This window comes from Rhinoderma darwinii, chromosome 2 (assembly GCF_050947455.1).
Source record: "Rhinoderma darwinii isolate aRhiDar2 chromosome 2, aRhiDar2.hap1, whole genome shotgun sequence".
Taxonomy (NCBI): domain Eukaryota; kingdom Metazoa; phylum Chordata; class Amphibia; order Anura; family Rhinodermatidae; genus Rhinoderma; species Rhinoderma darwinii.
The window spans coordinates 177,995,860-178,062,865 of record NC_134688.1 but is presented as its reverse complement, the minus strand read 5'-3'; the positions used below and the strand labels follow the sequence as shown (position 1 = coordinate 178,062,865).

Below are 67,006 nucleotides of genomic sequence, written 5' to 3'. Positions count from 1 at the left end.
CGTTGGCTGTTCCTCCTTTAGTATTTTTGCAATACAATCCTGACACAATTGTTTCCTATGTGACTCTGGCAATTTTTTTGCACAAGTCGCACATTTTTTAACCTTCTTTTTATCAGTTTGTCTCTGAGAGGAATCTTTATCCTAGAGAAAACAGAAGGTAGGTAAAGTATGGTGGGCATACATAAAAGAGTCATAACCCTTACCCCAAGGGTGAGACTCACGTGACCCTGGGACATATCTGGAGTTCCATCAGGACGAGGAAGTTCCATACCGCGACAGGTAACAGGCAATGCAATATGCAATCCACAAAAATAATCCAAGTTAGAGTTATCAGCTCTAACTACATACCTGTGCATGTCCCTTTAAATGCGGGCGTTTTGAATTTCCCGCCTTCCAAGATGGCCGCGGACCGGAAGTAGCCCGACGTCATTTCCGGTCGGCTATTCGTTTCTTTCCTTGGAGTGCAGCCGCCATAGCCGGCGCCGAGGCTTGCTATGCGGCGCAGCGAGGATCCCTGCCGGTGCGTCCACGTTTATGGAGCTGCCGGTCCCCGCCTGGTCCGCGGCCAGGCCGAAGCCTGCTTGGGAATCCCCAGCCCCCACACACTACCCGAACCCTGCCTAGGATTCCTCCGGTAGGTGTCTCAGGGTGGGAGCTAAGGGACCCCTCGTTCGAGGGGTGTTAGCCTGGGCTTTAGGGGGAAGAGAAGGGGGAGTGCACGGACCCCCCGATCTTGCCCCCTGCCCGAGTTTCTTTTCCTGCAGTATTACAGGAGCGACGTCTCTCTGCTCCTGACCCTGTGGGGACAGGAAGAACACTGGCAAGTGGGTGGTGGGAGTGGCCTTTTAACCTCTCTGTCTTCCTGTCCCTACAGAGGTCAATAGGGCAACCTCCTGTAGTGCTCTCATGAGGGATGTACTGGAAATGCTGCCTATAACCCAAATAACACCGTCCCCACTGTCAAGAATGGAGGTGGAAACATTATGTTTTGGGGGTGTTTCTCTGCTAAGGGCACAGGACTACTTCACCGCATCAATGGGAGAATGGATGGAGCCATGTACCGTCAAATCCTGAGTGACAACCTCCTTCCCTCCACCAGGACATTAAAAATGGCTCGTGGCTGGGTCTTCCAGCACGACAATGACCTGAAACATACAGCAAAGACAACAAAGGAGTGGCTCAAAAAGAAGCACATTAAGGTCATGGAGTGGCCTAGCCAGTTTCCAGACCTTAAAGGGAATGTGTCGCAAATTAAACCTTTTTTTTTAAGTGTCGTTACTTATTTCTATTATATTTTTTAAGTTTTTTGCTGTATTTTTATTTTTTTTCCGTATGGTGGAAAGTATTAAAAATTAAATAATAATTTGACATGTTTTCCAATGTTGGCCACCAGGGGGAGCACTTCCCAGAATTACAGCAAGGTGAATAAGGCAAAGCAACCTGACTCACAGCTGCTGTAAATGTGGGAGGGAACCTCACCCCCCCTCTCACAAGCCAGGTAAAGGTGTCTTCAAATTGCTAAGCAGTGTCTGGCAGCCATATTGGGTGTGATTCTGCAGCTGGAAGAAGTTATAGGACACACCAAAAGGCTAAGTGTATGTTCACACGCTTACTAAACAAAGGGAAAACCGATCCTGATTTTCAGCCATTTTTTAATCAAACTCGCGTTTTTTAAGGACCTTTTTTGTAGCTGTTTTTCTATAAAGTCAATGAAAAACGGCTCCAAAAACGTCCCAAGAAGTCATGTGCACTTCATTTTGGTCGGGGGTCTTTTTACGTGCCGTTTTTGGAAAACTACCATGTAAAAAACGCCCTGTCGGAACAGATCGCCGTATTTCCCATTGAAACCAATGGGCAGATGCTTGTAGGCGTTCTGCTTCCGATTTTTCAGCTGAAAACATTGTGTGTGAACATACCCCTAGGGTATGTGCACACGCTAACTGCATTTACTTCTGAAATAACGGAGCTGTTTTCAGGAGAAAACAGCTCCGTCATTTCAGACGTAATTGCTCGTACACGCGTTTTGCAAGGCGTCAATTACAGCCGTAATTTGGAGCAGTTCTTCAGTGAATTCAATGGAAAAACGGCTCAAATTACGTCCCAAGAAGTGTCCTGTATATAAGTGTCCTGCACTTCTTTGCCGAGGCTGTAATTTTACGTGCCGTCTTTTGACAGCAACGCGTAAAATTACAGGTCGTCGGCACAGTACGTCGGCAAACCCATTCAAATGAATGGGCAGATGTTTGCCGACGTATTGGAGCCGTCTTTTCAGGCGTAAATCGAGGCGTAAAACACCTCGTTTACGCCTGAAAATAGGTCGTGTGAACCCAGCCTTAGGCCTCCTGCACACGACCGTAAAAACTCCCGTTATTACGGGTCGTAATTACGACCCGTAATAACGGGCTCATAGACTTCTATTGGCGACGGGTGCCTTCCCGGGAAGGTGCCCGTGCCGTTGAAAAAGATAGAACATGTCCTATTTCAGGCCGTAATAACGGCACGGACAGTCCATAGAAGTCTATGGAGCTCTCGTAATGACGGGTGGCTACATGTGTGCACCCGTCATTACGGCAGCGTTGCTAAGCGACGTCAGTAAATAGTCACTGTCCAGGGAGCTGAAAGAGTTAACTGATCGGCAGTAACTCTTTCAGCACCCTGGACAGTGACTACCGATCAGTATAAACCTGTAAAAAATAAAAATAAAAGACATTCATACTTACCGATAACTTCCTGCTTCCTCCAGTCCGGTCTCCCGCCCGTTGCCTTGGTGACGCGTCCCTCTCGACATCCGGCCCGACGTCCTGGATGACGTTTCAGGCCATGTGACCGCTGCAGCCAATCACAGGCTGCAGCGGTCACATGGACTGCCGCGTCATCCAGGGATGTCGGGCTGGATGTGAAGAGAGGGACGCGTCACCAAGACAACGGCCGGGTAAGTATGAATTTCTTTAACTTTTATTACAGAAAAGGCTGTCCCTTCTCTCTATCCTGCACTGATAGAGAGAAGGGGCTGCCGATTAGTGCAGTGCTATTTTGCCGCCAAAAACGTGCTCGTAAATACGGGTGGAATACGTGTGACACCGGACCCATATTTACGGGCACGGGTTCGTAAACACTGGTGCAAAACGGGTGGAATACGTGTGACACCGGACCCGTATTTACGCCAGTATTTACGGGTGGGAAAAAATACGGTCGTGTGCATGAGGCCTTAGAATGATGAAAGTGAGGTGAATGACTTTTCAGTTGACCGGTTCACACGCCGTGTATTTGACGTGTTTTTTTTTTTTGCACATTTTACGTGCAAAAAAAACACATAAAAAACGCTTGATTACACTTGATTTTGCGTGTTTGGGGGATGTGTGTGTGTGTGTGTTCTCGCCGCTGATTCTTCAAAACAGCTGATAAGCGGCTATGAAGTATCAGCGGCGCCCGTGCACACTCCGCTCTGCCACACACACGGGAAAAGTCTTAAAGGGGTCGTCCAGGAAAACATGGCGCCGCACCTGTCCTCAGGTCGTGTGTGGTATTACAGCTCTGTCCTATTCACTTCAATGGAGGTGAACTGCAATACCAGACAAAACCTGAGGACAGGTGCGGCGATGTGTCTCCAATCCGGACACCCCTTCTGTCCTGAGATGACCCACCGCCACCCACCGCCATCACCGCAGACAGAACCACACAACTATGGCATGAGGGCAGGGCTTGTCCTGAGTGCACTGTCTCTTGTTATAGACAGAGTTAGTCACATCAACCCCGTCTGATGAACCGGTAACCTAGGTCCGATCACATGACAGAGGGGGTCACCAAAAACCCTGTACACCCTCAGCCCGTCCATCCAGCCCTTTCCTGGTTATATGTGCGTCTGGGAAAGCTGGGTGACCACCATTACCCCTACTAGTGGTGTGTGTTTGGGCATGTGACGAATGAACCTCTTCACACTCCAGTAGGAGGGGTAATGGTGGTCACCCAGCTTTCCCAGACCCCTGAACGGTACATTTCTCTAGTTGTACTGAGACTGTTTGGGGATGTGACTAATGAACCTCTCAGTCTCAGCACAACTAGAGAGATTTATCATTCAGGGGTCTGGGAAAGCTGGGTGATCACCATTACCCCTCCTAGTGGAGTGTGTTTGGGGATGTGACTAATGAATCTCACACTCCAGTAGGAGGGGTAATGGTGGTCACCCAGCTTTCCCAGACCCCTGAACGATAAATCTCTCTAATTGTGCTGAGACTGAGAGGTTCATTAGTCACATCCCCAAACAGTCTCAGCACAACTAGAGAGATTTACCGTTCAGGGCTTTCCCAGTACAGTTTCATCGTGTGTCCTTCACACAAGGGAGGGAGGGAGGGGGCCGTCGGGGGGGCGTTTCGGGGGAGGGTGTCGGGGATCACGAGAGCGGGGGTCTGTGAGGTAGAGAGTGGGACATGCAGAGACACACATCTTACCTGCAGTGCAGCTGGTCTTCAAGATGGCGCCTGCTCTCTCCCTGCAAACAGCTGCTCTGCTCTGTGTGACTCTGACCTGCATCTGCGCAGGACAGAGCCATAGTGCAAAGTCAATGGGACGGCTCCCGTTCATTGACTCCTATGCACTGTAGCTGCCGTATTCCATCTCTGTATGTGTCGTTAATCGACACATACAGAGATGAAAAACAAAATGGCAGCCCCCATAGTGAAGTAAAAGTTAGAAAAAAGAAAAAAGTAAAAAACAAACACACACATAAATAAAAGATTTTATAATAAAACACTAAATGCAAATTGATATCCAAATTTTTTTTTTCGTGACACCTTTCCTTTAATCCCATAGAAAACTTATGGTGGGAGCTGAATATCCGAGTTGCCAAGCGACAGCCTCGAAATCTTAATGATTTACAGATGATCTGCAAAGAGGAGTGGTCCAAAATTCCATCTAACATGTGTGCAAACCTCATCATCAACTACAAAAAATGTCTGACTGCTGTGCTTGCCAACAAGGTTTTTGCCACCAAATATTAAGTCTTGTTTGCCAAAGGGATCAAATACTTATTTCTCTGTGCACAATGCAAATAAATATATATAATTTTGACAATGTGATTTTCTGTTTTTTTTTTCTATATAATCTATCTCTCACTGGTAAAATTAACCTACCCTAAAAATTCTAGACTATTCATGACTTTGACAGTGGGCAAACTTACAAAATCAGCAAGGGATCAAATACTTATTTCCTTCACTGTACATACATCTACCAGTACAAAAAAAATAATATAAATAAGCAGTTTTTAACCCGTTAGTGACCGCCAATACGCCTTTTCACGGCGGCCAGTAATGGGCTTTATTCTGATGTATATGCCTTTTCACTGACAAATAAACAGAGCAGGGAGCCGTTAAATCTCCCTGCTCTCAGCTGCCAGATGTAGCTGGGGGCGTCCCTGCTCAAACGGGTGAGATCGATATCAGTATCAATCTCGCCAGTTTAACCCTTCAGATGTGGTACTCAATAGCGTGCACCGCATCTGAGTGGTTTTGGAGAGAGGGAGGGAGCTCCCTCTCTGCCCCACCGACACCCGGCGATAAGATCACCGAGTGTCTGTGTCTCCGATGGCAGCCGGGGGTCTAATAAAGGCCCCCAGGTCTGCCTGTAGTAAATGCCTGCTAGATCATGCTGGAGGCATGACCTAGCAGATGCCTGTCCGTTTTAAACGGACAGGCAGTAATACACTGCAATACAAAAGTATTGCAGTGTACTATAATAGCGATCGGATGATCACATATTAAAGTCTTCTAGTGGGACTAGTAAAAAAGTAAAAAAAGTTTCATACAGTTAATAAAATAAAAAAGTGAAAAAAAAAAATAAAAAACCCACTTTTTCCCCTTACAAACTGCTTTACTATTAAAAAAAAAAAAGTTAAAAAGTTACACATATTTGGTATCACCGCGTCCGTAACGACCCCAATCCTGTGTATCCTGCCTTAACAAAAATGTGATAAAAAGATGCATTTACTCCAAAATGGTACCAATAAAAACTACAAGTCGTCCCGCAAAGAAAAAGCCCTCATACTGCTGCATCGGCAAAAAAATAAAAAAGTTACGGCTCTTCAAATATGGAGACACAAAAAAAAAAAAATTTTGAAAAAAAAAAAAGTGTTTTTACTGTGAAAGTAGTAAAACATACAAAATCTATACAAATTTGGTATCGTTGCAATCATAACAACCCGCTGAATAAAGTTATTGTGTTATTTATACCACACGGTAAACGGCGTAAATTTAGGACGCAAAAAAGTGTGGCAAAAGTTCTGGTTTTTTTCTATTCCCCCCAAAAAAAGTTAATAAAAGTTAATGAATAAAACATATGTACCCCAAAATGGTGCTATTAAAAAATACAACTTGTTCCGCAAAAAACAAGACCTTATACAGCTATGTCGACGCAAAAATAAAAAGGTTATAGCTCTTGGAATGCGACGATGGAAAAACCGTCAAAAATAGCTTGGTCATTAAAAGGTTAAAATAGGCTGGACATTATGGGGTTAAAATAGCCTGATAAATATTTATCGGCTAAAGACACCGGGGCCTATGAAAGCGGCAGATAATAGTGAACAATTGCTGGGAATAACAAACCATACCATAGACATTCAATATACTAAGGTCACTCCGCGATGTTTGAACAGCACGTTACACTGTTTTTCCTTAGGAATAAAGGCTGGGTCACATTACTTCATAGAACGTCATTACACGTCTGACCTCTTCATCTACAACCTGTCACTCCACTGCTCAACCGGCTTATTATAGATTATCCCGCCTCCCGGGCGGCAGCGGCTACAAGCCCCGCCTCCTTTCTGGACCGACTACAGACTCCGCCTCTAGTCGGATGATTGACACAGCGTTGTGGAAAGGAGAGCGTAGTGTACGAGCGGGATTAAAGTGCAGGGTTCTGGAGGGGCTATGGATCTGAAGGTGATCGCCGCAGCGTGTGAACGGTAGCGCCTCATCTCACAGCAGGTAAAAGTTATTATATTGTCTGTCAGCAAAGAGTGGTCGTCCGACTAGAAACTTCTGTGACCGGCCGCGCTACTGTCAGTGTACGGGGACAGGTGCAGAGCCGCTCCAGGACTTGAGAAGACACGAGCTAATCCAGGGCGCGGGGCAGAGCTCATGTTGCGGCTTTTATCTGGGGCACTCGTTATACAGTGCTGGGGTTACTGTAGCTGCTTATTTAACCCTATGTGGAGAAAAGTGATTATTTGGATAGGAAAAAATTACGCTTGCATGGCTGTATACAGATGATATTTCCTTGGTATACATGTAAACTAATGTGTAGAACTAAATTCATCGTGTGTGTGTGTGTATATATATATGTGTGTGTGTGTGTGTGTGTGTATATATATATATATGTGTGTGTGTGTATATTATATGTAACAACATTGTATGTTTCTTTTCATCTTTAGTTTATACATTTGATATTATTATTTGTTAAAATGTAAAAAAAAAAAAAAAAAAGTCCAAAAACTGACCTTGATAAACATTTTTTATGGTATAATGTAACATACGACGCTGTATACATGACGGTAAATATTTGTCAAGTAATAATGAATGAGATACAGGTTTGTCTTTAGACGGTAGAGCATTATTAGTGCTGTCACTTATACAAGTGGGGCATATTCCGGACCCGTAGGCACTCTGTGCCCATCTAAAAGGATTCCGCCATAATAGGGTATTTGTTTTAGGACCGATTCAGTATTAATCCTTAACCCTTTCCCGCTGCAGCCATTTTTTCATATTTTCACTTTCATGTTTTCCTCCCCACCTTCCAAAAGCCATTACATCTTTTTTTTTTTTGTACATCAATATTGCCGTATGAGGGCTTGTTTTTTGTGGGACGAGTTGTAGGTTTTCACGGCATCATTTATTGTACGTATAATGTAGTGGTAAATTGGAAAAAGTTTATTTGTGGCGTGGAATAGGAAAAAAACAGCAATTCCGCTATTTTTCGTGCACTCTGTTTTTACGGCGTTCGCTGCGTGGTAATAATGGCATGTTACCTTTATTCTGCTGGTTAATATGATTACAGCGATACCAAATTTATATAGTTTTATGTTTTACTACTTTATTATATAAAAAATCCTTTATTTAACTTTTTTTTTTTTTAACTATTCCTCCTAGGGGATTTTGAACCAGCGATTGTTGGATCGCTTGCATGATATACTGCAATACTAATGTATTACAGTATATAGTTATACTGACAGTCTCAGTACAAAGATGGCAGACCTGGGGGGCCTTCATCAGGCTGCCATGCCAACCATCGGCACCCCGCGATCGTGTCACGGGTCGCCCGATGGAATGCCCCCTGTTTCTAACGGCTTAGATGCCGCGGTCGCTTTTGACAGCAGCATCTATGGGGTTAAGTGAGCGGGATCCCGCTCGTTACGCTGAAGTGTCGGATGATACACATAGCTGACATGCTCGTTCTATGGAGAGGGCTTAGCTTATGTGCCTGTTCCATACCCCACCGACCTCCACCGTTTTGAGATATATATATATATATATATATATATATATATATGCACGCCGGTGTTGAGGAAGAAAGTCTCTGATTATAAATGCAAGGTTCTCTATGGGCAGTGCAGGTCTGTAATATGGTTATGTGCATGAGCCCTAAGGGTATGTTCACAGGCGAAAACAGCTCCTGATTTTCAGACGTTTTTTTAACAAGTGTTTTTTACGGCCGTTTTTGGAGCTGTTTTTCAATAGGGTCAATGAAAAACTTCCCAAAAAGTGTCCTGCACTTCTTTTGACGAGCCGTCATTTTACGCGCCGTATTTTGACAGCGACATGTAAAATAAAGGCTCGTGGGAACAGAACATCGTAATCCCCATTGAAAGCAATGGGCAGATGTTTGTAGGCGTATTAGGGGCGTTTTTTCAGGCATAATTTGAGGTGTAAAACGCCCGAATTACGTCTTAAACCACTGTGTGTGAACATAACCTGTCAACTTAATATCCCCGTAGGCTAGGATCACACACACACCGTTTTGATGCAGTTTTTAGTGCAATTTTTGTCTCAGTTTTTTGAGCCAAAGCCAGATGTGGAACCGAAAGGAACTAGAGATATAAAGAAAAGACTAATGCATGTCCTGCGTTTGGCTCAAAAAAACGGAACCAAAAATTGCATCAAAACAGTTTGTGTGTTCCTGGCCCAAAAGAGGTTATCTGGGACTTTAAAAAAAATCTTTTCTAGGGCAGGGAATTCTATAAAACAATAAACTACCAGTACAGTGACCTCCTCCCCCTCCCCCTCCCCCCCCCTGCCGCTCCGGTCCAGGAAGCTCCTGCAGCGGTCACATGCCGTTGCAGCCAATCACTCTCGACCGCAGTCACATGCCGTTCATTGGTCACGTGCCGCTGCAGCCAATCACTGTCGACCGCAGTCACATGCCGTTCATTGGTCACGTGCCGCTGCAGCCAATCGCTGTCGACCGCAGTCACATGCCGTTCATGGCAGCATCACCGCTGAGACTCTCTTAAAGGTTTATGTAAAGTTCCAAACTTATTGTCACTGAAAATGACGTACTCTGTGATGTAACTATGACAAGGCGAGCCTGACAATCGGGTGCTCCTTTTTCTCGGCACGAAGGAGTGGTGTATTACGTCTGACTTTCTAGCCATACCCGTTTTGTAATGACAAAGAAAAACGATCACATCTTACATTATGTTCCACAAAAGTAATTGTAAAATATGGTAAACATTATGAGCACTATGTATAAAATGTTCATCCCATTGTATAGAGTTCCCCACATTGCTACAAGTGCCCGGCTATAGGCAATAAGTGCATTATTGTAAAGACTATGAGATGTATATAGAACTAAGATGTCGTTGTATCTTTTAGTAATCTGGTTTCGTTGCTTGAATATTCCTATCAATGGACGGACATAATGATATGGCGAAGGACCGAATACCCAGGTAATTCCTATACTTTTCTAGTGCCAGTAAATGTAGCAGTGTGATGTGTTGTTGACTTGTAGGTTGGGCGGCTGTGTTGTTTTATCCGCAGTGTTTCCTGGTTCACACGTATGTATGGGGAAAAACCCTGTCCCACCCATTTATGACGCCTGTACCTGTTACTGAGTAGTCAGGTAGTATTCCTGTCAATGTCAGGGCTTGCGTACAGAGCTGACGTATTTCACAATGATAGTTGTGTCTGTGTTGGAAATCTGTAGTGTGAAAATGTGAATTTTTGCTGAGTTGTAAATATATGGTGTAACTTTCGTAAAAAAAAAGTTCTTAATTCTAGAATAGTGGAATGGAAGCTGTCAAACACTGAATTTGTGTATGCCCTTACTTGTCGTCTAGCGTGAACTACACAGGGGGTCTGCTCTGTTGACCATTTCCTCTCATGTGGTTCAAGTTATAGGATCTGATCTCTTTTAAAACATAGCCACACATTGATATCTGCACCACATGTATGGGAAACAGCAGTACAGAAGTAAGAGAGTTCCATTTTACTCTATTCTCTAATATAATCCCCAACTTTAGTCCCCTTTTATGGTGGCCTGTATTCTGATAATTATTATATGGATTATTATAGGATCATTCAAAGTTCAATGGGAGAAATATATTATATATGGGATAATATTCGTCGTCGTCGTTCCCCCCCCCCCCCCCCCCCCGTCGCCTACTGTAAATAAGAACATTACAGGAGTTGTCCACGGCATATGCCATAAATGTCTGATAGGTGTGGGACCCGCCTCTCTCAGACATTTTTGGGGTATCCTGTGTATTTGCCGTAAATATCTGTTGTGAGTCACCAAGCAGTTCTTTGACCATATCAAAGCATGATGACGCAGCCGGAGTCCATGTATACAGGTCCCGGAACTTCGTTATTCCTTACAATACATACCTCAACTGCTGCAGAACCTCTTTTTGATGACTGTATTTTCATCCATCCGTAAATACGAATCCATAGTCATTCGCATATATACGGAACAGTATCTGCAAATATGGTCCGTAGTGCATCCGTATATACGGATCCGAAAAGAAAATCACAAATGGTGTGCAACATCTGCAAACCTGGTGTTGCCTAGCAACGCTTCTGCAATTACGGACGGCTACCTGTGCACATCTGTAGCCGTACGTAAATACCGAAGCGCCCATGGACTTCTATGGGGAGACCATGCCCATATTACCGACAAGAATAGGACATGTTCTATATTTTACTGATCATTTCTACGGAACGGACACCCATCCGTAAAAATACAGAAAGGTGTCCGTAGCCCATAGAAATAAATAGGTCCGTAATTACGGATGAAAAATACATTCGTGTGCATGGGGCCTTAGGGTGATCATGTACACCACCAATTGACATGGAATGCCCTCATCCTTTTTAAAAAGGTCTGCATCATCTGTGGTGCGTGTTTTAGTAACTCCTATTAATTTCTATGGGTGTTACCGAAAGATCGTAGCTTGGTTGTTTCTGGAAACCCTACCACCTTCACCGCCTAAATCCAGCGGCCACCTCACCAGGCAGAAACGTGGTTGGGGGACTCCCGTTCTTGAGGTGCGACCCGCATCTGTCATACATTTATGGAATATCCTGTGTATATGCCGTAAATATCTGTTGTGAGTCACCAAGCAGTTCTTTGACCATATCCAAGCATGATGACGCAGCCCAAGTCCATGTATATATCAGACATTTATGGCTCATCCTGTGGCTATGCCATAACTGTCTATGTTGGGAACACTCTTTTAATGATTTCCCTTGCTGCTTCAGCACCTTCTGTAGACTTTGTCCTCCGTTTCAACAGCGTATAATGCTTTGGTGCCTTCAATTATATTTGTAGCGAATGGTTTAGTCAGTAAGATGAGAGACTGACGTCAGCTGGTCCGCTTCAGCAATTACGTATGCCAGGTGTACTAACTGAAACCTTGCAGTTATCCTGTGTATCATGCAGACATTTGGCTTTGGTTCTATATTGGTTAGCACAGCTAAATTTACATAGTATGTGTCCCATTTAAAGGGGTTGTCTGGATTTAGCAAATTTAATATTTTTTGTATAATTAAAAGTTATTCAATTTTACAATATACTTTCTGTATTACCGTAAATCCTCATGGTTTTCAAAATCTCTGCATGTTGTTATTCAGTAGTAACATTCATTGTTTACTTCCAGTGGATAAAATTCTGTCCATGGTCATGTGATGGACACACGGGTGTGCGGCTCACTACAGTATGTGTATCAGAGCTGTGTCTTCTAACGAGCTGTGCACCTTAACCAGGTCCTTTTGTTTTGTTATCCCCAGTTTTATTCCAATATATATTCTACACATACAGTAATACTATTATTGCGGCCTGGATGCATTACTTTAAATTTCATCTGCTACCCTTTTCCCGAGGTTTCACAGCTTATGAAGTCCTTCCAGTAAAATTTTACAATCAAATTCTTTAGCAAAATCCAGATAAATCACATCAGCCGTACGGTTAACATTTTTTTTTTTTCCCAATGGGTGTCAATGGCAGATGTATGCAATTGTACACTTGTATATACCGGATGTTTAGCTAGAAGTTATACAAGTGTTATAGCTGTACAATAGACATTACACTAAGGCCCCCTACATGGCAGCGTTCAAGAGCTCTGCATTCTACTTCTGCAGTATGGACGTATAGACCATCAACTATGTATTACTGAGAATTTGTCTCAGCGGACTGTGGCCCCCAGCAACAAAAACGGTTCTAACAAAAAGTTTGTGTTGCCCACAGAAACCAATCAGATCACTTTTTTCTTTCTTCCAGAGAAGGATTATAATAAAGTCATCTGATTGGTTGTGGGAAGAAAATTGACACTTTTTGTTAAACACCAGTGAAAGCTTTGTCATCGCAATTCAAGGAGGGACGCTGAAGTGTTCACTATATAAAGCATGTGATATTTAGCATGATGTTGACACTTTTATACTGCCTGAGAGTTCTTTTTTGCAGCGGGTTGATGTGCAAAAATAAACATAATTGGAAACATACGTGGGTGCCCAAACCTGTACTGTGCTGGTTTTCCAGTGTTCTGCTTGACTCTGACTGCTGCATTTCAGTCTCTAGTGACCTAATATCCCAAATAAATTTTCCATGTGAGTTGTCTTCAGCCTAACAAGGAGCACTGATCACAATCAATGATGCAGGGCGCTCAGTTGAGCACTTTAATGTTCACACTGAGTTTTTTGCAGACAGAAAAATCTGCCTCAAAATTCCATCTGGAATTTTGAGGCAGATTTTGACCTGCCTGCACGCTGTTTGATGCTTTTTTCGTGAAGTTTTTTGCCCGTGGCCATTGAGCACCGCGGGCAAAAAACGCAGTGAAAAAACGCTTTCTCTGCCTGTCATTGATGTCAATGAGAGGTTAGAGACGTAAACGCCTGAAGATGGGGCATGTCGCTTTTTTTCCCGCAAGTGTTTTTTACCGCTCGCAGGGAAAAAACGCCTCCGCCTCTGAAATCAATTGAAGGCGTTTTTTGGCGTGGTTTCCGAAACAGTTTCCACATCAAAAAATGTGTAGAAAAACTCTGTGTGAACAGGGCCAACACCTTTTGTTTCAGCGACAGTGGGGGTCTCCGCACCCAGACTCCACCAATCGAAACTTCTTATATGTCTCTGTGACATATCAAGAGTTTGATAAAAGTGCAGTTACTCTTCAATATGTAACTTTGACTTACTCATGCACACGAACGTGTTTTTGCGGCCGCAATTCACCCGAAAATCTGCGGGTGAATTGCGGTCCCATTAATTTCTGTGGACCCATGCACACAACCGTGCATTGCCGGGAGTCTGGACCACAACAAGATGTCTTTATTACTGCCGCATTTTGCAGTCCGGGTTCATTGAAATGAATGCACGTGGCCATGTGCGCGGCTCGTGATTTGCAGGGCGTAAAGCAAAGGCTTTATGAACACGGCGATATCCAGGATCCATATCACCCGGTCACAAATACAGCACCCATCGAAATGTGTTTCCTTGTACTGTCCCTCTGTGCGCCTCTGATTTCACAAAGCGGTACAAGGAGGTTTTTGTAACTGATTCCAGTAGATTTGCTTGCATTGCATTGGAAGTATTGCTTTTAGGGGAGAATACTGTGCCAAACAGAGGTGTTATACGGCGGCATAAGGAAGCCTATGGCACCACACAGTATGTTATCCTTCCAAATTCTCTACCTTCTTCTGTGCTGTAATGTCATTTTTTCTGGGTTAATTACCATTCGTAATAAAGTATCATCTGCAAATATAAACGATAAACTTTTTTTTTTCCTTTTCTAAACAATTTACAAGGTCTGTTAATAAGGACCTGATACTAACCACTATGATATTCAAGTTGTAAAAATCATTCAGTCTGAACATGTTGTATTTATGACTAATTTTACATTGGCTAGGAGTGACAAGCTGAAAACTTTAGGTGCCTGTGCACATGGTCATATTTAGGCACAGAAATCTAGAGATCTTTACTGCACCTTCCTATGAAACCGGGTCAGTTCAGAGTTTTTTGGCGCGTCTGAATCCGAGCCAAAAACTGCCAAAATCGCCTCCCATTGATTTCAATGGGAAGCGGAGGCGTTTTTTTCCCAGGTGGCTTTTGGCCGCTCGTGGGGAAAAAAAAGCTGCATTCCCTTTTTTGCCGTGGTGTCCGTCTCTGACCTCCCCATTGAATTAGTGGGAGCCAGAAATAAGCTGCGGAATCGTTTGTGACGTAAGGTTTTTTTGCCCGCGGTCCTTGCATAAACTTATAGGTGGGCGAAAATGAGGCTAGGTTCACATCATATTTTTGCATCCTGTTGAGAGATTTTTTGTTTTTTTTCCAAGATTAGAATAAAAAGGTACCTTTTTTAAAACCGCATGCAATTGGATGCTCCTATGTAATAAAGTCTGTGTGTTTCAATACTAGGGTCGATACTTATGGATTTGAAAGACCAGACGGATTTGATTATGATTTTTATGAAGACTTTTATTCCCGATACATGACCATTCTTACAAGAAGAGCTCTGAAATGGTCTAAAATGATGCAGAAATCCACAGCAGTAGAGAAGAGCCTGAAAGGTAAATTGTAGAAATAAAAAGCTCTCAAATGAACTATATATAATCGAGATGTATGCAGTCATTGCAATAAACACTTATAGTAAAGAGGCTTCAGATCATAATTGCTGGTATTATGACCGTTCCCTAATGTAATGTTATTAAAATCATAGCTGTGGGAGATCCGTTTCCTCACAGCCTGTCTGCGGGTGACACCAGAAGAATCCTGGCACTTTACAGAAGCCGATATTATTGTCAGAATGCCATATACAGAATACAGACTGCAGAGAATATATTATACCTGAATGGTTCTCACAATGCCTGCAGGGAATTTAATGTTAGAATGACTCTTGCTAAAAACAGCTCTGATACCATTCTACACTCCGTGGGCAGTTTATTATGATCAGTAGAACATTTTATTAATATTATGCAGATGTTGCTGTTGTCAGATCCCTGGGAGATATAAGGCTGCCTGTACACGTGCAGGTTTTGGTCAGGTTTTTTGATGAACATGAGATGATTGTGAATAATTACTGATCCGAGCAAGAGTAAAGCCACTGCACTTGGCAAATGTTCTAGAGTGGACCATAAGACAATAAATAGGGACTGGACACACATCATAAATACCTATTGGATGCTGGAACTAAGCGGAGGGTGGTTAGAATTGTACAGAAAAACAGACATGCAAAAGTGCGTCATATAACAGATAATCTGAATCAAGAACTTAGGTCTCAACCTCCCAATGTACAATACATACATGGGCAAAAGATGGCCCAATAAAGTATTAAGTACTGTAGGTTGTCCTAATAAAGTGGCCACTAGTGTATTAGGGGATGTTTGAATAACCTGTTGGTGATCACCAATCCGCCTTTTCATGGGGGTCACTAACTGGCCTTGGGCTAGGCTGCCACCTTTTCTTGGCAGCCTAGTCGAAGTCCTGCACGGGTGTCCTGTGCAGGCTGGAGCGGGTGCTCAGCTGTCTGATGACAGCCAGGCTCCTGCTCTAACAATCGCAATTGAAGTTTACTTGGATCGCGACTGTTTAACCCCTTAGATGCCGCTGTCAATAGCGACTGCGGCATCTAAGTGGTTCAAACTTCGGCATCCTACAAATGCGACCGCAGGCCACCGATGAGTTGCCAGGTGAGCCGGAGGCCTAACAAAGGCCCCCAAATGTGTACACATAAATCTGGCTCAAAATTCCTTCCGAATTTGTGAGTCAGACTTTGAAATACAAACTTTCTATGTAATTATTATTTCTTTTACGCTTTATTTTTGGTGTGTTTTTTTTTATTTATTTATTTTTTTACATTTTAGCAAATGCAAATACTGCATCAAAAAATGCTCCAAACAAGCGGCTGCCTCGAGATGATGAGGCACAGCGCTTTTTTTTTTTTTTTTTTCCTGTGAGCAGACAATAACAGCCCGGGAGAAAAAAAATCGCATCTACCTTCCATTCAAATCAAAGGAGGGAGATTTAAGGCATTTTTTTGGAGCGGATTCTGACATGGCTTCTGTGTCAAAATCGGTGGCAAATAATGTGGTGTGCACTAAGCCTAAACATGCCACTAAGTGTATTAGAGAATTGTTGATCAGAGTTTGAGAATTCCTGGTCTTAAAGGATACATTGTTTGCTTGTTGGCATTGACTTCTGTATAAGTTGTTGCAATGTAATTTGCATAACTTGGCACGACATAACTTCTGTTTGTTTATAACATTAGTGTATTGAAATTCCTAGCAAAATCTTTTATAGCACAATATGCTCTTATAAGAAGTTATAGTCACCTGATAGATCTTTTGTTTTATAATGTGTCTTATCAGCATCACTGCTAAATGGTAGCACCATCACCCATTAAATGGCCAACCCTATCTTCCGATCAGAGGGGGTAAGATTCCCTGTGTCGTCTTCAAGTGGAAGCATTTGGCTGAAAGGGCTCCAGTGAGGGATTCTTTTGCCTAATTAGACTCGGAAGTAGCCCTCACGTTCGCCCTTTGTGCCAGCAGGTGCACCCACTGTATAACGGTCAGATGCTCTTTTTATAGAAGCAAATGTTAAGTTCACTGTTCTGTAAATGCTGATCTAAATGTCAGATCCTACAGATCTGTTTAATAAAAAGTTACAGAGAAGAGGAGACTGACTGCAGGAGCCATAAACGTTAATGGAGAGGGAAACAGGAGGAGGTAGCAGGGAGAGAGACACACAAACACTGCCAATAAAGCTCTACGGACAGGGGAGGAGGGAGCAGAGAGTGGAGGCACAGACACTTCCTATTGAAGTCTATGGAGAGGGAAGGAGGGAGTAAAGAGAGGAGACAGAGACACACTGCCCATAGAAGTCTGGGGAGGAGGGAGTAGAGTGAGATACCCACAAAGAATTAGAGCCTTCAGAGGAAAAACTGCTAAATAACATCAAATGATGGCCAGAAATCGTGTACATACATATGACTGCTTATTCTAAAAAGGCACCTGAAAAGTTAGGTACGCTTTAAAGGATCTGCTGCTAGCGTCTTGGTGCCAGATACCACAGGACAGGGTTGTGGAGTCCATGCCTTGACGGGTCAGAGCTGCATATATATTATGAATTAACAACAATATACATGGTATCTTCTAGTTTCTTTGTTTTGTTCCATATAAAACCAAAGGCTAAAAAAAATCTTCTCCTAATTCTTTGCCTACCATGCAGACCAGGAAATCCATTTGATGGGGCAATATCTCTTTCTTGGCTGTCTCCGTATCTCCCATAGAGGAGTGGTAATTTGGCAACCACTTCCACAATAAGATTTTTTATAAGTGGAGCTTCTGATCTTGACTATACACATGATATTGTGTGCCATATGAAGAGAGAGGGCAATACTTGTGACGCTTTGCTTGTGTTTATTATTTTTGAATTACGGAATAAACCCTTATTGCTCTGTCTTATTGTTTTAGTGAAGAGATATATTAGGAAGGGGATTCCTAATGAACATCGCTCATATGTGTGGATGATTGTGAGTGGAGCACAGGACCAGATGGAGAGGAATCTAGGATATTATCACAGTGTATTATTGGAAGGACAGAAAAATACAAAGCTTGTGGATTCAGTTGTCACAGGTAATTTTCCTTTTTTATATGTGCGTTTTAATTTGATATTTTCATGACCTACAAAACTGGCCTGTACTATAAAACATACTATTTTGTTGCCTGATGAGCTCGTTTCCGAACACCGAAATATTGGCAGGAATCCGCAGACGAGGAGAGACTGGCCTTCAATACATTTGACGATACTTGGCATTCAACACAAACCCATTCATGACTTTTTCCATCAAACAACTATTTTAACGTGTCTGAAAAAGGGGTTTTGACCTCCATGAAATTGTTTTACTAAACTTTGCTGTCACCTTTTTCAAGAGAAAAGGACTTGCAATTCTATTGCCCATAAGTTATGGGTCAGCCAACATGTTGTTTTTACATAAAAGCAGGGCTACAGTGTCCCATCGAGTTACAGACACTTTTGCTTCTCATCTGCTGGTGCATAGGACGCAATGATTTAGAAGAACAAAACATGGTGTTCCCATAAGATGATCCTGTAAGAGCATCCTAATGTTTATTGGGGATTACAAAGTGGCCCAGAAACTGGAAAGGGTTGTGCCATCCTGATTTAACTGTGAACTCTTTAAAAATTAGAGCACTAAGTAGTCACAGGGCACATATCATAAGTGGTCGTGACGGAACCTATAAAGACTGATTTACTATGGCAATAGTTTTAGTCTCCTAGAAAAGGAATGGAATTCGATGATGTTTCTTTTTCTATGTTGTTTTTTTTTTAAGAAACACAATTGTAAAACTAACCTAATTTATTCCACAGTTCGTACAGTAATGTAGGATTTAGCAATGTCTTTTTAATGAGAGATTCCACAGGATATGTCACATTCTCAACATCAAATTTTTGTTTGTTTTTTTCAGATTTGAACAGAACTTTTCCCGATAATGTGAAGTTCCGTAAAAATGCAAGTCCATGTTTACAGCAGACTTTACACAATGTTTTAGTGGCTTATGGCCAACATGATAAAGGCGTGGGCTATTGTCAGGTAGGTCTAGATTCTTTATGCAATGTTGGACTTTCTCTAGGGGATTTTTTTGCATGCAAATCGTTAAATAAAAGGTGTGTATATATTGGGGACATCTATTTGTTCACATGTAAGGCTCTGTTCACATTTGCATCAGAGACTGCATTTGGAGTCACCATCACAGATCCCGTCGGATTAGACAGGGAGAATAGCAGGGCATGCAGCATATTATACAGCTATTCTACACATTCAAAACCGTCACCACGATGGAACCTGACCGCACTGGCACCTTGTCGTGGTTTCTGTTATAAACGGAAGCCGCGTTCCAGAAGTGATCATATCTTCAATTTTGCAGTGCAACGTTTTCTACATTGTCTATTTATTGTTGACCATTACATAATGTTTATTGTGATATCTGCAGGTTGAAAGCTCTAGTGGCACTAAACCAAGCTGCAACTGCTATTCATAATGGCCCTTACAACATTGGTTTTTGGGAATATTATAATAAAATCATTACTCGGATATTTATCAACCATGTTATTACTTTAGTATGGAAAAATAAAATGCAATCGTTTCTATAAACCCATGGCCGCCTTTTTGCTACATATAAAAAATGGCAGCTTCATGGCTGTTGTCACTAAGAATCTGAGAAATGGGACTGGGAGACATCCAGGTGCAAATTTTGGAAGTTAGACCGGTGCATTGCGACAGTGTGTGAATTTCCAACAACTATTTTAGTGTACTTAGTCCCAATATTTTTGACTACTCTTTTGCCTGCAGGCTAGCTGCTGTGGGAGACGATCGTACTAGTGATTAACACTATTCAGTCTTGGTCAGGGGTGTTTTTTGGTTTTGGGCACATAAACAGCCATTACATGAGCGGTACGTTCTAACATATTTTACTTTCTGTGGGATTCAATGTTTTTGTGCCCAGGCAGTCCCTGGGGTACAGTGATTTGTGTTTCAGGCATACCCCAGTGTTAGTGGCTTAGTGTCTGTGATAGTCCCTGGTGTTTAGTGGTCTGCTATCTCCTTGCCCTGATTCTTACCTTTCTGCAGACCTAAAACTTCATAGGATTAGTAAATCGTAATGAAAATCCAATATCTCAATCAAAAAGGAGTCTTTTAACCATGACTTGGATATTTACCAATCGGGTATTTCCAACTCTGGACAAAGCAGTTTCAGCCTTTGGGGCATAGTCCGCTCAGTGCAGAGTAACCTGGTGTGCCATTTGAGGTGGCATGGATACAGCCTCACTGGAACATTAGCAGATATGAACCTACCATCGTTGGATATACAGCCATGGATAACCAGATGCAGTATCAAAGTGTAAGCAGGCAAGCCAGAAGATGGAAATTGTGACCAGCAACAACAGGACTAGGGAATAATTTGTATCTCACAAGACCTACATAAAAACCAGGAGCAGAATTTTGGTATAGACTGAGCTACCAGTAATAGAAATTAAGAGGGGCAAGAAAAGTACTTCCCAGGGGAAATGACTGCTGCTCTTATTTCATAGACAATTGCTTCTTATTCCATGAAGCATATGTTAGAACTGGTTATAGGCTCCTTACTCAGTACATTGTAATTTATTTTATATGTAATAAGATATGTCTCAGCACGTTTAACCTTTTGTGGCATCAGACAGTCTGTAAGTACCCAATGCCAAGAAAAATGTCTAGCCTGTCTAGCAAGTAGTATTTGCTCTGGCCACCCCTGCAGAAATAATCTAGTATGCTGGCAGGGTGGGTGGTGAAGTTTCTCTTGATGAATACCCTGTTCCTTTCTGTTCAGGAGCTCAGCGGCATTCTGTCGCTATGGATGCAGTTGCAAAGTTGGCAAGCATTGCTTGCTTGAATTCTTCCATGCAGTGGGAACCAGACCGTGCAAAGTATCTCAATGAAGTCTTTTGGAAAACGACATAAACCACTGAAAATTGAATGCCAGTGTAATTGTATTTTCATCCGCACACAACCCATACAATAGTGAATTATATATTCTATTACGTGTTGTTTGTATAGTGTACAATTTAGTAAATGTACTAGTTACATAGTTATGATAAAGAATATACTTTTTGTAATATATTTCCGTCACTGTAAATTTCCAAGGTCTACTTCCCGGTAGTAATTCCATATTCTAGTCAATGGACAACTATGCGGAGCTGACCGAAGACAAACTGGCACAGTGCTTTTCTGAACCGCTTCTAGTTTGTCATAGTGATCACCAGGGGTCACAGCAGTCAGAGCGCCACTACCGGGCATTGGTGGTATATGGTAGCAATATGCCACCAATGTGTCTTGTTGAGACAACCCCTTAACACCCCTTCCCACATGAGGACATTTATGTATTTCATAATCAGGAGATATTTCCCATATTGCAACATATACTTGGTTTCCTTTATAACCATATCTAGAGATAAGCGAACTTGCGAAACTATCTGTTCGGCCGGTTCGTGAAATTACGGCAAAAAGTTTGGTTCGGACCGAATTAGTTCGAATTGAACCCGAATTTCACCAACAGCCCTAAAACTCGTGTACACCACTGCCTAAGCGTTCTAAAGGCCATGTATAACCCTCTTAGGCCTTATTCTCACTAACGTATTTAACGTCCGTGATAGGCGCCTGAAAATCAGGCGCGTCGCACGGACCTATGTTGGTCAATGGGGCCGTTCAGACATTCCGTGATTTTCACGAAACTCACGACATGTCCTATACTTGGGCGTTTTTCGCACATCTCGCACCCATTGAAGTCAATGGGTGCGTGAAAATCACGCGCAGCACAGGGAAGCACTTCCATGTGTCGCGCGTGATTCGCGCAACAGTAGATAAAGAAATGAAGGAAAAAATAAAAGCACTTCCTTCATTTCTTTTTCTAAACATCAAAACCGCGTGTCATAAGGATGGCATATGCGTGAAAATCACGCAGCCACGCAGCAAACTCTTATGACACACGGAACTGCAACGCGCAAAAATGCAGCGTTTTTTGTGTGCGCAAAACGCACACGGTCGGGTAAATAAGGCCTTAGATAAGTACTTTTGAGCTGTTTTTATGGCAAAGTTAATGTCAAAGCTACGGCAACGTTTATGGCTATAGGTAAACGGATGGTAGCCGGTGGTAACAAACAGCTTGTTTAAAAACACTGCGCTAGCGGATATTTTTTGCTTTTTTAAAAAAAAAAAAGTCCAAAAGTTAGCCCTTCTTGGTGGTGGTAGATGCCTGCTGGTTGTTATACATATACGGTTGAAACTAAAGAAGCAATGGCTTTTTCCAAGTGGTCCAAAAATTATCACTGCTTAAGGCCTCATGCACACGACCGTAAAAACACCCGTTATTGCGGGTCGTAATTACGACCCGCAATAACGGGCCCATAGACTTCTGTTAGACTTCTGTTAGTCACGGGTACCTTCCCGTTTTCTCACATGTTCTATTTTTTCATTTTACGAGCCGTGCTCCTATACTTTATAATGGGAGCACGGCTCGCAAAAGCGGCCGGCCGGCCGTGCCCACCCGTTCTCGGAATTATGAGTCGTAATTACGAGCACGGTCGTGTGCATGAGGCCTAAGGCCCCATGCACACGACCGTAAAATGCCTCCATTTTTGCGGACCGCAATTGCGGTCCGCAAAAACGGACCCATTCACTTCTATTGACTGTGGACACCTTTCAGTATTGCTACGGATGAGTGTCCGTTCCGCAGAACTGTGCCGGGAATTATGAAGCATGTCTGTTCTTGGTCCGCAATTGCGGCAGGGACTCCTCCATAGCAGTCTATGGGGGGAGCCAAAATTGCGGATGGCTGCGGAGGTTCGTCCGCAAATACAGGTATAGCTATCCAAAATACAGAAGTGTTGCTAAGCGACACAAAGGGGATTTTCCCATCAACCAGACCTCCTTTTTTTGCGGATCCGTATATACGGATGTAATACGGATGCACTACGGACCGTATTTGCGGATACCATTCAGCAGAAATGGGTATGTTGCTGATGATTTGCTGATGACTATAAAGCAATACGGAAACGTATTTGCGGATACGGTCATGTGCATGAGGCCTAAGGCCCCATGCACACGACCGTGCCCGCAATCATGGCCCGCGATTGCAGGCACGGCCGGCCGCCGACTGACAGCCGCATTTTCGGGCCGTGCTCCTATACAAAGCATGGGAGCACGGCCCGCAAAATGCGAAAGAACGGACATGTTCCATAATTCCCGGAACATTTCCACGGCACGGACACCCTTCTGTAGTGCTACGGAAAGGTGTCCGGGTTCAACTAAAGTGAATGAGTCCGTTTTTTACGGTCATGTGCATGGGGCCTAAGAGTAGCAACAGGTTTTGTGCCTGGAAAGTGAAGAAGCAATGGCTTTTTACAAGCCGTCAAAAAATTATCCCGTTTTGGGGAGTAGCAACAAGATTGACATCCTGGAAAGTAAAGGAGAAATGGCTTTTTTACAAATGAAATGGTGAAAGAAAATTCCTTCTTTGGGATCATCTGGTTGACCTTTTGGTTGTTGTGTAGGCCTGGTGGTAGCAGCAGCAGGGGTGGCAGAATATAAAACAATGGACAGGACATCTGTTGTTGCGTAGGCCTGGTAGGAGCAGGCAGTTTCAGGGGTGGTGAAATAATAGTGGTAGTAGTAGTTAGTCGACCGTAGAGCTGGTGGACTAGTGGTAGCAGTAGCGAGTTAATGACAGCAGTGACCGATCTAGTCAGTGGCATCAGGCACAGGGTTTTTAAAATCGTCACCAATCCATTCCTGATTTATTTTAACAAACGTGAGTTTTTCCACGCTTTTGGCGGACAATCTTTTTTGCTTAGAGCTGACGACACCACCTGCCGCGCTGATTACCCTCTCTGACGCTACACTGGATGGTGAACAAGATAGTGGACCCAGGCAAAACTGGGCCAGTTCCTGGCAATGGTCCAATCTGCTGACCAAGAATTTCATGGTGTCTGGTCTCAGGGTATCTTCCGGAGAAAGAACACAGTCCAGGACTGAACCTGCTTGTTCAGGTGGTGGTGAACATCCCTTTGGTGATGTGTGTCAGGACGGCCTGTTGAATGTAAAAATTTTTGTCATCATGTTCTCCAAACTGAAAAGGCTGCTGATTATGCTGCTGCTACCTGTTACAGTGGTAGTGCTGGCAAAGGCAGTGGAGCGTTGGCTAAGCGTGGAGCAGAAAGTGCCCCCCCCCCCCGTCAGACATGCTTACTTACAGCAGGTTGCTGCCTTTTGAAAGCCGTGGCAAGCTGGATGCATCGTTTCTCTCGATAATAAGCCAATTTTGCCTCCCTCTCAGAAGGTGGAAAAAACTCCCCCAGTTTGCTTTTATACTGAGGGTCTAAAAGTGTGGCTATCCAGTACTCCTCTGTATGCTTCATGCCAACAATATGTTCTTGCCCAACCTTTACCTTTCTTTTCCCAGGCATTTTTATTTAAACAGGCACACAACGCTCTGTGCAGTGCTAACTGTGATTTCTGTATAGTATTTGAAAAAATGTGCACAACTGGCCGAAAGATTTAATTTTGCGCAGCAACAATTGATTGTGCGATGGAAAAACACTAATGTCCTGCTTTTCACTGCAATTTCTGTATAGTATTTGAAAAAATGCGCACAAGCTAAAAGATTCAATTTTGTGCAGTAAAAGTTGAGCTGAAATTGGGCGATGTACAGACCCAGAACGCTCTCTCCACTGCTTTTAAGTGCAACTGCCAATTACTGTACTGAAATTACTGTACACATTTTGAAAAAAGCAGCTTTGCTGTGTGATGTGAATGTGATTTCAATTGGGATGCAATATACTGTAGGTGAGTGCACAAAAGCCAGTCCAACCCAGCACAGCTAGATAACTCTCCCTACAATTTAAAGCTTGTTATTCACTGTTCTTCTCCTGCTCAACACCGGTCCTATCTATCTATCTATCTATCTATCTATCTATCTATCTATCTATCTATCTCACATCTACAGTGAAGGAAATAAGTATTTGATCCCTTGCTGATTTTGTAAGTTTGCCCACTGTCAAAGACATGAACAGTCCAGAATTTTTAGGCTAGGTTAATTTTACCAGTGAGAGATAGATTATATAACAAAAAAAACAGAAAATCACATAGTCAAAATGATATATATTTATTTGCATTGTGCACAGAGAAATAAGTATTTGATCCCCTACCAACCATTAAGAGTTCAGCCTCCTCCAGACCAGTTACACGCTCCAAATCAACTTGGTGCCTGCATTAAAGACAGCTGTCTTACATGGTCACCTGTATAAAAGACTCCTGTCCACAGACTCAATTAATCAGTCTGACTAACCTCTACAACATGGGCAAGACCAAAGAGCTTTCTAAGGATGTCAGGGACAAGATCATAGACCTGCACAAGGCTGGAATGGGCTACAAAACCATAAGTAAGACGCTGGGTGAGAAGGAGACAACTGTTGGTGCAATAGTAAGAAAATGGAAGACATACAAAATGACTGTCAATCGACATCGATCTGGGGCTCCATGCAAAGTCTCACCTCGTGGGGTATCCTTGATCCTGAGGAAGATGAGAGCTCAGCCGATAACTACACGGGGGGAACTTGTTAATGATCTCAAGGCAGCTGGGACCACAGTCACCAAGAAAACCATTGGTAACACATTACGCCGTAATGGATTAAAATTCTGCAGTGCCCGCAAGGTCCCCCTGCTCAAGAAGGCACATGTACAGGCCCGTCTGAAGTTTGCAAATGAACATCTGGATGATTCTGAGAGTGATTGGGAGAAGGTGCTGTGGTCAGATGAGACTAAAATTGAGCTCTTTGGCATTAACTCAACTCGCTGTGTTTGGAGGAAGAAAAAAACTGCCTATGACCCAAATAACACCGTCCCCACTGTCAAGCATGGAGGTGGAAACATTATGTTTTGGGGGTGTTTCTCTGCTAAGGGCACAGGACTACTTCACCACATCAATGGGAGAATGGATGGAACCATGTACCGTCAAATCCTGAGTGACAACCTCCTTCCCTCCACCAGGACATTAAAAATGGCCCGTGGCTGGGTCTTCCAGCACGACAATGACCCGAAACATGCAGCCAAGGCAACAAAGGAGTGGCTCAAAAAGAAGCACATTAAGGTCATGGAGTGGCCTAGCCAGTGTCCAGACCTTAATCCCGTCGAAAACTTATGGAGGGAGCTGAAGATCCGAGTTGCCAAGCGACAGCCTCGAAATCTTAATGATTTACAGATGATCTGCAAAGAGGAGTGGGCCAAAATTCCATCTAACATGTGTGCAAACCTCATCATCAACTACAAAAAACGTCTGACTGCTGTGCTTGCCAACAAGGGTTTTGCCACCAAGTATTAAGTCTTGTTTGCCAAAGGGATCAAATACTTATTTCTCTGTGCACAATGCAAATAAATAAAAATAATTTTGACAATGTGATTTTCTTTTTTTTTTTTTTTTTTTATATATAATCTAGCTCTCACTGGTAAAATTAACCTAGCCTAAAAATTCTAGACTGTTCATGTCTTTGACAGTGGGCAAACTTACAAAATCAGCAAGGGATCAAATACTTATTTCCTTCACTGTATCTCTATCTCACATCTATCTCTATCTCACATCTATCTATCTCTATCTCACATCTATCTCTCTATCTCTATCTCACATCTATCTATCTCTATCTCACATCTATCTATCTTTTGTGGATTGTGTTGTTCACTCTCTCTGTCATAGAGATCTTCTTTATATCGCTTCTATATACTGTCTCTCACCTCATCCCTATACTGCCAACTGATTGGCTGGGAAAGCTGTTTGCAAGACATTATGGGCTGTCCTGAGGTCTGTTCTGCTCCTCCCTGCCGTGTGGCGGATGCCATCTTGAATATTAGCCAAAATGAACCACACTAGGTTTGTGTTCGCGCCGAACTGACTTACACCAAGGTTCAGACCGAACAATAGTGTTAAGGCATTATTTATGCTGAATGGAGTTTTTTTGGTTTTATTTCTGAATGTCCCCTATAGTAAACATATAAATGAAGCTGTAAATATGTATCCCAAATTAGTTTCCGCTAAATTTTGTTTAGAGAGCAACATTTGTTTGCATAACTAATGTTAGATTCAAAGCTATAGTGTTTGCCATATAACTGCAGAAAATCTGAAAGACCTTTTTGGTGTCACCAGATTTCTGTAATAACCATTAAGGGGCAGATTTACTAAGACTGGCGTTTTATTTAATTTTTTTATTTTTCTTTCTGGGGGGGGGGGGGGTGGTACAGGACCTGCCTGTTTCCTGTTACGCCCCTGGCCACAGAGTGAAAGCTTTGCCAGCTGGTGTAAATATCTGATGAAATTCATGCCATGTGGGCTTCTTTTTCTAAACACCACCCACTTGTTAGAAAAGTAGCGCCGCAGAGCAGCCATATCAAAACAGCTGATTGCTGCTGATGGGTGCCCTGTATGCGATTAGCAGCGATTAGGGCGCCCTGCGGCAGTCCTATCCTCTCAGGGTTCTCGGGACGCAGATACAATTGAATACTATGGCGGAGCAGCTCCCTGCTCCATCACTAGGCTACAGGCAATAGTAGGCCTGCAGCGTATAAGACGCTGGGACCGAGCCCCAGCGCAGGTCGGCGGGATGACGTCACGGGATCGCGCCGGCCTGCGCAATGGTCTCGGAACGGGCTAGGTAAGTAATTTTTTTTTCTACATGGGGGGGCTATGTAGCACCATCTACACGGGGAGGGGCCTGTGTGCCATCATCTGCAAAGGGGGGGCTGTGTGCCATCATCTGTAATTGCATCATCTTGTAATTTATTGTTAGGGTATGTGCACACACACTAATTACGTCCGTAATTGACGGACGTATTTCGGCCGCAAGTACCGGACCGAACACACTGCAGGGAGCCGGGCTCCTAGCATCATACTTATGTACGACGCTAGAAGTCCCTGCCTTGCTGCAGGACAACTGTCCCGTAGTATAATCATGTTTACAGTATGGGACAGTTGTCCTGCAGCGAGGCAGGGACTTCTAGCATCGTACATAAGTATGATGCTAGGAGCCCGGCTCCTTGCACTGTGTTCGGTCCGGGACTTGCGGCCGAAATACGTCCGTCAATTACGGACGTAATTAGTGTGTGTGCACATACCCTTTATGGTAACTCCCTTATATAACTATATTGCTTGTAAAATGTACAAATGGTCTTATGCTCGAGTAGTGGACCTACTCTTTTTAAAAGAATTGTTTTGAAAAGTTATATATGTTCCATTTACGAAGTGGATCCTAAATAGGGGAGAATTTCATGAATTTCCATTACGTTTTTTTTCTCTGTTTATGATCTACTCTTGATTTTTTTTGCTTAAAATTACATGAAAAAAAATGCACTTAATCTGCTCTTTAGAAGAACTCTTAAAAATTTGAGGAGCAGGATTACTAGAATAAAGGCATGGGCTATTGGATGTTTTTATCATCCATCAAATTGCATGGAAATTTTCTAGTTCTTAGTCTCATCCAGTTCCTCCAGATGAGTTTAAAAACTACAAACTATTACTGCTGGCCCAGTGCTTCACATTTCTGTTAAGCATTGGGAACCAAATAATTTGCAGCTATCCTGATCGTCATAGGGGTTATCCCAATTTTTTTTTTAGGGGCTGTAAATTAAATAAACCAAAAAAGCAATACTTGCCTATCCTTGCTCCGGTCGATCCAGCGATGTCACTCCAGCAGTACTCCCGGTGGATGTTTACACGCATGTAGCATGTGACCGCTGCAGCCAATCAGAGGGCACAGCAGGGGTCAGCAGCCATATGTTGTATTTCTGGCATTCTCACAGAAATACGATTTGTCACTAGTAAGCCCTGCTGAGCCCCCTGATTGGCTGCAGTGGTTACATGCTCTGTGCATGCAAACAACTACCAGGAGTGCCGCCAAGGGACCGCAATGGATCACCGGGGGCAAGGATAGGTAAGCATTGCTTTTTTTATTTCTTATTTCCAGCCCCTAATAAAAAAAATAAAAAATTCACATCCCGGATAACCCCTTTAAAAATGGAGACAGGCATGATCCACTCACTGTAACAAACTCTACCATTAAAAAGTTAAAATATTGTAAAGTGAAACCATAACTAAAATACATAATAAGAAAAAACAAAGTTATGCCACGGATTGTGAAAGCATTTTGCAGGAAAAAAATTTGACGTGGATTGCTTTCAGCCTTGTTTACCTGTTGCAATTCAAAGGGTGAAATCCGGATCAAAATCTGTACGTAACCCGTGGGTTTCGAGCAATCTACTCTGCTTAGGAACATGGCTTTAAAATGCAAATAAAACCAGTAGTAATACAGCACAGTACAATTAAATCTGAGGTCCCAGTTTCATGATCTGAAACTGCAACATCACATTAAAAAGTAGCAGCTTTTTTGGATAGAGCGTATGAAGCATAATCTTGAAAAATGTGCATTGTAAACGTATGCGCTCTACAGTAATGTACAGTACACTGCAGAGGTCTGCACCCAGGGACTTTCCAGTTGTTGGGAAACGAAAACTTCCAGCATGCCATGACAGCCACACAGGCTGCAAGAGAATGCTGACAATTGTACGCTCTCACCATCTGGATTGGAACAGGTTAAAGACACTGCTAGACAGTGTTAACGTGATTCTTTTTTTTTGTCCAAACATTTTTTTTCCCCCTCTGGAAATTGCATATCTCTAAAAATGATGTAACCAGTAGTGTTGACCTACATTTTATTTTACTTGTGCTGTATTTTTGCACATACCAGTATAGAAAAACCTGTACCGACGGAGACATTTTTGCAGGAATGCTTACTGTGCATCTTCTCCGCTTACGAGATCGTCCTCTCCAGGGTAAGATGGGTGGCACACTAGTTTTAACATTTGTTTTAATGAACTGGTGCACCCATATCATTGGGGGTGAAATTGGTTGTTATGCTGTCCCCCACACACAGAGCACAAAGTGCACCACTCTTGCCCTTCATGTATATGGCCGAGTTTCAATACAAGACAACCCATGGGCAGTAGTGGTACTGTTTCTGGAAAGAAAGCAGGTCTATTTTTTATTTTTTTTATTTTTTTGGTAATTCTGGAGAACCCCTTTAATTCTATGCCTGTGTGAAGGACGGATTTTATATATGGCTGGTCAGGGAATAGTATGTTGAAATTAAACTATGATCCGTGTATGAGGATACTGACCACTACTTTTCCTCACGTGAAGGTGTTTCGAATTTATCACTGGTAAAATCTTTTGTAAATAAATATCACTTGCCTTTTTGGTGTAATACAATTTGTGCTGTTTATGCCCAGAATTTACAAGCTCTCTTATTGCAGGGTATGAATTTTATCACTGGAATACTCATTCTTGTTACTAAAGATGAGGAGAAGGCCTTCTGGCTCCTAGATGCTCTTATTGGACGCATTTTGCCTGGTATGTTTGCTTATATTGATGTTTATTTGTTCTTCTAAGAAAACTTTCCTTGTGAACAATATGTAATGTTAAAATCTATTTGTTGAGTAACTTAGTAAATACTACTATTTCATAAGGGAACACCAGTATTATACTTAAAGGCTATGTATACCTTTAAAAAAATAAAATAAAAAATAAAATCTATATATATTTATCATTTGTTTTCTAAATGCAAAATTAATACATTTTCTCAATAGTCTTCTGCTAAAGAGTCTGTGTATTTCCTGTAGATAATTGGCTGGTCTCCTGAAAATTCTAACTCAAATCAGTCATTGCTCCTGGTGGCTGATTCAACTGCCCCCCCCCCCCCACACCCATATCTCTTTTATCAGTGTTCCAGGTAACAGCGGAGGGGGGAGACTGTACACAGCAGGTCAGAATATAGAAAAAGCCTCTTGATAGCCTGTGTGCGCTCCTCCCTATCTACACCTTTAATACTAACTGCTTGTGTCATCTGCTCCCTTGAACACTTGGAAGCATTCCACCTCTCCACACTCTGGTCTGCTGTGTACAACCTCCTCCCCCTCTTCTGCTACCTTTAACACTGAGAGAAGGGAGGGGGAGAGCAGTTAAGTCAGCCACCAGGAACAGTGAACTGATGGATTTGAGTTAGACTTTGCAGGAGACCAGCTGTCTACAGGAGTTACACAGACTCTACAGCAGCCAAATGGTAGTAAATTTTTAATGAAGACTATTTAGAAAGTTGCTTAATTTTGCTTTTAGGAAACAAATGAACAAAATACAAAATGTATTTCAATGGTGTACATGGCCTTTAAAAATAATACTTAAAAAACACCGTTTGTAATTACTTTTCTGTTCTTGTTCTGATTTAAAGAAAAAATAGTAAAAATAGTGCTAGTTCTGTATGCAAAATCTTTGTGGTTTACCAGCACTCCGCAAGCATTATTGTACCACAGTATGCTTTGTTTTATACTGTGGCATACAACTTTTCTACTGCTTCTATGGTAGACTACTGTATCTATGTAATATGGTTTCATATGGCGGCCTACAGCTCTGCCATGTTCATAATGCTTTACTATAGTTGTGTAACTGTCACCGGAGCTCTTTCAGTGCACTAATCTCAGATGACCGGAAACCAGTGGAATTTAAATTTTTTGCTTTATCTGAGTGTAGCATAAAACTGTATCTACTGCTATATGTTGTGTGCGAGCATAACTGCAAATATGAAAATGAGCTTAGTGGCTGCTCTGCCCATAGCCCATTAAAGTTATATCTATATACAATATAATATTGTTACGGGACAGGGGTAGTTTCTGATATGTTTTTGACGTAAAAGACCTAGTTACCATTACGCCCCTTGGTTGGGCCTTAGGTTGGATGGTGCCCTGTGCGGGACTCTCTATTGCTGCCCTGTGTGTGTGTGTGTGTGTGTGTGTGTGTGTGTGTGTGTGTGTGTGTGTGTAAACACACATGCACAGTAGGCATTTATACGCACGCACGCGCGTATGACTGCTTTTTTTTATTTTCAACAAGGGATGTGTGTGGGGGGGGGGGTGATTTCAATGAAATATAATTTTCTAATGTATTTGTATTTTCTTTTAAACTTCATTACTACAGCTTTAGTAATGGCCACGGGCTGATTGACAGCGTCCATTACTAAGGTGGGGCTTAGTGTTAGCCAGTGCAGAGGCTAACACTAACCCCCATTATTAACCTGGTACCCGCCGCTACCAGGGGTACCGGGAAGAACTGGGTTACGATCCAGTACCTGACCATCTGTAGTGATGGTCGGGTACTGGGGTAGGTCAAAGGCTGGTATTATTAGGCAGGGAAAGGTCAAAAACAGTAGCCCTTCCCACCCTGGTAATGCTAGGCTGCTGCTATGTTGCATCTGGCTGGTTATCAAAAATGGGGGGGACCCCACGTCATTTTATTTTTTTTAAAACTGAATAAATGTTGTGCGGTCGTCGTCTCCCATTTTTCATAACTAGCCAGATACAACACAGCAGCAGCAGGCTAGCATTCCCAAGGAGTGAAGGGCCACGGTTTTTGGCCTTTCCCAGCCTAATAATACCATTCTGCGGCCGCCCCGGTGCCCGACCTACACTACAGATGGTCGGATACTGGATCTTACCCAGCTCTTCCCGGTACCCCTGGTAGCGGTGGGTACATGGGTAATGGGGGTTAGTGATGGCCTCTGCACTGGCTAACACTAAGCCTCGCCTTAGTAATTGACGCTGTCAATCAGCCAGCAGCCATTACTAAGGTGGTAATAAAGTTTGAAAAAAATACAAGGACGTAGAAAAAAATATTTTATTGAAATAAACCCCCACACAACCCGCATTAACCATTTTATTGAGAATAAAAGAGCCGTAATCTAAGTAGTCCTTGAATCTGACTTGGTCCAACAACTGTACCTGTAAAAAAACAAATACACCCAAAAAATTATTAACACTAACATTATTAAAAAAGCAAAACCATTATTATTCTTGCCTTTCCTGGGTCCAGCTCTGGAGCCACAATGTCAGCAAGCTGGGCACTATATCTAATCCTTTCATATGTGATACTGTCTGCGGAGCCAATGTATCTAATCCTTTCCATAGCTATAGGGTCGTAGTGCTATAGATATGCTGTCTGTCTATATATAGATAGATCGATAGATAAAATACGCGCGCGCATTTTTTTTGGGGGGGGGTGAGGGTGAACAAATGTTGGTACAAGGATACTGCTGGGGCCTGTATCTAAGTAAGTCTATCATGTGTAATACTGTCTGCTGGGCCATGTATCTAAGACTATAATGTATGATACTATCTGCTGAGACAAGGTGGCTATGTGGGACTACCTACAGGGGACTGCATAGCACGGTCTACAAGTGGGATGTATGGCAGGGGGACTGTGTGTGGAACCATATAGTGGGTTGTGACACTATATACAGGGGGCATTGTGTGGGGATCGCTCTACAGGTGTCTTTGATTAGAGCTCCGAGACACAACTTTGCTTGGGGCATCAGAAATGCCAAATTTGCCCCTGAGGTTTAGTACAAGGGTACTTACTGCTGGGGCCCTGTATGTAAATCTACATTCACATGAGCGTGACAGATTTACGTAAAAAACGCGCGTAAATCTGGTCGTGTGCGTTGAGTTTTTCCATCAGTGTACTTTGCTTGTAGCATGTGTTTTTCCCGCACTTGCAAGCATTTATTTTTTTCAGTGTAATTGATGTGTGAAACACGGACAGCATACGGACGTCATCCGTGTGCTGTCCATGGTTTTCACGCACCCATTGACTTCAATTGGCTACTAGGTGCGTGAAATATACCAATATAGGACATGCAGTGGGTTTCACGTAATGGACACACGCTATGTTAAAACTCACGTATGTGTGAATAGCCCCATGGATATCAATGCGTCCGTGTGCTGTGCGTTGTTTCATCGCACAGCACACGGACGAGAATCACGCTCGTCTGAATGAGCCCTAAGTCTCATGTGTGATACTGTCTGCTGGGGCCATGTATCTAAGCCTATCATGTGTGATACTGTCTGCTGGGGCCATGTATCAAAGCCTATAATGTATGATCATGTCTACTGAGACAAGGCATTCAATTCTATCCAGCTGTGTAGCTATAGGAGCCTTAGTCTTATAGATATGCTATCTCCGATATATGTATGTAAAAATTATTTTCTATTTTTTTTTGGGGGGGGGGATATATGTCTCTAGGCTTGTGCCCCTGATCTTCTAAGACCCTAGCAACGCCCCTGCCGATAACACATAGTGATAACTCTCTGAATGCAGATCATGTAGTAGATGTTACCTGCAGTCCTGTGTAACACCTCATATATCACATTCTGATAGCTATACCCACACGGACACGCAGACACACACACACACATACAGTATATATATACACACACACACACACACACACACAGACAGACACACAGAAAAATATACGCAGAGACATATATAGACACACAGGCACACACATAATGGAACATATACACACGGAGACATATGTATACAGACACATATACACTCAGACATATAGGCACTTGCCATCTCTCCTTGTTGGCAGGCTGACAGGTTTCTTGCAGTGGCAGGCTATGCGCGGAGCTTCCTTCTCCTCTCTTGCTACCTCTGTTTCCTCCGCGTGTGTAACGTGGAGCAGAGGACATAGAGTTCAAACGGCCTGCGAAGTGGTGCAACCTACATGCAGGGAGGCTGCAGCGCCCTGTGCACTTGCACAGGTCGCACACCCCTAAGGCCGGCCCTGCCCCCTGCACACGGGACGGAAATTTTGTGGGAGAATAAACATACTGCAGATTAAGAATCCAAAACGCAGCATGTGGATGCAATTTGTTCAAATCTTATCTACTTTGCTGGTACTGTAATACACTGCAGAAGCTCTGCAGGGAAATTCTGGAGGGAAATTCCGCAACCTTTACGTCCCGTGTGCAGCGGACCTTAGACAGGCTGATATATTCAAATATATTGGAGAGCGGCACCAAGGAAGTTGTTGGTAACCCTGTCAAGCATGCCAAGCCTGAGATTATCAGGATGCTAGGGTAGAAAATAATTTTAAATTCCAACATTTAGTAGCACCTTTTACACATGAAAATAGTTTTTAATTCGTTTACATCTTTTCTGTGTTCTCAGTGCTTGATATTGTAGGCAACATCACTGTTCATGTCAATACCTACATCCTACTTGGCTTGAGTAGGTGTGTACATATATTGATGTGACTGGAACTACATCAGCAGTGTCTCTATGACAAGTCTTGACACCGGCAGAGCACATCATTGTTTTCACGATGATTCAGGAGTAGAGCACCTTCTATCTTTGTTATTCAATCTTCAAGCACAGATAAGCTGGCAAAGTTACCTATAAAAAAAAACATTCTTTATTTTTTTAGTACACTTTTTGGCCTTTTATATAACGCTTCTGTTCGGTCCAATTCAAGAGTTGTATAATACTTAGCTGTGCTGTGTATTCTTATTATTTATTTTTTTTATCTTCGCTGCATCAGTTATGTGCTTTACCCCCTCCTACTCCTTTAGTCGGGTCTAAGAAACAGTCTGCAGCCATTTTTAGAAACTATGGTGTGATTATTTAGTCACCAAGTCACCCATACTTTGTAAAAATGCATAGCAGCTGATCTTTTTTTTTTTTTTTTTTCAACTCTCCTTGATCTCTATGGCCTCCCGTTGGTTGTTACACTAAAATCAATGCAATACTTCACCTATGGAATCCAAGAACCAAGGTGTAAGCAAAATGTGTATTACCTGATTTTTTTCGAACAAAACCCTAGTGTTTCACTTTAGGCAACATGCACACGGCCACGCACGTAATCACGGCCAGCGAGCCGCATTTTCGGCCCGTGCTCCCATACAAAGTATGGGAGTACAAACCATAAAAAGCAAAAGATAGGACATGTCCTATCTTTTGCAGTACACTTCTACAGCCCGGACACCTTCCCATAAATAAACGGCAAGGTGTCCGTGGACGATAGAAGTGAATTGGTCCGTAATTGTGGTCCGCAATTACGGAAGTTTTTTACTGTTGTGTGCATGGGGCCATACTGAATTCCATTGTCTTGAAATTTTATTGTATTACATGTGGCAATAAATATATTTTCTTTCTATAAAGCATCCCTAGGGAAATCTCCACATAAGGTTTTATAGAAATAACTTTGCATACTGGAATCAGATCTAAACGTTTGTTTGTTTTTTTAGATAGACCACGCTAATAATCATGGCTCCTGGGTAATCTCACAACGCCGTATATTCAAATCAATGGAATTTTGCACAGTAATATAAAAGAAAATAAAGGTAGACTTTTTTTTTTTTTTTGCATCTCTAAGCATTTGTCCCCAGACAGATGTCTACTTCAGGTAATCTACGGGAAGGTAGTGGGTGCACCGGCGAAAGATTACACACATGTATGCTGATGTGGGCATGTGACCCTTTAGGCGCATTGTAATTGTTGAATGAACTCCTGTGAGGTCTCTGGCTGTTCAGATAGAACCATTTTGAGCAGGGGCCGTTTAGTCGATTTGGATTAACACACTATTTTTCGTTTAGCAGCTAACATGTTTTATAATATTTTGCTAGTACTCCGCTCAAAGTTCAGCTAGTTCTATTGCTATAGAATGCAAACTGTAGCAACATTAGAGTCATTTGTATAAAACTAAAGCAAAATGGATTCTTTGGCAAAGACAAAGCCCAAGGTGGCCAACAGTCTATATATTCAGACAGTCTGTAAAAATAGGGAAATTTTGCCCAGTGTAAAAAAACAAAAACCTCTAATAATAAAAAAAACAACCACAAACTAGTGTAGATTGGGGAGGTTATCGTGATTATCATGATTTTACAGTTCACAGTAAATGCTGCTCATGTGTTCTTAGAATTATATGAGCTGTAGACATAGATATATATATATATATAACTTATCTTTATTATTTATTTAGTTTTTCCACTGTCTGTGTAAATATACGCTCTCTGAGACGTTCGCCTAATTTTTCCAGAAAAACAAAAAAGTAGGTTGTCAACACTGTTCCAGCCATTGTCATGATCTTCTCACACAAGCTCATGTTTCACTATTGACGGCAGAGGAAGAAGAGTGGTAACAATTGTGAGTGTAATACTATAGACGCAGTGGGTTGAGTGTCAGGTTCTGCAGTATCTACGGTAAATAGGAAGGATAGTATGGCAATAGACACTAAACATACTGCTTCAGGCCACATCTAAGTAATACAGAATCTTATGTCGGTGCTACATTCAAAACCTGAAAAATCTGTTGTCTGAAGTTAACCCTAGTTTTCCTCTACCCTGCACAGCTGCCTTAGGGAACACTTTTGGGGTATTTTTTAAGTTTGGAAATCTTGTTGCTCTCGTTCTCACCACTACATTTCCCTCTGAGACAGTCTTGATATATGAAGTCCACAAATTTCTCAAAATGTACCAACAGTGCAGAAAAAGAAAAACAACTAAATAAGCTCTGCTACATCTGTATAAATTATTATTAGTCGATTTATTGCTATTTTTTTTGTAGTAAATTCAAAATTCTTATGTAGAACCACTATTCTAAAAAGTAAAGCCCTTGTTTTAGAATTTGTAATAAAACCCTAGTATAAATTCGGTGGTTATAAGGCAATTCTTTAGTTCTACAGCGCCGAGGACAAAGACCCTAGTTTAGTTTTACATGTATCTCTCTCCCTTTTAGAAACCGCCTATGTACATGTATGATTATCTTCAAGGTACAGAAAGGGGCTTTGCATTTTGTTTTTGTTTTCTTTTCATATTTTTTAACATTTAATTTTTTTAGATTTTACGGTGTTTGTTTGAATTTATTTTGTACTATGGGAGCACGGGTTAGTGGAAATACATGTTCCCTGCTGTCATTCAGATGACTGGTAACAACCCATCAAATCACCAGTGATCTGTATCCAGAGACATATGGAAAAGAAGCATATCACATCTACTCTGTATACCTCCGAGCCCCCACTGCACAGGAAATCCCTGTGACATCACTAATTATATCACAGATCACCCTGGCAGCACTACTGCATTTGAACATTGTGCTCATATTTAGTGCTGTGTTCAGAGGTTTCTAGTGACCAGGAACTGATTATTTCAGTTCTCTGACACAGTACAGGCTCAATCCTGCTGATGGCACTGCTTGCAATGGACAGTGCCATTAGCCCGTTTATGTGGCGTGTGCGGGAAGGCATTAAAGAGGGCATTTCAGCTCTTCTGACATTCCTGTTTTAGTAAATATTTGCATTCTCCTTAAAACTACAACTTTGGAGCATCTTTTCTTAGAACTCTGCGTTGAGCTTTCTGCCAAAAAATGTATGAATACATTTCCCCTTGTCAATAGGGTGTGTACGGTCTTACACTATGCGCACTTATAGGACAGTGTCAGCCTGTGTAGAGGGACACCCCTTTTACAAGCGGAATGGTAACACTCAGTTGTCAATTTATGTCTCCTGGAAATGTATGAATAACCAAGGAACAGTACAATTCAGAGTTCTAAGTAAAAATGCTCCAAAGTTGTAATTTTATGGGGAATACAAGTATTTACTAAAACAGACCTGTCAGGAGAGCTGAGATGTTCCTCTTTAAGCGATGCTTAGATTTAACAGGACTGTCCGTTATCAAGCCTGGTTGGGTCTATTGAACACCGTTTTTAATTGAGTATTACTTCTAGGTGTAAATATGATGCCGTAGGGAGGCCACTTGAAATGTGTATACGACTCTATAATCTGGAACCATAGGAACTCTGTGTGGATGTATAGGTTCCATGCACACTGCTTTGCCACAGGAAATGTTCCCCTTCACAATCTGCTTGTTGATGGTGTCCAGGGAGAAACAAAATTTGCTTCTCACATATTTTATGATATATTTAAAGATGCTGGATTTTACATTTAATGTCTGTCACCAAACAAAATATTAAACCTGAATGAATGCAATAAATTTTTCACGTATTAATATTGGTGAAGGGGACAAACATTTTTATATATCTCCTCATAATGCATATGGGTGGGATTCTGTATCCAAATACACTAAATGGACAATTGGGACACCTACATATTACACCTACAGGAGCTTTTTATGACCTCCCATTCTAAATCCATAGACATTATTATGGAGTTGGTTCCACCGTTTGGTGCTAAACCAGTTTCCACTAAAGTGAGAGGTCTCTCTACATGATTTTGGAGCGTGTCTGTAAGGCCTTTTGGCCATTCATCCAGAAGAGAATTTGTGAGGTCAGACATTGATGTTTAATGAGAGGGCCTGGCTTGAATCTCCATTCTAGTTCATCCCAAAGGTGTTTGATGGGGTTGGGGGTCAGGGCTCTGTGCGGGCCAGTCAAGTTCTTCCACCCCAAACTCCCACAACCATGTCTTTATGGACCTTGCACTGGGGCACAGTCATGCTGGAACAGGAAAGGACCTTCCCCAAAATGTTCCCACAAAGTTGTAAGCATACAATTGTCCAAAATGTCTTGGTATACTGAAGCATTAAGATTTCCCTTCTTTGGAACTAAGGGGCCTAGGGCAATACCTGAAATACAACCCCATAGCATTATCCCTCTCCCACCAAACTTTACAGTTGGCACAATGCAGTCAGGCTGATAACGTTCTCCTGGCATTCACCATGCCCCAACTCGTCCATCAGACTGCCAGCTAGAGAAGGGTGATTTGTCACTGCACAGAACATGTTTACACCACTCCATCTCACTCTTGGCATTGTGCTTGGTGATGTAAGGCTTGCATGCAGCTGCTCGGCCATGGAAACCCATTCCATGAAGCTCCCGGCGCACACATTTTTGTGCTGATGTTAATGTCAGAGGAGGTTTGAACACTGCAGTTATTGCATCAGCAGAGCGTTGGCGACTTCTGTTCATTATGCTTCTCAGCACTCCATGACCCTGCTCTGTAACTTTACGTGGTCTGCCACTTCGTGGCTGAGTTGCTGTGGTTCCTAAACGCTTCCACTTTGTAGTAATACCACTCAGTCGATCATGGAATATCTAAGAGGGAAAAAAAAATCACAAACTCACTTGTTGCATGGGTGGCATCCTATTACAGGACCATGCTTGAAATCAGTTAGCTCTGTAGAACGACCCATTCTTTCACAGATGTTTGCAAAGGCGACTGCATTGCTAGATGCTGGCTTTTATACACATGTGGCAATGGGACCAAATAAAACACCTGAATTCAATGATTAAGAGCTTTTGTGTGTGTGTGTGTGTGTGTGTGTGTGTGTGTGTGTGTGTGTGTGTGTGTGTGTGTGTGTGTGTGTGTGTGTGTGTGTGTATGTATGTGTGTGTATATATATATAATATAGTGTATCTCGTCATTTTGCCATGTCTTTAACCTGAACAAGGAGAAATCTGTTTTCTTTCTTTGCCATGTGGAGGACGAGAGGTGACGAGGGGTTGACGTCTTTCTTCATCCCCTAAATGTTACACGTTTGAAAGCAGTACCCGCGTGTCATTTGTTCTGCACAGTCAGAGCCATTATATGGTTCCCATAGTGCAATAATAATAGATAATACACCTATGGCATGTAACTGTCCAGGCTCCTGCTTGGCTGGGACGAGGATCTTTTTATAAGAATTGCTATCTTGTGCTAGGATTCTGTTATGTGTTTGTAAACTGTCAGCTTATCAATGAGCCCTGTTCAGGAAATGGCACACTTATCACGTCCTGTCCTTCAAGTTTTTAGAAGCCTGTTCAGAAAAGCTTTTTGTTCCCATAGTTTTATCTGGAAAATGTTGTGGAGTTCTTAAACAAAAAATAAATAAAAATATATATATTTTTTTTTTAATCTTGCAATGACGTACTTTAGTCACCCCCAGCCCCCCGCCCTGAGACCTAGGAAAAAAGGCAAATCCTCTGTTTTGCTTTTCTGGTAATGGCTGTCTTGGGCTGAATTATGCTCTGTTCGCACCACGATTTTGTCATGTTTTTTGGTCTTGTTTTTTATCCAAAAAACATACGGATATGTATACGGTTACATTCCCATATGTTACATAATGTGTACGTTCTCATGTTACATTATTTAATTTTTTAGGTAGTTGGATAGCTTAAAGGCTATAACCATGAATTTACTAAAATGGCTCATATATCTTGTGTTTTCATGTGCTTTTCTTTTTTTTTTTTTTCTACTTATCCAGATGCTGTTTTAAACCTGGAATTTATATGCATATGTGGTGGAATTTCCCTGCAATCTAATTTTTTTTTATCTGATCCCAAATCCCAACCGCTGTAATGATTTTGCCCTATAAACAAGGGGGGGGGCTGTGTGGCACTATACACATGGGGGAGCCGTGTGGCACTATATCTAAAGGGCTGTGTGGCACTATCTACTAGGGGGGCTGTATGGCACTATTTACAAGGGGGAGAGCTGTGGCGCAATCTACAGGGGTCTGTGTGTGGCACTATCTACTAAGGGGGCTGTGGCACTATATACAAGGGGAGCTGTATGGCGCTATATACAGGGGGGCTTTATGGCAATATCTACAGGGGAGGTGGGGGGGCGCTATCAGGGCCGGCCCTAGGATAGATGGCGCCCTGTGCGAAGTTATCTTTCGGCGCCCCACCCCATCATTAAAAAAATTATAATGCCCCTTTAGTGCCACCATACAGTGTAATAATAATATTTAATAATATATTACAACCCCTTCAAGGACACAGTATTTTGTTCTCTAATTGTGCCCACAGTATTATGCCATCTGTAGTACCCCTACACAGTATAATGTCCACTTAGTGGCCCCCACACAGTATAGTGCCCCCTGTAGATTTTGCCATATAGCCTCCCTGTAGACAGTGCTATAATTCCCCACCTCCTTTTTGTAGATCGTGCCATACAGCCCCCCCACCTCCCCCTTGTAGACAGTGTCATACAGTCCCCCACCTCCCCCTTGTAGACAGTGCCATACAGTCCCCCACCTCCCCCTTGTAGATCGTGCCATACAGTCCCCGCACCTCCCCCTTGTAGACAGTGCCCCCAAACAAAAACAAAAATTTTACTCACCTAGGCCCGTTCCCATGACTAACTGAGCTGCTCCATGACGGGATCCTGTAGCCTAGTACAGAGTTTCCCAACTTTTTCGGACCTTTTCCTCAGGGCGCCCCTACCAAAAATTGTTTTGAGAAAGACAGAAACGGCTAAGAACAAGCACTCCACACACGGTTTTTGTAAGGCAAAAAAAATCTGCCTCAAAATTCCTTCAGGAACTGACAGCGTTATGTGACTTTTTGTATTTTTTCTTAAGTTGTTGAAGCGAATGCAAAAGACGCAGGGGAAAAAAAGCTCCAATTGGAGGTCAGAGGTGGAAACCACTTGAAGACCATCAGCGCCCCACTCACAGTAAAATGACAATCAGCCCCCCACTCACAGTAAAATGACCATCAGCCCCCACTCATAGTAAAATGACCATCAGCCCCCCACTCACAGTAAAATGACCATCAGCTCCCCACTCACAGATTCCCCCTGTAGGTAGCGCCGCGCAGCCCCCTTGTAGGTAGCGCCGCGCAGCCCCTTGTAGGTAGCGCCGCGCAGCCCCCTGGTAGGTAGCGCCGCGCAGCCCCCTGGTAGGTAGCGCCGCGCAGCCCCCTGGTAGGTAGCGCCGCGCAGCCCCCTGGTAGGTAGCGCCGCGCAGCCCCCTGGTAGGTAGCGCCGCGCAGCCCCCTGGTAGGTAGCGCCGCGCAGCCCCCTGGTAGGTAGCGCCGCGCAGCCCCCTGGTAGGTAGCGCCGCGCAGCCCCCTGGTAGGTAGCGCCGCTCAGCCCCCTGGTAGGTAGCGCCGCTCAGCCCCCTGGTAGGTAGCGCCGCACAGCCCCCTGGTTGGTAGCGCCGCACAGCCCCTTGGTTGGTAGTGCTCCAAAGCCCCTTGCCCCCTGGTTGGTAGAGCCGCACAGCCCCCTGGCTGGTAGCGCCGCACAGCCCCTTGGTTGGTAGTGCTCCAAAGCCCCTTGCCCCCTGGTTGGTAGAGCCGCACAGCCCCCTGGCTGGTAGTGCCGCACAGCCCCCTGGTTGGCAGTGCCCCACAGCCCCCTGGTTGGTAGTGCCACACAGCCCCCTGGTTGGTAGTGCCACACAGCCCCCTGGTTGGTAGTGCCACACAGCCCCCTGGTTGGTAGTGCCACAAAGCCCCCTGGTTGGTAGTGCCACACAGCCCCCTGTTTGGTAGTGCCACACAGCCCACAGCTCCCTTGTAGGTAGTGCAAGGACTACGAAATGACCCTTATAGCTGGCGGGCAATAGACCTTCAAAAAAGGACAACTGTGCAGGAGCACACAGAATACCCAGCTTTCCCAGCTATATAATAAATGTGTGGAAATAAACTAAGATATAACTTTTATTTAGTCTGAGTAAAGGATTAATCCTTTTAGCTAGATTAATTAAAAGTTATATCTTAGTTTATTTCCACACTTTTTTTGATACGCGGAAAAGCTGGGTATTTTGTGTGCTCCTGCACAGTTGTACTTTGTAGGTAGTGCCACACAGCCCACAGCCCCCCTGTAGATAGCAACCCCCCCCCCCCTTTCCAGTAAAGATAGCGCCACTGTTGCTCCCTGAAGGAGTGGAATCCCTGTGTGGCCGGGGATTCCGCTCCTGGAGCTCTGCTTGATGCCTCTGTCCATATATGGACAGTGACATCAGGGAAAACTCCTGAGGCGGAATCCCCGTCCACAGCGTTGCAGACGCTATGACCGTCGATTCCACTCCGGGAGAAGCTCCTGTCGTCTGTGTTCATGACGTCATTGGCTTCTCCTGGAGTGGAATCCCCGTTCATAGAGTCTGCAATGCTGTTACCGGGGATTCCGCTTCAGGAGTTTCCCCTGATGTCACTGTCCATATATGGACAGAAACATCAAGCAGCGCTCCAGGAATGGAATTCCCGGCCACACGGGGATTCCGCTCCTTTAGGGAGCTACAGTGGGGCTAGTCGACAGCAGAGCAGGGAGATACCTCCCTGCTCTGCTATAGTGCCCCCCTGTAGATAGCAACCCCCCCTTCCAGTATAGATAGCACCACTGTAGCTCCCTGAAGGAGCGGAATCCCTGTGTGGCCAGGGATTCCGCTCATGGAGCACTGCTTGATGCCTCTGTCCATATATGGACAGTGACATCAGGGAAAACTCCTGAGGCGGAATCTCCGGTCACAGCGTTGCAGACGCTATGACCGTCGATTCCACTCCAGGAGAAGCTCCTGTCATCTGTGTCCATGACGTCATTGGCTTCTCCTGGAGTTCAATCCCCGATCATAGTGTCTGCAAGGTTGTGACCGTGGATTCCGCTTCAGGAGTTTCCCCTGATGTCACTGCCCATATATATCCCCGCTGGTAGTTGCAACGGCGCGGGGATACACACACCCGCTGGCGCCCCTCTTGCCATGTGGCGGCTGGCGCCCTGTGCGACCGCACTGGTCGAACATAGCTAAGGCCGGCCATGGGCGCTATCTACAAGTGGGGTGTGACACAGTCTACAGTCAGGGCTGTATAGCACAATCTACAGGAGGCACTGTCTATAAGGGGGGCTGCGTGTGGCACCTGGGGGGGCAGACAAGAGTTTGCTATGGGGCCCAGTCTTTCCTAGTTACGCCCCTGCTTCTAGTAATAAACTATTAATACCTGATTGGGGAAATTTATTCTCCTTTATCCCACAGCAACAACCCCCTAACCCCACACCCTTCCCTCGTCACCGAGTTATGTCCCGTATTATTTTAATGTTTCTTACTAATGTACTATATAACATGTCACTGCATATATGTTTTATTACAATCTATATGTTTGTCTTAATATAAAGACAATTGAAAAGAAAAAAAGGATGCTGTCCAAAGTTTCATCTGACTTTGTTGGTGTTTTTAACAAATTGATCTTTTGGGTTAAACATTTTCAAATCTTACCACATCAGTATTACTTTATTTTTGTATATTCTTGGTTATAATTCGCTTGAGGCACATTGGAGGCTGAGGACAGGAATGAGTTTCCAACCATTCATGAATGTGCGAGTGTGAGATCTGATTCTTCAAGTTAATGAATAACTGTTTGTTTTTGTTTTTTTGGGGGGAGGGGCTGTTAAATAAAACTAGATAGTGAAATATAAAGCAACAATTTTGGCAATTTTTTTAATCAAATGGCAAAAGCAATATGTGGCTTTTATATGTATTTATTTTTTAAAACGGGTGGTTGGTTTTCTTGATATTTTTTTTAAATTCTTTGTGTTGTGTATTTAGCTTCCGCTCTGTGTGCACTAATGGCATTACAGAGAGGATTACTTAGAACTGCTGCTCAGCCAGAGTGTTATCAGGGAGGAGTGAGGGATGGTGATTCAATTGGAGCACCACACCTCCACCATTTATACTGGCAACATTTGTCCTCCTAGCCCTAAAAGTGCCACGATTAGAGAGGTAACTGTCAAGCTAGTTTTGACCGCCGTGATCCGGCTGGATCAATATGGGCGGAGGCTAGGTATTTGTGGGGTCTAAGGGGCATCTCTTCCGTGGAACTTCCTCTGTTCAGCTGCACATGCTCTGTGGTTATGCCATACCGATACTGCTGTGAACCTACAAACATAACCACAGGGCATGTGCAGCTGTACAAAGGAGGCTCCATGGATACCTAATTCTAAAAAAAAACACACTTTTTTTTTCGTGAATATTGAGTTTAATAAAAAAAAAGATACCCTTTCTGACCGAAGTATCCCTTTTTATCACAGCTATGTGGACAGCTAAAGTGAGAAGCTACAGTAAATTTTTTACTTTTGACCCCTAAGGAGCCTGTTATCTGCAAGAAAATAGTAAGCTCCAGGAAATGAGGAATTTAAAGATTAAACTGTATTTCTGGTTACTACTGATCTGAAGCTTCCAATAAGTAGATTACAAGTATTAGCATTGGAAGTGAACATCTTTTAGGCTCCGTGTTCTTAAGCTACCAGTAACAGAGAAGAAGGTCACATGCTGATCATTATAATAAGTGTAATAATAAAAGCCAATTTCATTGTAGAGTAACTTTTGGAAAACGTCATTACTCATTCTTATAAATTTAATTCCACAGGACAAATCCAAAACAACTTTTTTATTCTCTGGTACACATTACATTCAGAGGCTAAAAACCATCCCTGATTAAGAAGAATGTGTACATTCACTGACAAATTTCAGAGATCATTCTTAAGACATCAGACTTTACAGCCAGCGTTTTTTTTTTCATTGCCGCATACTCGCTGTTTAATTTTTTTCCATCGATGGAGTTATACAATTTTAGTTATATTTTTGGAGTACATATGTACTAAAAGTTAATCACTGAGTAATTTTGTACGCAGGTTTATGGGAAAATGCTGAAATTCCACCAGTGCTTTTAGGGAATTTTCGTTTTGTAAGTCTTTCGCCTTCCAGTATAAAGAACAGTTTATCTTTATTGCAAGGATCGTTATGAATGCAATCATGTATATTAAGGGGCCTAATAGACCCATAAACATGGAATACATTCCCTCATGATCTGGGAAGGGGTTAACAATTTGCTATTGGGACCTCAAGTACTGGTGATTTATTATACTGTAATCTCTATATACCTTATTTGACATGCTGAAATGTGTGACTGGAGCCCGATAAAAACATTATCTATTATCAGACTGTGTTCTCTGTCTAGAAAGGTCAGTGCCATTATTTCTTGAAGGTTAAAGGACATGCTTTGTGCTGAAAAATATTTTATTTTTTTTTAAATCTAGACTGCAATGAGACAATGGTGACAGGATAAACTCTTTCCCAGAACATCTTCTAATCTTATTTAGTTTACTAGAAGATAAAATTGAATTGTGTGAGGTCCCTTGCTAGAGGTAGAGGTCCTACAGCCTGTTCTCAGATGTGTTGTCTTAAATACAACATACATTCTAATAAACTATTATTATTTATTATTACTATTATTAGTTTTTATTATTATTAAGATTGTTGATTTTTTTTATTTTATTTTATTAGACTATTACAGCCCTGCAATGATGGGTCTTAAAACTGACCAGGAAGTGCTTGGGGAACTGGTGAATATGAAGATCCCAGCTGTAGCAGAATTAATAAATAGACATGGTGTCATGTGGACTCTTTTGGTTTCCCGGTGGTTTATTTGTTTGTTCATTGATGTCCTTCCAATAGAGGTAAGTTCACATTATGCTGCTTCTAGATCTGTTATTATTTGTAACTTTTTTTTATGTCATGCATATTACATTTTCGTACTGTGGATTTACCAGTAAATGATCCTAGCGCCCATTCTCATAACTATACTAAAGCAAATATATGCCCCTTGTCTCCAGTTACAGACTTCTAGTAATTTGTTACCACCTTATGCAAGCGTTACCAAGTGGATGGTCTAGTGCCTTTGTGTCCCTTTATGGTGATCTATTGGTGTAGCCAGAATCTATCCTTCATGCTCTAGGGTTTCTATAGCCATTCCTGGTGACTCAAAGCGTACCTTACTTTTCAGGTAACTTTTCAGAATAAGCTGTCATATACTGTCATATACTTGAGGAATAACACTATTTCTGCCCATTGTATGACTTATTTTCCCCTCTGCAGGCTCGATCTCTAATTCACAGCTGTCTCTGAGTTAGTGGGTGGAGCCTAATGGCTATCATGTCTTCGATACACTGCACACATAGAAGAGGAGTATCCTGCTCTTCTATCTCTATCACATATATAGATGCTGCAGCAGCATGAAGGAGATTATACAGTAGTAATGAGCAGTGTAGCTGAGAATCCAGCATTGGGATGATATGGAAATCTTACCAGCATCGGCAACGTCTGTATCTTTCTCACTCTGCTCCTCCTCCCCTCTCGGTAGACTTTTATGGGCAGTGTGTCTGTGTCTTTCTCTCCCTGCTCCCCTCCCTTCTCCATAGACTTCTATGGGCAGTGTATCTATGTCTTTCTCAACTTGCTCCCCCTCTCCTTTCCATAGTCTTGTATGGGCAGGTAGTGAAGAGACACACCCCCACCTTCTGCAGTTCCTCATTTCTGCTCTGTAACTAGGGACGGATTTTGCTTGACAACAGGGGTGGACAGTAGATTACAGGAAGGGACACATCTAGTGACAGTAACTTCACATAGAATTTGCATGGATAAAACAACTAACTTTTGACAGTAAATAAATTACAACATTTATCTACACCAGGTATACTATAAGATTACCATAAGTTTTTAGAAAAATTAGTGTCCATTTAAAGACCATTTCTGGTTCTTCAATAAATGAATCTCTGGTGGTCTATGCTTTAATAGTAATGTCCCTAGTTAGAGGGACTATTAATGGCAGTTAAAGTTTAGGTGTTCTTATAAATAATTATCCTGTGGTCTTTAGGCTGGGTTCACACGACCATGTTACGTCCGTAATGGACGGAACCTATTTCGGCCGGAAGTCCCAGACCGAACATGGTGCAGGGAGCCGGGCTCCTAGCATCATAGTTATGTACGATTGTGAGAAGCTAAAGTCCACCTAAATGCTTCACAAAATATGCAAAGAAGTATTCGGCACACTCTTGGAAAGGTGAAAAATTATTTATTTTGATTTTCTGTGATGCCAGCGGCTTACGTGCAACGTTTTGGTCGCGAGACCTTCGTCAGGCACTGAGGAGATATATACAGATGATGTAGATACACATATATATATATATATATATATATATATATATAGCGTTTCCATATGGGTTGGGACCCTATCTCGAGCACCTAAGAAAACTAGTGCCATCTGAACACCTCCACACTGTTTCACAAAATAATTAGCAAATTACATTTCAAAGCAAAGTTCACTTCTCCACCACTTGAAGAAGTTCTGATGCTAGACACTAAGGCTCGGTACTGCAGAAGTGGTCACTTTGAAACAGAGGATTCCTCTATACAGGAGTATATCCATCAAACAACTAGATGTTATAGACGCTGAATATTTTGCCTCTGCCTTTTGTAGAGATATACGGACCTGTGTTCTTAGATCTATATTCAAGATGCACCATAATGTAAAACCGTCACACTTCAAAAGGAGATTTTATTATACTCACAAAACTACAATTAAAAAGTACTTAATGTATCATGAAAAAGGCACAATAGAAGAAACCACTTCACTAAAATTGACCAATAAAGGAACACTAATAAGTATAATTTTTATGTGATTTTGGTGAATGAAACGTAATAGTGGTCCCTTATTGGTCCATTTGAGTCATGTGATTTATTTTATGAATGAAAGGTAACAGCAATATTCGATTTGGTATAGATCATGTGCCCATAATGGGAGTATGAGATTAAAGAGGCTCTGTCACCAGATTTTGCAACCCCTATCTGCTATTGCAGCAGATAGGCGCTGCAATGTAGATTACAGTAACGTTTTTATTTTTAAAAAACGAGCATTTTTGGCCAAGTTATGACCATTTTTGTAGTTATGCAAATGAGGCTTGCAAAAGTCCAAGTGGGTGTGTTTAAAAGTAAAAGTCCAAGTGGGCGTGTATTAGGTGCGTACATCGGGGCGTTTTTAATACTTTTACTAGCTGGGCGCTCTGAAGAGAAGTAACATCCTCTTCTCTTCAGAACGCCCAGCTTCTGACAGTGCAGATCTGTGACGTCACTCACAGGTCCTGCATCGTGACGGCCACATCGGCACCAGAGGCTACAGTTGATTCTGCAGCAGCATCAGCGTTTGCAGGTAAGTCGATCTTACCTGCAAACGCTGATGCTGCTGCAGAATCAACTGTAGCCTCTGGTGCCGATGTGGCCGTCACGATGCAGGACCTGTGAGTGACGTCACAGATCTGCACTGTCAGAAGCTGGGCGTTCTGAAGAGAAGTGGATGATACTTCTCTTCAGAGCGCCCAGCCAGTAAAAGTATTAAAAACGCCCCGATGTACGCACCTAATACACGCCCACTTGGACTTTTACTTTTAAACACACCCACTTGGACTTTTGCAAGCCTCATTTGCATAACTACAAAAATGGTCATAACTTGGCCAAAAATGCTCGTTTTTTAAAAATAAAAACGTTACTGTAATCTACATTGCAGCGCCTATCTGCTGCAATAGCAGATAGGGGTTGCAAAATCTGGTGACAGAGCCTCTTTAACCTCTGTACCATATACACTGTACTATAATATTTGTATAAAGTTGTGGGTTGTAGAATTTGAATATGTGCAGCTTTTAAATGGACCTGTTTTGATACGACTACATGCCCCTGGGAAAAGCGGAGAGGGCGAAACCCAGGGTCGGGCAACTGTTGGTGTGCCCCTGCCTTTTTAATGTTCAGCGCTAGAACTGCTGCTTTTTGAGTAATATAAAATCTCCTTTTGAACTCGCAAATGTACAAGAACCACCATAGAGTAAAACCGTCACACTTCTAATAGATCTAGGAACACAGGTATACGTGTGTGTGTGTGTGTGTGTGTGTGTGTGTGTATATATATATATATATATATATATATATATATAATCCTATGCTGCACTATATAGGCACCATATATATATATATATATATATATATATATATATATATATATATAATCTATCATCTCCACAAAGGCACAGGTGAAATATCCTGTGGTAAATAAATAATCCTTTTAGTAGTCCGTGATAATATTCCTGATTTTTCTAGGAGTTCATTTTCATACCACTGCTGTCCAGTAGTCATCCTGCATGTAACCAAAAGCTGAATGCACATCTTGATAGCATTCATCCTTTTGTTTTCTGATGCAGACTATGCCTTTCCTTTGGGGCACCAAGCATGGCATCATAGATAGACAGGTAGGTGCCCTGGTTTGGTGATGCAGATGAAAAATAAGAATCCCCGATATACTGCTATTATCGGTATATCTGCCTTTACAAGCAGTAATGTTCTAATAATGTATATGCAAGGCTGTGGGGCACTGGAATTTTGTAAATTTTTCCTACAAATCTTTCAGCTGACAACAGGCTCATGCTCGTGGCAGCCTGTAGTCTGTGAATAGCTATATGTGGAGGGGGGTTATTTGTACTGAGATTTGTAAGATAAGGAACAAAGCAGGAGAATTGTGCCTTTTTACAACGGCCAAGATTGGCCTAACAACGAGTGCCGATCAACGAGACAGCTCATTAATCGGCACCCGTTTTCTACTTTCAAAAGGAGCTATTATCAGCAATGTATGGGGACGAGCACTCGTTACTCCGATCGCTCATTCCTATGCATCTCTATCATGTCGGCAGCATGTCTCCCTGTTTACACAGGGAGACATGCTGCCAACAATGATATTTTCTGCTGCAGAAACTATACGATCATCTGATCAACAAGCTTTTGCTCGTTCATCGGCTGAACGTTGTCCTGTTTACACAGGGCAATGATCGGAAACGAGCAGTCTTATAAATATGCCCGATTATCGGCCCGTGTTAAAGGGCCCTTAGATTACTCAAACAAGTCATCTACAGTAATTGCATTACTCAAGTTCAGCTTGGTTTTTAGTTTGTTCGAACTTGTATTGTTCTGCTCTTCCCATATGTTTGAGAACCTCTTTAAAATCTAGTGAATTGGAGCAACAATTTTATATGTTCGTTTTACCACCACTCATATTGACTGTTTAATTTGAGTTGATTTCTATACTCTACTCTTCCTGAAACCTTTCCTGCTTAAAGAGGCTCTCACTAGTTTAGTAATGCCCAATCTCCTAGCTAATAGGCACTGACACACTCCTAATGCCAGTGAAAATTGTGTCCCAAAAAGTTTATTATTTTAAAAGTTATGAGCTTTTTTCTATGCAAATGAGCCTATATTTGACAAATGGGTGTCAACACCAGCAATTCTCCTGAGGTGGAGCTACCTCACCGCCTCTTATGCTGTCCTATCAGCATGAAGCTGCTTCACACAGTGTGAGATACTGAGGCTGGAGGGAAGAGGGTCACTTCAAATAGCCATATCTCTGTCTGTGGACCATATAGAACAGTGGTTCTGGTGGCATATGTAGGATGAGATTCTAATCTTTCACATGACACCAGGATCGCAGTTGAGAAACAACCGGAGGGATTACCAATTGAAAACAGTTGGGAATGGAAGCTGTATACTATATGATCACGCTGTGTAGCTGGGCTCGGAAGAGGAGAACTGTATGATGATTGGACAGTGTCATACAGGAAACATTACACCGCCCAAGGGAAAAGAAAGTTACTTCCCATTTGGCAAGTATAGCCAAATTAGCATATTTAGAAAAATGGCCATCACATTGCAAATAACGACAGTAATTTTTTTCAAAAAAGTTTATTATCAGCATCATAGCGCCTATTCGATTAGTTAGGTGATAGGGCATCAATAAACTAGTGACAGATCCTCTTTAAGATACATTAGGGAACCTATTAAATTTTTCCAACAGTACATAGGAAGGTAGAAATGTTTTTAGGTAACATCAAGATGTATAATTTAGTTAATATTCTAATGCGCTGTATCTTTTTGGAATTAAAGGATTCGCTAAGTTACTGCACATAAAGGTGGCTAAAATTAGTACGTGATGTGCTTACCGTTTATAATATACCTTGTACAGCAGTTTGTAAACGAACTGCTCATTCTGAATATCCTGCTCTCTGGGACCAGCGTCCAGGACTAGGTATATGTGCAGAGGGTTCTAAGTATGCATGTGTTGTCCATGGGATGCAAAACTGCATGGCCAATGTAGTCTTGGTTCTCAATACTGAATTGCTGCATGAGATATATGAAGAATTGTTGCCACGTGCTTTAAAGGGATCCTGTCATCAACATCTTACCTGTTAAACTCACCTGACCCCTCAATGGCCGCAGCTGTCCAGAGTTCGTTCCTGTTCTCTTCTTTCCTGAAGTCCTCCTCTGTCAGTAAATATAGTCGTTTAAACTTTTCCCGCCTTTTATGGTAATTATTTTTCCCTCTGGGATGCAGCTTCTTAACCACGCCCACTGCCACCACCTGTCCGGCCCTGACTGGCTAAGGAGCTGTCAATCAAAAAGAAGGAGGTGGAGTCCACTCTGAGATGCTGGAGGAATGAAAACCTGACTCTTTTCAGATGAAGATTTGACTCTTTTCTGCTCATTTGCATACGGCGTGGGACCACTGAAAAATGGAATACTAAAGCTACAGAGCTTACTTAGAACATATTTATAGCTTCGATGACAATGATTTTTCACCCACTTTCACCAGGTATTGCTGGCTTTATAGCTAAAATGCTGGTGACAGTTTCCCTTTAACTGTTTCAATTACCTTTTATTTAACAGAAATAGAAGGAAAGTAACAGATGTTTTTTGTTTCTTTGTTCTGTGCCATACATCATTATATATTGGTTTTATTCTCCACAGACTGTACTACGCATCTGGGACTGTTTATTCTATGAGGGATCAAAAGTGCTTTTTCGTGTGGCCTTAACACTAATAAAGCAGTACCAAGCTTACATTATGGAAGCCAATAATTTTCCAGATGTTTGTGAGAAGTTCAAAGACATAACAAAAGGGAAGTTTGTTACAGAATGCCATCTCTTTATGCAGGTATGGTAAGAAAGTTGGACGATGGTATATTTTTATGTAAGACGAGTCACAATTATCACCTTCCTTCAAACACCCTCCCTCTCTGAGTTAATGTCGCCAGGCAAACTGCTCCATGACATACCCACATGACTTCAGAGACTGCATAGCCTTCATGACATGAAGGTTGGGCACATTCTTGTCATAAAGATCTGGATCCTTTGGCATATGTACATCTTTCTTGGCCACCAAAACTCCCTGTCTGTTCAGTCTTCCGTCTCTCCGGTGACGTCACAGCGTGATCTCGCAAGATCATACTGTGCTGTGAATCAAGCTGGGCTGGAATGAAGAGAAGTGTATGACGCTGATTGGTCAGCGTCATACACTTTTCTATAAAACGCACACTTGGTGAATAGAAAAAAAAAAACACTCAATTGGGCATTTAGAAAAAATTAGCATAAATCGAAAAAAATTGCTAACTTGGTCAATAATTACCGTTTTTTGTTTTTTTTAAAAAACGTTTGTTATCTACATCAAAGCGCCTATTAGATTAGGTAGGAAATGGGGAAGTTATAAACTGGTGACAGATCCAGATGTGTTAATCCAGAGGTTGATGCCAATTGCCTCATTAGGGGGAAAATTCCTCCCTGACTTCAAATATGGAAATTTAGAATAAATCCCTGGATCAACATCCCATCTCCAGAATCTAGTACTCCTAAAAGTAATGTTATATTTTTCAAGAAAGGCATTAAGGCCCTTCTTAAATTTGCTAAATAAATCAACTATCACAACATCCTGTGGCAGAGAGTTCCATCGTCTAACTGGTCTCACAGTAAAGAATCCCTGTCTGTGACGTTGGTGAAACCTTTTCTCCTCTAGATGTAGAGGATGCCCCCTTGTCATTGTTACAGGCCTAAGTGTAAAAAGATCATGAGAAAGCTCTCTGTACTGTCCAGTTATATATTTGTACATTGTAATTAGATTGCCCCTTAACCCTCTTTTTTTCTAAACTGAATAGCCCCTAGTTTGATAACCTTTCTTGATACTGCAATCCACCAATTCCCATAATTACCTTGGTCGCCATTCTTTGCACCCGTTCTAGTTCAGCCATGTCCTTCTTATACACAGGTGGCCAAAATTGTACACAATATTCCATGTGTGGTCTGACTAGTGATTTATATAGAGGCAAAACGATGTTCTTGTCATGAGCATCTATGCCTCTTAGATGCATCCCATGATGTTATTTGCCTTGGCAGCAGCTGTGTGGCACTGGTTGCTAATTGTAAATGTACTGTCGACCAATATCCCCAAATATTTTTCAGTGGTAGTTTTACCCAGTGTTTTACCATTTACTGCATAATTGTAAAATCCGTTTAACCTTTTATTTATCCACACTAAACCTCATTTGCCATTTTCTCTGCCCAAACCTCCAGCTTCCCCAAATCCCTCTGTAGTATTACATTATCCTCCCCTGTGTTGATTTACTTTACAGAGCTTCGTATCATCTGCAAATACTGAAATTATACTCTGTAAACCCTCTACAAGTTCATTGATAAACATTAAAAAGAAAAGGGCCCAATACTAGCCCCTATGGTAACTGTGACCCACTAGTGACCACCAATACGCCTTTTCACGGCGGCCACTAATGGGGTTTATTCTGATGCATATGCCTTTTCATGGCGCTGCATCAGAATAAATAAACAGAGCAGGGAGCGGTTAAATCTCCCTGCTCTCAGCTACCAGAGGTAGCTGAGGGCTGGGTGCATCACTGCTCTAACGGGTGAGATCGATATCAGTATTGATCTCACCCGTTCAACCCCTCAGATGCGGCACTCAATAGCCGCATCTGAGTGGCTTTGGAGAGCGGCCACATGTCGTGTCTCCTATGGCACCCGGTGGCCTAATAAAGGCCCCCAGGTCTGCCTGTAGTGTATGCCTGCTAGGTCATGCCAGAGGCATGGCCTAACAGATGCCTGTCCGTTTTAAACGGACAGGCAGTAATACACTGCAATACAAAAGTATTTCGGTGTATTATAAAAGCGATTGGATGATCACATAAAAGTCCCCTAGTGGGACTAATAAAAAAAATAAAAATGAAAAACCCACTTTTTCCCCTTACAAAATGCTTTATTATTAAAAAAAATAAAGTAAAAGAGTTACATATTTGGTATCGCCGCGTCCGTAATGACCCCAACTATAAAGCTATTATATTATTTAACCCGCACGCCGTAAAAATTAAAATAAAAAACAATGCAAAAATTGCTGTTTTCTGTGACTCCTGCCATAAAAAAAATGTGATTAAAAAGTTGCATCTACTCCAAAATGTTACCAATAAAAACTACAAGACGTCCCGCAAAAAAAAAGCCCTCATACAGCTGCATCAGCAAAACAATAAATATGGAGACACAAAATAATTTTTTTTTTCAAAAAAAAAGTGTTTTTACTGTGTAAAAGTAGTAAAACATAAAAAAAATCAATACAAATTTGGTATCGTTGCAATCATAACAACCCGCTGAATAAAGTTATTGTGTTAGTTATACCACACGGTAAACGGCGTACATTTAGGACACAAAAAAAGTGGCGAAATTTCAGGGTTTTTTCCTATTCCCCCCCCCCCCCCAAAGAAAAAGTTAATAAAGGTTAATCAATAAATTATACGTACCCCAAAATGGTGCTAATAGAAAATACAACTTGTCCCGCAAAAAACAAGACCTTATACATCTATTTCGACGCAAAAATAAAAAAGTTTATAGCTCTTGGAATGCGATGAACTGTAGAACAACCTAAAAGCACAGGGAACATAACACCCTAATGAAATATAAGAATATAAGTCTACTACGTATCGTCAAAAAATATAAATCTTTATTGGTAATAAATAACAGTACATGGTAACACATAGATGTATATAGATAGACTGAGTAAAAAAAATGTCATTTTCCCACAGTCCCTTCATTTTATATACCAACCTTTTATCAGTAGCAGTATCAAATGCCTTTGAAAAGTCTAGATACACCATATCCACAGATTCACCCAGGTCCAGTCTAGAACTTAACTAATCAGATTGGTTTGACAGGACCGTTCTCTCATAAACTCATTCTAATGCTGCGTTAAGTTTATTTGCATTGAGATACTTGAGAATAGAATCTCTCCGAAAACCATCAAATATTTTACCCACAGTGGAGGTTAAACTTACAGGTCTATAGTTTCCGGGCTCAGTTTTTGACCCCTTTATTTATATTGGCACCACATTTGCTATGCGCCACTCCTGTGGGACAGACCCAGTCATGATAGAATCCTTAAACACCAGGAATAAGCGTCTGTCTATCACGGTGCTTAATTCCTGCAGAACGCGGGGGTGTATACCATCCGGACCCAGTGACTTGTCTATTTTAGTGTTTTTAAAGAGGCTCTGTCACCAGTTTATAACTTCCCTATCTGCTGCCTAATAGGCGCTTTAAAGAGGCTCTGACACCAGATTATAAGTGCCCTATCTCCTACATAATGTGATCGGCGCTGAAATGTAGATAAGTGTTTTTTTTTATTTTGAAAAACGATCATTTTTGAGCAAGTTATGGGCAATTTTAGATTTATGCTAATTACTTTCTTATTGCCCAACTGGGCGTTTTTTAACTTTTGACCAAGTGGGCGTTGTGAAGAGAAGTGTATGACGCTGACCAATCAGCGTCATACACTTCTCTCCATTCATATCCATTTGTATTCACTGCACGGCGTGATCTCGCGAGATCATGCTGTGCTGTCACATACACCCACATTAACTTTACTGAAATGTCTTGAGAGTGAATAGACATCACCTCCAGCCAGGACGCGATGTCTATTCACATTCCCGACACTTCGGTAAAGTTTGTGTGGAACTTACTCACACAGCACAGCGTGATCTCGCGAGATCACGCTGTGCTGTTATTCACCGTAACTTTACCGAAGTGTCGGTAGTGTGTATAGACATCGCATCCTGGAGGCAATGTCTATTCTCTCTCAAGACACTTCAGTAAAGTTAATTACCATAAATCTAAAATTGCTCATAACTTGCTCAAAAATGATCGTTTTTCAAAATAAAAAACACTTACTACATTACAGCGCCGATCATATTATGTAGGAGATGTGGTGACAGTGCCCCTTTAAAGTGACGCTGCACTTCTTGCTGGGCTAATCGGGAGACGTTTAACCCATTAGTGACTGCCCATAGGTGTTTTTTCGGCAGCCACTAACTGGCATGATTCTGATGCAGTAGCCTTTACGGCGCTGCATCAGAATAAAGAAACAGAGCAGGGAGCCGTTAAACCTCCCTGCTCTCAGCTACCAGAGGTAGCTGAGGGTTAGGAGCATACCTGCTCGAACGGGCGAGATTGATATTCGTATCGATCCTGCTAGTTTAACCATCAGATGCGGCGCTCAATAGAGAGCGCCGCATCTGAATGGTTTTGCAGAGAGGGAGGGGGGCTCCCTCTCACCCTACCAGCATCCTGCGATAAGATCGCAGGGTGCCGGTGTCTTCTATGGTAGCTGGGGGTATAATAAAGGCCCCCAGGTCTGCCTCTAGTTAATGACTGCTAGGCCAGAGGCATGGCCTAGCAGATTCCTGTCTGTTTTCCACGGACAAGCAGTAATACACTGCAATACAGAAGTATTGCAGTGTATTATAAAAGCGATCGGATGATCGCATAGTAAAGTCCCTTAGTGGGACTAGTATGAAAGTAAAAAAAAAAGTTTAACCCCTTAATGACCAGCCTATTTTAGACCTTAATGACCAGGCTATTTTTTACGTTTTTCCATCGTCGCATTCCAAGAGCTATAACTTTTTTTATTTTTGCGTCGACATAGCTGTATAAGGTCTTGTTTTTTGCGGGACAAGTTGTATTTTTTAATAGCACCATTTTGAGGTACATATTATTTATTGATTAACTTTTTTTTTGGGGGGGGAATAGAAAAAAATCGTAAATTTTGCCACAATTTTTTTGCATCCTAAATCTACGCCGTTTACCGTGTGGTATAAATAACACAATAAGTTTATTCAGCGGGTTGTTACGATTGCAACAATATCAAATTTGTATAGTTTTTGTATGTTTTACTACTTACACAGTAAAAACGCTTTTTTTTTTTTTAAATTATTTGTTTTTGTGTCTCCATATTTGAAGAGCCATAAGGTTTTTATTTTTTCACCGATGCAGTTGTATGAGGACTTTTTTTTTGCGGGAAGACTTGTAGTTTTTATTGGTACCATTTTGGAGTAGATGCGACTTTTTGATCACTTTTTAATCACATTTTTTTAAAGTCAGGATTCACAGAAAACAGCAATTTTTGTATGTTTTTTTATTTTTTACGACGTTCACCGTGCGGGTTAAATGATGTAATAAGTTTATAGATGGGGTCGTTACGGATGCGGCGATACCAAATATGTGTATCTTTTTTACTTTTATTTTGTTTGTTAATAATAAAGCAGTTTGTAAGGGGGAAAAGTGGGTTTTTAAATTATTTTTTCCACTTTTTCCACTTTTTATTAAACTTTTTTTTTCCACTTTTTTTACTAGTCCCACTAGGGGACTTTACTATGCGATTATACGATCGCATTTATAGTACACTGCAATACTTCTGTATTGCAGTGTATTACTGCCTTTCCGTGTATAACGGACAGGCATCTGCTAGGTCATGCCAGAGGCATGATCTAGCAGGCATTTACTACAGGCAGACCTGGGGGCCTTTATTAGGCCCCCGGCTGCCATCTGAGATACAGACACTCGGCGATTTTATCGCCGGGTGTCAGTGGGATGATAGGAAGCTCCCTCCCTCTCTCCAAAACCACTCAGATGCGGTGTACGCTATTGAGCACCGCATCTGAAGGGTTAAACGGGTGAGATCGATACTAATATCGATCTCACTCGTTCGAGCAGGGACGCCCCCAGCTCTCAGCTACATCTGGCAGCTGAGAGCAGGGAGATTTGACAGCTCCCTGCTCTGTTTATTTATTCCGATGCAGCGACGTAAAAAGGCTATTGCATCGGAATAAAGCCTGTTAGTGACCGACGTAAAAACACTATGGGCCGGTCACTAACGGGTTAACCACATCGGTTTCATCTTGTTTGTAGCTTGTTTACTCTCAAAAGGTATATATTTTTCACAGGACCTATTTAAGAGGCTTTTAAAAGTACAAGACATGATCGTGGTTATGACCACTCAAAAACATCAGTGAAACTCCAGGGTCATTAATTTGGTCCCTTAGCACTACAGACAATAATTAATGCTGCATGTTACTGGGCCGCATTGTTAGAAATTGCCAAAATAACGCCCCCTTTTCTGATATCCCTTCCTGTTTTGCAGCGAATGGCTGAAGCTGCAGTTCGCAGACTTCCTGCTCTGCCTGCCCCCTGCGTGCATTCTCTACATAATACTGTTAATACGGATAGCCCTCTGTTCCACTTTGGCTGCTTCTTCCTGCATTTGGACCAGAAAGCAAAGAGCTTGCTGGGATAAAGGAATTTACTTATATGGACACATACCCCTTTTAAAAGGCTATGCTTCAAACATTGGCACAACACTGTGAAAATGCAGCAAGAGGGTCAACCTGTCTACTTCTATTGGGTATTACTGGTTCATTGGAAATAACGGAACATCTGTATGGGATAAAGAATGCAATGGACCTGGAAGAACATTAAACCCAGGAGAAATGGAGTCATGAAATGTGCTATTCTTGGCACAGACCACTGCACCTCTGTCGGGTTTGAACGTTCCTTGTGCACTCTTCATCCCATACAGGCGCCATTCTAATTAGGCCTTGCATCTTATTTCATGGAGACAAGACCGTAAATTGAAAACAAACCAATATTGGTCACTAAGAACTTCACATTCAAAACTGAAATGTTTGTTTTTTTTGTTTTTAAAAAAATAAATGTTTTTGTTGCAGAAAATCTTCACCGAACCTGGAAGCTTGTCAAGAAATACCATCTTTAAATTAAGAGAACAACATCGCGCACGGTTACTTGCTCAGGAATAGCTGAAGACTGACTGTAACAACTGACACATTCCTTCATTGTAATAATTGCACTGAATAAGGCTGTGTTCACATCAGCGTTGGTTTTCCGTTCATGGGTTCCGTTGCAGCTTTCTGTCGGAGGAACCCATGAACGGAAAGCCAAACGGAAACTAAAGCTTCCGTTTGCAGTACCGTTGATTTTAATGGTAATGCTTCCGTTTGCCTTGATTTACATTTGTTTCTGTCCCGTAAAGATTCAGGTTTTTTTTTTTTCCGGAAACAATAGCGCAGTTGACTATGTTATGGTTTCCGCAAAAAAACTGAAACATTATGGAACAGAAACAAACTGCAGGATTACCATTGAAATGGCAATGGTAACGCAAACAGAAGCTTTAGTTTTCGTTTAGCTTTCCGTTCATGGGTTTGTCGGACTAAAAGCTGCAATGGAACCCATGAACGGAAAAGCAACGCTGATGTGAACAGGCCCTAACACTTTAATGTCTGGCGCAGCATATTGTTACAAAGTATGTTGCATTCTAGGCAGAGTGAGAGGTTAGAGGTTTTTCTGCCAAAACGTAAAAAGGGCTATATGTTAGTAAATCAGAAGCAGCAGCCAAAGTTTAGTACCGGTAATTACTTTTTTTTTTTTACTATTAGAGATAGTCACATGTTTGTACAAAGTTAGGGCAGCCATTTTTTATTTTATTTTTCAAAAATGGTGACAGGAAGTGCCGCCATATTGGTTGGCACTTTAGAATCGGTGCCTCAGAAACCAATGACATACCTCTATTCAGTATATTTAATCAATATTACCCAATCAAAAATGGCAGCCACAGTAAACAATTATGTTAAAAGCTCTGTAAGAAAAGCAAACCTAATTACCAAACTTTCTTACTCTAACTTCTGATTTTCTAATACCGTATATGACCTATTTTTATATTTTGAGTGGAAATATTTTTTTTTTACCGATGACTGACTTAGCACAGGCCATTGACTTGCCTTTAAGTGCTTAAACACTTTTTTTTGTACTGTAATTGGTAGACCTGACCAATCAACCTTTTGTGAATTCTTATAGAAATGATGTAGATGCAACCAAAATAAACCTGTATTGTATACACTACCATTTAAATCACCTGTATTTGTAATAAAATATTTATTACTATTTGGGTTGCAAAACTTTTCCACACATTGACACTACATGTAACATTCAAACATTGAATAATAGGATTCCCAAAAGGAAATATAAATCAGGTTTGGAAATGAAAGAAGTGATCTGATTGCTTGCTATGGGTAGAACTGACACTTTTTGATAGAACCGTTATTATGCCCGTAATAATTTTTGGGTTTGGAAAGACATCTGTCCAAAGCAAAGGCGTAGGAAAAGCGAGAAAGCCCCTTCCTTTACATTTACTATATGGTTCCCATTAGGTTCATAGTCCCTTTTATAGAATGAACATATTCGACAAATATCAAATAGGTGTAGACTTTGTTCCCCCTTCACCTCCAATTCGGCGGTAACAGGCCACATTAATTACTTGTCAAAAGAAATAGCACTTTATTTATCCCACTACCAAGAGTGTATTAGACACTGTTTGCATTGCATGAAAAATTCAATAATGTCTTTAAAGATATCTGTGACATTCCCATATGTAAAAGGTGCAAGACACTAAGGGCAAAGCCACACGTGGCGGAATTCCTCTTGAATTCCGCAGCGGACACTCCGCAGCGTTAATCCGCAGCGGAGCCGTTTGTCCATTGACTTCCACTTTTATTTAGCAGTGTTCGTTTAGACGATGCGTAAAATTCCGCTGCGGAGCATAGGCTGCGGAGCGGAATTTGGTGTCCGCAGCATGCTAGGGCTGTTGCGGAGTTGTGGCGGACTGGTTGCGGACTCATGGCGGAATTTCTCCATTGACTTCAATGGAGATTCTAAATTCCGCAATGAAGTCCGCAGCTGTCATGAAAATGTTATATGTGCTGGCGATACGTCTTGCTTTTTTGACATGACATTTCTTCATTCTGGCTGGACATATGTATTTCTAGGTCTACAGCCAGACTGAGGAAGTCAATGGGGCTCCCGTAATTACGGGAGCGTTGCTATGAGACGTCAGTAAATAGTCACTGTCCAGGGTGCTGAAAGAGTTAAGCGATCGGCAGTAACTGTTTCTGCACCCTGGACAGTGACTACCGATCCCAATATAGAGCAACCTGTCAAAAAAATAGAAGTTCATACTTACCGAGAACTCCCTGCTTCTGTCTCCAGTCCGGCTTCCCAGGATGACGTTTCAGTCTAAGTGACGGCTGCAGCCAATCACAGGCTGCAGCGGTCACATGGACTGACGCGTCATCCAGTGAGGTCGGGCTGGATGCCGAAAGAGGGACGCGTCACCAAGACAACGGCCGGTAAGTATGAAATTCGTTTACTTTCACTAGGGAAAGTGCTGTCCCTTCTCTCTATCCTGCACTGATAGAGAGAAGGGAAGCACTTTTCCCGAAGTCCGCAGCAGCTAGTCCGCATCAATTTACTGCACATTTTGGGCAGATCCGCCGCAGAATCTGCAACGCAGATTCTGTGCGGCATTGATGCGGACAGTTGCGGAGGAAATCCGCCACGTGTGGCTATGCCCTAAAGGAGAACATTGCAACAATAAACAGGATAAATGAAAACTGTAATTTGAGGTGGTGCATGCAGCCTAAATCTTTAAAGGGGTTATGTGGGGACCGAAAAGTATTAGCAGTGTATGTGATTACACTCGCTAATATACATTCCGGTCCCTCGTCGTGCTGATTTTGAGATTTTTATAGCGCTGGTGAGGGACCGGAAGTCCAGTTGCATGACGACACAACAACTCTTCGTCATGTCACCGGCACCGGTGTAACTCTATGTAATCACTGTACATAGAGTACTGCGGGGCCGGTAACATGACGAAGAGTAGCGTTGTCATGATGGAAGACTGTGCAGCCAGTATATTAGCGAGTGTAATCACATATTGCAGTGAGTACACTAAGGGTATGTTCACACGTTCAAGAAAATACGGCTGAAAATACAGAGCTGTCTTCAAGAGAAAACCGCTCCTGATTTTCAGCCGTTTTTTTTTATCAAGCGTTTTTCACGTCCGTTTTTGGAGCTGTTTTTATTTTGCGTCAATGAAAAACGGCTCAAGAAGTGACATGCGCTTCTTTTTACACACCGTTATTTGAAAATGAGATGTAAAAAAACGCCCCGTCAGAACAGAACGCCGTCTTTCCCATCAAAATCAATAGGCAGATGTGTGTAGGCATTCTGGTTCCGATTTTTCAGCTGTTTTTCGGGACATTTAGGGCCCGAAAAATGGCTGGAAATAGCCCGTGTGAACATACCCTTATATTTTTCGATCCCTACATAACCCCCTTTAAATTTACATCTTGCTGCTAAATCTACCCATATTATTTGATGTATGTATTATTTACTTAATCTATGAACCTAATGGGAACAATGCATATAAAGCAGTGCAACCTACTTTAGTAAGAACTTATTACCTCAGTATTTTAAAATATATACTAAGCAAATCAGCGCTGGTAAATATTTTCATGTGTATATAGTATATTTATTATTTTTTGCAACAGGATATTTATTATAATGAATACTAAATACCTCTAATTCCAACTCCTCGAAGATAAAGACCAGATCCTTTAAGGCTAGATTCACACATTAGATAAAAATTGAGCTGTGCAATTGAAAAATCCATACCAAAATCTGCAATAAAATACACATGTAGTATTTAGTTGTTTTTGGTCAAGAAGTTAGCCGCTGAAAAATTTGCAGCATTACTAGCATGCCTACAATCCGCGGCAGATTTTTTACGCTATAAGTGAATAGTGTAATGAGTTTTAAGAAACCCTAACATTGTACTGTACTTTGTTACAGAATTTTGCTGTGGACTTCGCCCTTCTACATTGAAAAGGGTGAACCTGCTGTGAACAGCCACAACAGAATCCGCAGCATGCTCTGATTTCTGTGCGGAAATTTTTTTGTGGCATGTGAGTGAAATTTGTACATGGCTGGTACGGTAATCTGCTGCGGATTTTCTGCATGGAAAATCCACAACATTTTGGTACCGTATGGATGCGGCCTAACGGAATCTATGGGTATGTTCACACGCAGTGTTTTCAGACGTAATTCGGGTGTTTTACGCCTCGAATTACGCCTGAAAAAACTGCTCCATTACGCCTACAAACATCTGCCTATTGCTTTCAATGGATTTTACTGTATTCTGTTCCTACCAGGTGTAATTTTACGCGTCGCTGTCAAAATACGGCGTGTAAAAAGACGCCCGCGAAAAAGTGCATGTCACTTTTTGGGACGTTTTTGGAGCTGTTTTTCATTGACTCCATTGAAAAACAGCTCTGATAACGGCCGTAAAATACGCAGCAAAAAACGCGAGTTGTTCAAAAAAAAAAAAAAGTCTGACAATCAGAAGCTTTTTTCGCCTGAAAACCGCTCTGTATTTTCAGTCGTTTTTGGTCACTGCGTGTGAACTTACCCTATGTGTATGCTTTCTAAAAAAGCACACAATACAGGCTGGTATCCAAAGTCTGCACGGAAACTCCTGCGTCGCGTACTTCATTGAAAATGTTTTAACTTATGCCCTGTGCGAGATCTTTTTTTAGGACCGTGTATTAATAAAAATAGAACACAGCTGTTCAACATACAAAACACCAGAGCCAGCTGCTTTCTGATGCTACTGCTATATATATATATATATATATATATATATATATATATATTGTATTTATTTTTTTTATTCAAGGAAGCCCCCTTTTCCCATTTATTTTTTCTATAACGTAATGGAAAAAAATAATAAAATTGGTATCGCCGCATCCATAAAAGTCCAAACTATTACAATATAACATTATTTAACCCCTTCCCGACATTTGTCGTAAGTATACGTCATTGAAAGCCAGTGCTTCCTGCAAAATGTTGTATACTTATGACAAATGGATGGCACCGGCTCAGAAGCGGAGTCTGTTCCATCATCACTGGATGTCAGCTGTATCTTACAGCTAACATGCTGTAATATTGGGGATCGAAGCTAACTTTTAAGCGATCGCTGTATTTAAGATGTTTGCAGCTCATCGGCACCACAGCAATGAGATCGCCGAGGTGTCAGTGGCAGCAATGGTAACCGGAGGCCTAATAGTGGCCTCCCGGTCTGCCTAGTATGGAAAACGTCCAGCCCCTGCCCGGAGGCAGGGCCTAAAAGGCTTCCGTAGCCGCCAGCAAGATGGCATCGGCTTGGGATAAGCCGGCGTCATCAGCGATGTATGTCAGCTTTATGTTACAGTTGACATCCACCTGTAACAGCAGGAACCGGAGCTAGCTCCGATCCCTGCAATTAACCCCTTAGATACAGCGATCGCTACATCATTGTGGTTGTCAGCAGATCGGCAGCTCAACCCCGCAATCGCAGGGCTGCTGACTGCTACTACGGCAACAGGAGACCTAACAATGGCCTCCTGCTCTGCCATTACGGAAGCTAATTAGGCCCCACCCGGAGGCGAAGCGCAAGCGACTCGCTGTCAGTGAATGACTGACCGATACTATATAGGTAGTGCACTGTATTATAAAAAAAAAAAAATATGACAGTTGGACCTTCAAGACCCCTAGTGGGACTAAAGAAAAAAAAAAGTGTAAAAAATGTTTCAAGTAATAAAATAAAACACAATCACCCTTTTTCGCTTATCAAGTCCTTTATTACTGAAAAAAAACAACAACATATATATTTGGTATCTCCATTACGGCCTAAGCTATAAAAATATTATGTTATTTATTCCACGCGGTGAACGGCATAAAAAATAAACCTATAAAACCAATGCCAGAATTTCTGTTTTTTGGTCACTTTTGCACTACAAAAATTGAAATAAAGTGATCAAAAAGTCACATGTATCCAAAAATGGTACCTATAAAAACTAGCTCGTCTCACAAAAAACAAGCCTCATGGAACTCTGTCAATGAAAAAATTAAAAAGTAATGGTTCTCACAACATGGCGACAGAAAAAATACGTTCTTTTTACAAAAGTAATTTTATTGTGAAAAAAAAGTTGTAAAACATAAAGTGCTATAAATTAGGTATCGTCGGAATCCTACAGCCCCGCAGAATAAAGTTAATGTAATCTATAATGCAGGGTGAACGCTGTATAAAAAAAACTATGCCAAAATTGCTGGTTTTTGGTCACCTTGCCTCACAAAAAATAGGATAAAAAGGTGATCAAAAAGTCGCTTGTACCCCAAAATTGTACTAATAATAAGCTCATCCTGCAAAAAAAAAAAAACAGCCCTCATACCACTACGTCTATGAAAAAATAAAATTAGTTAGGGCTCCAATAAGTCTATGCGGCTGTGCAGGCCCAAGGGGAACATTTCTTCTGTTTCAAGAGGCGATTTATCGGGGCACTAAAATTAGGGAACCAGGAGGGGGAGGGCCCAAACATATCTGCTGGAAGCGAGGGTGCCCGTATTATACCAGGACAACACTTTCCAGCAAAATTCCCCAAACTGCAAAGGTGCGGAGTGTGGACCACAAGGGGGATAAGGAGGG

At 42.1% G+C, this 67,006-nt stretch overlaps 1 protein-coding gene across 1 annotated transcript; it reads left to right on the top strand.

Moving 5' to 3' along the window:
* Positions 1–6,870: 6,870 nt before the first annotated feature.
* On the top strand, positions 6,871–61,559 carry GRTP1 (growth hormone regulated TBC protein 1). Its single transcript, XM_075850296.1, has 9 exons — positions 6,871–6,977; positions 9,861–9,934; positions 14,887–15,038; positions 17,943–18,104; positions 18,957–19,081; positions 30,374–30,470; positions 46,952–47,124; positions 53,282–53,467; positions 60,360–61,559. The coding sequence occupies exons 2-9, from the start codon at positions 9,894–9,896 to the stop codon at positions 60,447–60,449; spliced, it is 1,026 nt and encodes a 341-aa protein (XP_075706411.1). The 5' UTR covers positions 6,871–6,977; positions 9,861–9,893; the 3' UTR covers positions 60,450–61,559.
* Positions 61,560–67,006: the final 5,447 nt, after the last annotated feature.

What these genes read in the sequence shown, in the direction of transcription:
- GRTP1 (XM_075850296.1), top strand. Translation starts at nt 9,894, where the DNA reads ATGGACGGACATAATGATATGGCGAAGGACCGAATACCCAG. An exon ending in TATTGGACGCATTTTGCCTG is followed by an intron (nt 30,471 to 46,951) that starts GTATGTTTGCTT and finishes TTATTTTATTAG; the next exon opens with ACTATTACAGCCCTGCAATG. An exon ending in TTGATGTCCTTCCAATAGAG is followed by an intron (nt 47,125 to 53,281) that starts GTAAGTTCACAT and finishes TATTCTCCACAG; the next exon opens with ACTGTACTACGCATCTGGGA.